The sequence below is a fragment of the Dermacentor silvarum genome, chromosome 1, assembly GCF_013339745.2.
Source record: "Dermacentor silvarum isolate Dsil-2018 chromosome 1, BIME_Dsil_1.4, whole genome shotgun sequence".
Lineage (NCBI taxonomy): Eukaryota > Metazoa > Arthropoda > Arachnida > Ixodida > Ixodidae > Dermacentor > Dermacentor silvarum.
In genome coordinates, this window is record NC_051154.1 from 354,577,417 (window position 1) to 354,647,832 (window position 70,416).

At 48.7% G+C, this 70,416-nt stretch overlaps 20 non-coding genes across 20 annotated transcripts; 2 read left to right on the forward strand and 18 right to left on the reverse strand.

Moving 5' to 3' along the window:
- Window positions 1–9,868: 9,868 nt before the first annotated feature.
- On the reverse strand, window positions 9,869–9,940 carry Trnay-gua (transfer RNA tyrosine (anticodon GUA)). The gene has a single exon. It is a non-coding gene; the product is annotated as a tRNA-Tyr (tRNA).
- Window positions 9,941–14,970: 5,030 nt separating this feature from the next.
- On the reverse strand, window positions 14,971–15,042 carry Trnac-gca (transfer RNA cysteine (anticodon GCA)). The gene has a single exon. It is a non-coding gene; the product is annotated as a tRNA-Cys (tRNA).
- A 74-nt stretch (window positions 15,043–15,116) lies between these two features.
- Window positions 15,117–15,188, reverse strand: Trnac-gca (transfer RNA cysteine (anticodon GCA)). Its single transcript has one exon. It is a non-coding gene; the product is annotated as a tRNA-Cys (tRNA).
- A 76-nt stretch (window positions 15,189–15,264) lies between these two features.
- Window positions 15,265–15,336, reverse strand: Trnac-gca (transfer RNA cysteine (anticodon GCA)). The gene has a single exon. It is a non-coding gene; the product is annotated as a tRNA-Cys (tRNA).
- A 75-nt stretch (window positions 15,337–15,411) lies between these two features.
- Trnac-gca (transfer RNA cysteine (anticodon GCA)) lies at window positions 15,412–15,483 on the reverse strand. Its single transcript has one exon. It is a non-coding gene; the product is annotated as a tRNA-Cys (tRNA).
- A 6,111-nt stretch (window positions 15,484–21,594) lies between these two features.
- Trnac-gca (transfer RNA cysteine (anticodon GCA)) lies at window positions 21,595–21,666 on the reverse strand. Its single transcript has one exon. It is a non-coding gene; the product is annotated as a tRNA-Cys (tRNA).
- A 76-nt stretch (window positions 21,667–21,742) lies between these two features.
- On the reverse strand, window positions 21,743–21,814 carry Trnac-gca (transfer RNA cysteine (anticodon GCA)). The gene has a single exon. It is a non-coding gene; the product is annotated as a tRNA-Cys (tRNA).
- Window positions 21,815–21,889: 75 nt separating this feature from the next.
- Window positions 21,890–21,961, reverse strand: Trnac-gca (transfer RNA cysteine (anticodon GCA)). The gene has a single exon. It is a non-coding gene; the product is annotated as a tRNA-Cys (tRNA).
- A 73-nt stretch (window positions 21,962–22,034) lies between these two features.
- Trnac-gca (transfer RNA cysteine (anticodon GCA)) lies at window positions 22,035–22,109 on the reverse strand. The gene has a single exon. It is a non-coding gene; the product is annotated as a tRNA-Cys (tRNA).
- A 4,943-nt stretch (window positions 22,110–27,052) lies between these two features.
- Window positions 27,053–27,124, reverse strand: Trnas-gcu (transfer RNA serine (anticodon GCU)). The gene has a single exon. It is a non-coding gene; the product is annotated as a tRNA-Ser (tRNA).
- A 75-nt stretch (window positions 27,125–27,199) lies between these two features.
- Window positions 27,200–27,271, reverse strand: Trnac-gca (transfer RNA cysteine (anticodon GCA)). The gene has a single exon. It is a non-coding gene; the product is annotated as a tRNA-Cys (tRNA).
- Window positions 27,272–27,342: 71 nt separating this feature from the next.
- On the reverse strand, window positions 27,343–27,414 carry Trnac-gca (transfer RNA cysteine (anticodon GCA)). The gene has a single exon. It is a non-coding gene; the product is annotated as a tRNA-Cys (tRNA).
- A 73-nt stretch (window positions 27,415–27,487) lies between these two features.
- On the reverse strand, window positions 27,488–27,561 carry Trnac-gca (transfer RNA cysteine (anticodon GCA)). The gene has a single exon. It is a non-coding gene; the product is annotated as a tRNA-Cys (tRNA).
- Window positions 27,562–36,016: 8,455 nt separating this feature from the next.
- Trnac-gca (transfer RNA cysteine (anticodon GCA)) lies at window positions 36,017–36,086 on the forward strand. Its single transcript has one exon. It is a non-coding gene; the product is annotated as a tRNA-Cys (tRNA).
- Window positions 36,087–36,159: 73 nt separating this feature from the next.
- On the forward strand, window positions 36,160–36,231 carry Trnac-gca (transfer RNA cysteine (anticodon GCA)). The gene has a single exon. It is a non-coding gene; the product is annotated as a tRNA-Cys (tRNA).
- Window positions 36,232–36,660: 429 nt separating this feature from the next.
- On the reverse strand, window positions 36,661–36,732 carry Trnac-gca (transfer RNA cysteine (anticodon GCA)). Its single transcript has one exon. It is a non-coding gene; the product is annotated as a tRNA-Cys (tRNA).
- Window positions 36,733–40,362: 3,630 nt separating this feature from the next.
- Trnac-gca (transfer RNA cysteine (anticodon GCA)) lies at window positions 40,363–40,434 on the reverse strand. Its single transcript has one exon. It is a non-coding gene; the product is annotated as a tRNA-Cys (tRNA).
- Window positions 40,435–52,036: 11,602 nt separating this feature from the next.
- On the reverse strand, window positions 52,037–52,108 carry Trnac-gca (transfer RNA cysteine (anticodon GCA)). The gene has a single exon. It is a non-coding gene; the product is annotated as a tRNA-Cys (tRNA).
- A 72-nt stretch (window positions 52,109–52,180) lies between these two features.
- Window positions 52,181–52,252, reverse strand: Trnac-gca (transfer RNA cysteine (anticodon GCA)). The gene has a single exon. It is a non-coding gene; the product is annotated as a tRNA-Cys (tRNA).
- A 15,986-nt stretch (window positions 52,253–68,238) lies between these two features.
- Trnac-gca (transfer RNA cysteine (anticodon GCA)) lies at window positions 68,239–68,310 on the reverse strand. Its single transcript has one exon. It is a non-coding gene; the product is annotated as a tRNA-Cys (tRNA).
- Between the last annotated feature and the right edge of the window lie 2,106 nt (window positions 68,311–70,416).

Sequence of the window (70,416 nt, forward strand, 5' to 3'; positions counted from 1 at the left end):
AGTGCCGGCAAGGCGTCTCTTAACCTGAGCTGTAATACCGTACGCAGAAATGGATCACGCACATCTCGAAAAAACAAAAATCTATTGACAAGCTGTCGTACAAAAAGATGCGCCAAGCCCAGCCCCCCTTCCTTCACCCGCCTGAACAGATTTGTTCGGCTACATCTTTCCCAGCTAGATTCCCAGATAAAAACGGCGAACACTCTATGCAACCTTTGTACATTTACCCTTGAACAAAACAACGTCTGCATGACGTACCACAACTTCGTAATGAAAAACATATTGCATACAGTTGCCTTTGCAAAAATGGACAGGTTGATGCCTTTCCACCTGTCTGCTCTCTCTCTTGTTTCTTTTATTTGGTTCGTCCAGTATTCCTCGCTGTGTTTGTAACTGTCCAAGGGAACACCCAGATACTTGGTAGGGGTTTTCACCCAGCTCACATTAGCAAAGTTGTCTGGGGCCGAAGACCACTCTCCGTGCCACAAACCGAGGGATTTACCCCAGTTCACTTTACTGCCCGTCACATCACAAAACTGTTTCACAACGCGTATTGTTTCCGTTACACCTTCTCTGTTTGTACAACACACGGCGATATCATCTACATATGCCAGGAGCGAAGCTGAATGATCATATACGCGGTTATAGCTACGAAGCTATAACCGCGTATATGATCATTCTCAATTATCGCCAAACACATCGTTTCTATGTAAATCGAAAACAAAAGAGGACTGAGGGGGCAACCTTGACGCACAGAACGCATGACGTTAATGGGGGCCCCCAATGATTTATTCACAATTAAGCGTGTTGTGCAGTTCTGATATGCCAACGCCACTCCCTCAGTGATAATGGCACCCACATTAACGTGTTCCAGAATGGCAAACAAAATATCATGAGACACACAGTCAAACGCTTTCTCGAGGTCAAGGTGGAGCACTGCGACGCCGTCGTAAGTGATGTCAAAGCACTCGAGCAGGCACCGCATCGTGTGAATATTCGAAAAAATTGACCTCCCTTTGATCCCACACGTTTGGTGGTCTGCGACTTTTTCTTTGATGCCAAAACCTTCATGAAAATCTTATAGTCGACATTGGTTAAAGATATCGTCCTATAAGATGTCACGAGCCTAAGTTTCTCCGCTTTGTCACTCTTAGGTATACTGCAGCGTGGTTGCTCAGTGGCTATGGTGTTGGGCTGCTGAGCACGAGGTCGCGGGATCGAATCCCGGCCACGGCGGCCGCATTTCGATGGGGGCGAAATGCGAAAACACCCGTGTACTTAGATTTAGGTGCACGTTAAAAACCCCAGGTGGTCCAAATTTCCGGAGTCCCCCACTACGGCGTGCCTCATAATCAGAACTGGTTTTGGCACGTAAAACCCCATAATTTAATTTTTTTAATCCCACACTTTTGGTGGTCTGCAACTATTTCTTTGATGACGCTTTGAAGTCTGGCTGCCAAAACCTTCATGAAAATCTTATAATCAACATTGGTTAAAGATATCGGCCTATAAGACGTCACGAGCAAAAGTTTCTCCGCTTTATCGCTCTTAGGTATCAATATTCTATGCGCTTTACCAAAAGAAGGCGGCAAAGTTTTGTTCGCATACGCTTCGTTAAACACGTCTCTTAACAAGGGCGACAGTTCTTTCTTAAAAGCTTTATAAAAACACGCACTGAGACCGTCAGGTCCAGGTGATTTCCCACTGCTCAAGTCATTCATTGCCTTCTCGACTTCCTCTTCTGTAATTTTCCCTTCTACTCGGTCTTTCGCGTCGTGGCTTAATCGCGCCATGCGACCGAGAAAAACCTTTTTAAACTCGTCTACATTGGCTTCTTGAAATGCAAACTGCGACTGCTAATACTCTAAAAACGCTCGGCCTATGCTCTTATTGTCATCGGCTAGTGTGCCGTTCCATGAAATCTTATCGACATGAATACGTCTTCCATGGGCTTTTTCAAGTCCAAGCGCCCTTTTGGTGGGCGTCTCCCCCGCTACTAATGCGTTTGCTCTTGCGCGCACAATCGCACCTTGATAGCGTTCTTTGTCCAGCTGCTCAATTTTTAAAGCGAAGCTTTGTACCTCTACCAGCCAAGGGTTCTGTCGTGTCCGTCGTTGTAAGCAAAAAAACGATCCCGACGAACCGCTAAAAATTGCAGGTATAGCAGTATAGCTTACTTGAATTCAGGCATTCAGCGTACAACTAAGCACTCGTTTTCGCAAGAAAAACCACAAAAACAAGCTTCAAAGTGATGAGCCAACATGATGGATGATAAGGGCTGCGGGCAAACAACGGAAACAGGCTCGGCGCGGTCCGTAAGATTACATTGCAGCTTTTGCAAAGCTTATGCAGCTGCTTGAAAGAGGGTCGACGTCATTCGAAACCCTTCCAGCCTAGTAACTGCTTCGGTTCATTTTCTAGACTACCCCACTATGGGGTAGTCTAGTAGTGTATATCACACCGATCATAAAGCAGTAGTGAACATTGTTGTGAAGTAAATAATAATAAAGGCCGTGGTTAAAGTTACGTTGTAGTGTGTGAAATATCAAGTGCGCCGCAGTCACCGTGAGGGTGGCGTAAAAAGCTTCGCTTTCCAACCACCTTCACAGGGTGGATTGGCGGGCAATTTTTTTCTTTTATGGTTCACATATCTTGTTTATACTCCCCTGGCCCTTTTCACTCAAGCGCTAAAAGCTGCTTAAGTATCTTTCGTAAGTCTCTTTCATTTCCCTCTCAAACTTTAAGCAGCTCGACCTTTCTATTGCTTTCATTTTCACCTTTTGTTTGAACCATTCCCATTTCTCTGCTATTGTTTCAGTACTTTCATCGCATACTTCTATAATGGCCTCATGTATGGCCTCTACAAATGGCTCGTCTTTTAGTAGTAAGGCATTCATTTTCCATAGGTCCCAGTTAAAAGATGATTCCTTCTTCTTCGTACCTCTGCGACACTTCACCAAGCAGTGATCTGAGAACGACACAGGTGTGAAAGAATAACTGTGGCACTTTAGAATCATGTCTTGTGACATGTACAAGCGGTCTAACCGCACATGACTACTGCCTTGAAATCGTGTATACATCACCTCCCGCTCCCCCTCCAGACAGTCACATACATCGTCTAGTTCACTATCACTAATCAACTTAGAAAGTATGTGACTGCTTTTATCTCGAATACCGGCATTATTGGATCGATCCCGAGCCCTCAAAACACAGTTGAAATCCCCCAACAAAATCATGCACTTATCACGGCTAATGTACTGAAAAAGATTCGAAAAAAATAAAGCACGGTCTTCTACAACATTTGGCGCATATATGCACCTAACTCGGAATTTGACTCCACCACAAACAAAATCGCAAACAACCATTCTTCCCGATTGACATGAAATAAACTTTCAACCACAAGGTCGGGTAACTTCTTAATAAACAGGATGCATCCAGCTGACGTCCCTACCGCGTGGCTCACCACCGCATAATATCTGGTCGTGAAACGCATCACCATGCTCCCGGGCTCCTCCTCCCCGTCTACCTTGGTCTCCTGGACAACTAGTACGTCTATGTCTTGGTCAGTGGCCAACCGTAGGACTTGACTCTGCCTACGCCTAGCCGCCAGCCCTCTAACGTTTCGAGTTGCAATACTGAGTGACGGATTAGGAGCCATGTTGAACTAGAGAATGAGGTAGGCCCATAGCATGGTGCTTACCCCTCACGACCAGCGCTCGGCTAGCCGCCTCCGGGACCGCCCGGTTTCTCGTCGTTGTTTTTCTGCTGGGCTTTGTCCCTAGGCTTTCTGTCGGACGGAACGTTCGGCTTTGGTTTGAAGCTCGACCGCCTCCCAAGAGGCGATTTTGCCGGCGGCCCATCACTGGAGCTGGTTGCCACGTTGTCCTTGTCCCCAGCCTCATCACGGGGGCGCTTGAAGGTGGCTCCGAGACTAGCAGCCCGGTCACCTTCATTAGCGGCCTCGCCCTGTTGCATTGCTGCATCGTCGTCGTCCCGCTCGTCTTCACTTGCGCCTCCCTTCGCAGGGCCATCAACCGTCTCGACCCGTGCCGGCCCAGTCACTTGCTCTGCAGTTTCGACGCCTTTGGCGTCAACGCCCTCCGGTACCGTCCCGGCATTTGTCCCGTCGCTGGTTGCACAAGTTCTCCAGCTCCCTTAGCAGCGTCTTCGGTCTCGACCACATCCATGACGTGCTCTGTGGCCTCTTGACTCGCGGCTGGGCCACTCGCGGTAGCGTAGGTCTTGACGCATTCGGTGTCAATGTGCCCGTAACGTCGGCACCGGGAGCAGCGTGGCACCTTACACTCCCGCCGCGCGTGCCCAGTGCCTTGGCAGCGGAGGCACTGCATCGGCCGACCGGGTACCACCACCAAGGCCAACTCTCCGGCAACACGTATTTAGTGAGGAATATCTTCCACTTTCAGGCCGCTCTTCAGCTTGAGAAGAACAGTCCTCGTGGTGGAACATTTGTCTGCGGCACCTTGGACACGCCACTTCTCTCGACTCACCTCTTCTCGATCTGCAGTCGAATGCTCTACCACTGAGCTATGCCCCCCCCCCTTTTTTTTTCTTTATTGCCTGTTTACATGATACAGAAGGGAACTATACAAAGGTTTCAAAACTTTCTGAAAGCGGTCAACTCATCAAACAGTCCCACCCAATCGGGTGGCTGTGGTTGTGCACGGTAAATCGCTCGCATATACGCTACATGTTCAATAAAATTTTCCCTTACTGTGTGAAGGCCAACGTCGGCATGTCTTACTGCCATTCTAGTTTTTCATATACTATGGAGCCTCAGGACCATTATCATGTTGTAAGGAATGTCGCCATCATTCTCAACTGGTAAATATCGGATTCCATGTGGCGTAATCGGCAGTTCCTTTTTAATAGTTCGCTGCAGGATGCCCCAATGAAATATTGGATCCCAGCATTTGATAAAAACATGTTCCATTGTTTCTGGTTTTTTGCATAATATGCAGTTGACTGTCCACGGTACGAAGATTCCTTTGTCTTGCAGCCACGTTTTTACCGGTAAAGTGTTTGTATGGAGCTTGAGAAAGAATGATTTTACATGGGGTTTTATCGGCATTCCTTTAACTCGTCTTAAGACGTCTTGTCCAGAAACTCCAGTGTATATGTTTCTGTACAAGGGAACAGGTAACATAACATCCAATAAATCTTTGTACAGGTTTTTCCTTTTCACTGTACTCAAATATTCAAAAGAAAAACGCACCTTAAGTATGCGAAAAGCAACAACAACTTCGTGCCAGTAACCTCTTATACCGCGTATCGCGGTCTTATTTGTACAAACAATGAATTCCGGTAGTGCATTGTGCAGTCGAACTTGTATAACCGTGCGCAAAAATGGGTCACACTGATCTCTTAAAAATATAAAACGTGACACAATTTGTCTGATAAAGAGGTGCGCCGGACCAAGCCCACCTTTCTTCACGGACAAAAACAGGTTAGTGCGACTAGCTCTCTCCCAACTCCCTCCCCAAATAAACACTGCAAAGACTGAATTTTTTGTAGGTTATCCCGGGACATGAACAACACTTGCATCACATACCATAACTTGGCGACTAAAAATAGATTACAAATAGTCGGACGTGCAAACATTGACAGATTCCGACCCTGCCATCCCAGTATCTTATCTTTCACCCGCTCTGTTTCTTCTTTCCAATATTGTTCGGTATCATCATAACATTGCAGAGGGGCACCTAAGTACGTTGTTGGCATTGCTGCCATTGTACGCCAGCGAATAATTCAGGTTTTTCGCTCCACTCGCCATGCCAAAACCCTATGGTCTTCTCCCAATTAATCTTACATCCGGCTTCCTTACAATAGTTACCAGTCAGCCTAACCACCTCTTTGATGCTTTCCTGGTCTTGACAAAAGACAGCAATGTCATCAGCGTATGCGAGTACCTTGACTTCTGTTGCTTCAAGCATAAAACCGCGAACTTTTTGGCTATTATTTAGGCTCAAGCAGAAAGGTTCCAAGTAGAGATCAAAAAGTAATGATGAAATTGCACATCCTGGCCGAACACTGGAGAGAAGTTGGATTGGTTCAATTAACTTTTTGTTTATAATAATCCGCGTGCTGCACTCTGAGTAGGCCATTTTAACTCCATTTAATATCACTCCGCCTACATTAACGTATTCTAATAATGAAAAGAGTACTTCATGGGATACATTGTCAAACGCTTTCTCCAAGTCCAGTTGCAGCACTGTAACCCGACAGGAGAGGGCATCGCAGCATTCAAGCACACACCGAGCTACATGCGTATTTGTGGAAATTGTTCGGCCCTTGATGCCACATGTTTGATGCGGTCCCACTAGCTGTGTTACGACACTTTGAAGTCTTTTCGCTAGCACTTTCGTAAATATTTTGTAGTCACAGTTTGTAACGCTTATTGGGCTATAAGATTTTACTGACAACATTCTTCATACAACGATAGGACGCAACACATCAAGGAAAAAATACAGGTGAAAGGAAAGAGCGTCACTCGCAACTAACTTTATTCCGAGAAAGCATCGCAAAATATATCTGAGATAACACATGCACGGCAAGGTTCCACGTATCACCCCACCCAGATGAGTCAATAAGAATAATGTGCTAGTTTAAAAAGCATCTAAAAAATTCAAACTCGGCGCCGCGCAACACCACTGACGTATCGCTAATGCAGATATCTTTTTTCTTTTTATGCCTCGAGCATTTCTCGTGCCAGCACCTCGTTGCTTCTACCCAGAATGCTGATCTCCTTAAATCTTGCGTTACATTCACATGCTTTGCAGTGCGCAGGCAAATGTGTTGAAAGGTTATTCGTAATGGAAAGTGCATGCTCTCTCGCTCTGTCGTTAACACATCGACCCGTTTGGCCGATGTAAACCCTGCCACAGCTGAGCGGAATTTGTACTGACAACAGTTTAACCGGGTCTTCGCACTTAGGGATTAGCACTATATGAGATGTTCGGAAAGATGGCGGCATTCGCTGTGTTGCATACATTTCCTTGAAAACACTATGTAGAAATTGGCTGAGCTGATGTTTGAAAGCCTTGTAGAAGGCCGCTCCTAAACCATCAGGCCCGGGAGATTTTCCTGCACCCAGTCCATCGATGGCATCTTCAATTTCTCGTTATGTAATTGGAATTTCAAGGTTTGCTTTAGTGTCTTCTTCTAAACGTGGCATAACATTAAGGAAGTCTCGCTCAAATCCTTCTTCTATTTTTTTCTTGTTTCCAAGCAGTTCGCGATAATGAGCTACGAAAGCTCGCTCTATCATGGTAGGCTCAGAAGTTTCCTCGTTTAGATATATTATTGCTTCTATTTCTCTTTTTGTTGCGTATCTCTTTTCGTCACTTAATGCCCGTTTCGTGGGCGTTTCCCCATTCTACAATCGTTCCGCCCGCGCTCGTACCGTAGCTCCTTTATATCGTTCCTGGTCTATAAGTTCGAGCTTACTTTTTATTTCTTTTATCTGCGTCATGCAAGATCCAGCATTCTCACCCTCTGTACGCATGAAAAATTCTAGTTTGGTAGTTAATTCTTTTTCTTCTTGTTTTTCCTTGCGGCGCAATACAGTTGCCCTTTCTATCGCTTTCATTTTAACGTTTGATTTGAGAATTTCCCAGCCTTCAATGCAGTCATTGGTCTGCGCTGTCGTTGAGGAAATAATTATATCTTTTTTATCACTCACAAAACATTCATCATCAAGCAGTTTCGCATTAAATTTCCAAAGATCCCAATTAAAATTCGTTTCTTTTCGTTTTTCCCCTAAATTAAACATTACTACACTATGGTCAGAAAATGATACGTGTTTAATTTCGTAACTTTGACACAGTGGCACAAGCTGTAATGCAACGTACGCTCGGTCTAATCGCGCATGACTTTCTCCTTGGTAGTGCGTATAAACGGATGTTTTCCCCGTCGATAAAAGACAACCGACATCTTCCAAATCATAATCGTTTACAAGCACATTTAAAAACTGCGCGCTTGTATCTTTACGTTGCTGTTTTTTGGCGCGATCTTCTGGTCTGCACACACAATTAAAATCTCCCATCAAAATTACGTATCGCTCGCACTTCAGGTATTCTTCTATAGCTGTTCAAAAAACGCTCTACGTGCACATTCATCATTTGGAGCATACACACACAATACGCGCCACTTAACGGCGCCAAAAGAGAAATCAAGTATGACAAATCGGCCAGTTCCACATATAGTCACTTGTTGTTCTACAATACCAACACTGTTACGAATAAAGAGAGCGCAGCCTCCCGAAGTGCCAACCGCATGACACACGCACACGTTGTACTGCGCTCTAAATGGCTGCAACATGCGGTCCGTCTGTTCCTGGCCTTCCACCTTTGTTTCTTGCACTGCTACTATATCTAAATTATTTTCTTGGAAAAGCCGGCTTACTTGGTATTGGCGTCTCCTGCTTGCCAAACCGCGAACGTTTAAAGTGCCTAGACGAAGGGGCTTCGTAAGGTTAAGTGCCATGGTTAAACGGAAACAGGTGGACCGCATGGAATTTACCTCGATATCTTGGTGCTGGTTTTCGGTTGACTCGTTGCTGCGGTGGGCAACGTCGCTTCCAGCAAACAGTTCGCCGGTCTACAGCGCTGTGGTTCAGCTGCTAGGTGCCTTGAAGCCATGGTAGGTGCTTGGAAAACGTAACTGGGCGATTCGCTGGGCTATGCGTTGTCCCTCGTTACGAGGGCACAGTTCCCTCCATTTTCCGGTCAGGAGGGACGGTGGGCTTCGGTTTGAAGCTCGGTCGTCGGCCCGTTTGAAGGCCGGCCTTCATGACTGTTTTAGTGGGCGATTCGTCACCGCTGCTTGCACTGGGATTTTCCACTTCGTTACCTGCTTCGTCGCGCGGTATCTTGGCAGAAGCACCAGATTCAACTTCCATGACTTGCGCGTCGGCTTGCGTGCCACTAGCGGCTTCCTCGGCGTCGGCCTCATCCATTATGAGCTCAGTCTCCACGTCTTTCTTTGCTTTTCCTGTGATGCTTGCGTACCTGGTCACACATTCCGCGTCGATGTGACCGAAGCGCCTACACTGCGAACAGCGAGGCACACGACAGTCACGTCGGATGTGACCGGTGGTGTTGCAACGGAGGCATAATGGTGCTCGGTTTGGCACAACAACCAGAGCGAGTTCATTTCCTACTCGCAACTGGTGAGGTAGGTCATCGATGATGACGCCGGATTTGAGTTTCATGGCGACTTGGCGGGTTGTAGATGCTCTGTCCGTAATGCCACGTACGCGCCATTTTTCCTTCGTGACTTCTGTAACTTTTCCATATGGTGCCAAGGCCGCACGCACTTCGTCATCACAGACGCCGTAAAGAAACCAGTGCAGCTTCAGTCGTAATCTTTGGTCGTTTGGGTTAACTACAAGGCATCGGCGATTCTTGACTTGAATGTCTCCGGCAGACAAAATCTTATTCGTTGCTTCAGCGTTCTTGAATGTCACGGCCCAGACGTGGTTCATCCGGTACGCCCCCAAAGCGATAACGTCGGGGAGCGCACCCAGCTGTTCCATGGCATCACGAATGTCTTGTACGCGGTATGGCCGCATCCGCAAATCCGCATGAAGAAAGATGGTATTCATCACAACCTAACCTGATGGAAGTTGAGGCAGAATAACTTGGTAGTCCTGGTCGACTGAAGCAAAAGACCTGTTACCGCGGCTTGAATGGGCCGCTGAATCCGCTCCTTCGGAGCCCATGTTACCCACCACCGTACACAACGGTGGCCGGAAGTGGAGACTGAGCTATGCCCCCCACAACTGAGATGCAGCGAAGGCGCGTTCCTATACGCTTCAGACACAAAAATATTGGAACTAAAAAAATGATAAAGGGGGCCTCCGGGTTTGAACCGAGGACCTCTCGATCTACAGTCGAATGCTCTACCACTGAGCTATGCCCCCCCCCCTTTTTTTATTGCCTTTTGCAAAATACCCCAGACAAAATTTCGACACTTCACAATTGGTAAAAGTGCCCACCAGTCTTTGGTGTGCACGAGATTTCAAAACCGCCTAAGGTTCGCAAGCTCGTTTAACACACTAATCCATTCTGGTTTTTCGTTTTGCGCATCGAACACTTCTTTTTTTGTAACAGACACTTTCAATAAAATATTCACGAGTACTTCGAACATTTATGTCAGCGTGTCTAACAGCCATTCGGGTGCGCCACAGGCTGTGCAACCCTAATAACATAAACATGTCGTATGGCACTCCTCCTTCATTTTCCGGTGGGAGAAAACGGATGCCACAGGGTGTTATGGGCAAGTCTTTATTTAAAGTTCGCTGCATGACGTCCCAGTGGAAAACGGCGTCCCAGCAGTCTATGAATACGTGTTCAATTGTCTCTTCCTTGTGGCATAGTAAACAATCCACAGACCAGGGGATAAAAATACCTCTTTCCTGAAGCCACGGTTTTACAGGTAGTGTATTGGAATGCAGCTGAAAAAAGAAAGACTTTGCCGATGGCCTCACAGGCATACGATTTACCCTTTTGAGGACGTTTCTCTCCCTCCCCACTCTGAACATCGATATATACAGCGGAACTGGCAATACCACGTCAATTAGATCTTTATAGAGAGGTTTTTTGGGAACGTGACTGAGGTACTCCATTGAGAAGCGCACCTTCAGAAACCGGAATGCCCATATCACTTCTTTCAAAAATCCACTCATAGGGCCACTGTTAACGCTGCTAGATACAATGAATTCAGGAAGGGCCGTACCTAGTCTCAGTTGCATCACTCTAACCAGGAAAGGGTCTTTTTGGTCTCTTAAAAAGGCAAAACGACACACTATCTACTTCAAGAACAGATGCGCCAGTCCAAGCCCCCCTGTTTTGACAGATCGAAATAAGTTTGTTCGACTCGTTCGCTCCCAATTGGATCCCCATACGTACACTGCCAGCACCCGATGCAAACGTTGCACGTGAACTCTAGTAATACACAATGCTTGCAATACATAGCACACTTTGGCAACGGCAAACAGGTTGCAGACCGTCGCGCGGGCAAACATCGAAAGACTACGACCACCCCATTTAAGTGATTTTTCTTGCACCTTCCTTGTTTCATTTTCCCAGAATTGCCCCGCCTCTTTATAGTGCTCAAGCGGCACCCCGAGATACTTTGTCGGCGCAACGGTCCACTTCACATTCACAAAGATGGGTGGGGTGCTTTGCAATGTTCCATGCCACACCCCTAAACACTTATCAAAGTTTATCACGCTACCAGTCATTTTACAAAAAGATAAAGCGTCCTTTACCGCGGTCGCGACACTTTCTTTATCGCTACAAAACAAAGCAATATCATCCGCGTATGTAAGCAGCTTTACTTCCGTTGACTGTAAACGAAAACCTACAATACTGTTGTTATAAAGAATCTTTCTGCAGAATGGCTCGAGGTACAACGCAAATAGTAGAGGACTTAAAGGGCATCCCTGGCGCACACTTGAGCGTACATGAAAGCTCTCACCTACTTCCTTATTTATTATAAGGTTAGCGGTACAATTAGCATAGCACATCTTTACTCCATCTAAGAGCACCGAGCCAACATTTACATACTGAAGAACTGAAAAAAGAACGTTATGTGATACACGATCAAACGCCTTTTGTAGATCAAGTTGAAGCAATGCTACATGTTCACCCCACGCATCACAGCATTCCAGAATGGTTCTAGCAATGTGAATATTTGTGTAGATTGATCTTCCTTTGATTCCGCACGTCTGATGCGGTCCTACAATTCGTGTTATAACTCGCTGTAACCTCTTTGCCAAGATCTTAGTAAATATTTTATAATCAACGTTAGTCAGCGCTATTGGGCGGTAAGACCCAACTGACAGCAATTTTTCTGAGTCTTCCGTCTTGGGAATGAGTACTATATGCGACCGCCCAAATGACGGGGGTGCATATTTTCGCCTATACGCCTCACTAAATACCAAAAATAAAATGAGGCTCACATCTTTTCTGAAGGCCTTATAGAAAGCCGCTCCCAACCCATCAGGTCCAGGAGACTTCCCCCGAGCTAAATCCTCAATGGCATCTTCAACTTCTTTTTGGCTGATCGGTTCTTCCAGATATTCACGGTCTACGTCATCTAGTTTTGCCATGTTGGCCAGGAACTCGCGTTCGAATTCTTCCGGGACATCGTTACCTCTTCGAAATAATTCGCTATAGTGCTCGAGGAACGCTCTGTGTATTTTAGCTTGTTCGTCGGTGACTTCATTCTTATAACTTATTTTACGAATTACGTTTTGCATTGCGTGAGCGTTTTCGTCTTCAAAGGCTCGCTTTGTGGGCGTTTCGCCAAGCCATAGCTTCTCCGCCCTTGCTCGGATCACCGCTCCTCTGTACTTATCTTCGTCGATAAGCTCCAGTTGACTCTTTAGTTCGTTAATCTGCTTTGCGAACGTACCAGGTTTATCTGCCTCTGCTCGGTACATAAGGTCCAGTTCTTGTTGTATTTCTTTCTCCTTTTTTCTTTCTTCGTACTTCATTACGCTAGCTTTTTCTATTGCACAAATCTTTATTTCTTCTTTAAAAAGCTCCCGCAAATCTATCACGTCATCGTGTCTTGCGAATAGCTGTTCGAGCTTTTCTTTTACGCACTCAACGAACGATTCATTGTGTAGCAGCTTGTCATTAAATAGCCACATCTTCCAATTGAAGCGTGAAACCTCTTTGCGCGTCCCAAATGAGACTAACACCAAACAATGGTCACTGAATGACACATGTTTAACGACATAATTGTGGCATGCTGCAACTAACTCAATGAAACGTATATCCTATCCAGCCTCGCGTGGCTAGCACGCTGATAGTGTGTAAAAACTGGCCGGGTACCATTAGACAACACCTGTCCTATATCTTCTAAATTATGCTCTTGTACCATTGCGATCAAGCGCGAGGCACTCTTTTCCTTAACTGGAACATTTTTGACACGATCAGCCACTGAGCAAACACAATTAAAATCTCCAAGCATAATTATTTGTCTCTCGCACATCAAGTACTGCTTCAGCCGTTCAAAAAACACGTCTCGTTCATTTTCGGCATTAGGGGCATATACGCAGATTATTCGCCAACCAGAATCTGACATTGAAAAATCGGCTATAACAAATCTACCACTCTGGCACACGAACACATTCTCAACAACTATTCCAAAACTATTTCTAATGAAAATAGCACATCCACCTGATGTGCCGAATGCGTGAGCAACACAAACATCGTACCTAGCTCGGAAAGGCAGCACCATGCGGTCAGTTTGTTCCTCGCTATCTATTTTTGTTTCTTGCACTGCAACTACGTCTAAGTCGTTCTCCAAGAAAAGGCGACTCAGCTGGTACTGCTTCTTTCTAGCATTTAAACCTCGGACATTGATAGTCGCAATGCGTAGTGCTGTGCTCGAATTTATCGTCATAGATTAAAATATGTACGCCATGGTGCATACCTCTCGAGCAAAGGCACAACAAAACATCCGCGGCTCATTAGCGACAAGCCAACCTGTTCCCGACGTCTGCGCTCCTCGAGCTTCGGCTTGGGTCGCGTTGCCGAAGGCTCCACTCACTACCCTTTTTTGATCGTTCATGAGCATCGTCATAGTCCCAAAGAAGCCGCTGGGCGCCAGAGCTCGCGGCTACGTTGGCGGTTTCAGCACCGCTTTTCTGTCTGGTGGAATGTTGGGCTTTGGCTTCAATGATGAACGCCGAGTCACCACCGTTTTCGTTGGCGGTTCCCCAGCGCCAGCGACGTCTTGTCCGTCCGAGTCGTCTGTTGCAGCTTCGCGTCCTCGTTTGCTGACTGCGTCTCTGCTGTCTTCCTCCGTGACGTCCATGCTACTCGTGAACTGACTAGCTGGCTCTGTTGAAGGTTCGCCCTCTTCAGTGCCTACACTGATTTTTGCAGGCACGTCCCTTACGTCGGTCTCTTCTACAGTGCACCGGTCTCCTTGCTTTCCATTATCTTGTGGATACAAGGGCGTGTCTATGGGTCGTATCTCCTTTTGGTTCACTTGTCGCGACGTTCCTGCAGCTTCTTCCGCGTCAGCTTCGTCCATGACGAGCTCTGTGACGTCCGTTTTTCCCAATGGGCTGGTTACGCTTGCGTATGTCTTCACACACGAGCTCTCGTCGTGGCCAAAACGGCGGCACCGTGCGCAGCGAGGGACACGGCAGTCTCGCCGTATATGCCCCGTGGTGTGACACCGCAAACACACTGGTGCTCTTCCCGGAGCAATTAGCAGCGCCAATTCCCCACCGACACGAAGCTGGTGTGGGAGGTCATCGACCTTGACGCCTGCATGAAGCTTGATGCTCACCGTCCGCGTGGTCGTGGTTTTCTCCTGGATGCCATACACTCGCCACTTTTCTTTCGCGACGTCCGTTACAGTGCCGAACATTGCAAGTGCAGCGCGTACATCTTCATCGGGAACGTTGAACAACAGCCCATGCAACTTCAGGCGCAGGTCTTGATTCGTCGGGTCTACCACTATACAGCGGCGACCTTTCACTTTCATTTCACCTATAGCCAGGGCTTTCTTGACGCCTTCAGCGTTCTTGAAGGTGACGGCCCACACATGGCTCATCTGATACGCCCCTAAGGCTATCACCTCAGGGAGCAGTGCCAGATGGTCCAACGTATCCCGGAATTCTTCAACTCGATAAGGCCTTGCACGCACGTCAGCATGTAAAAATATGGTATTCAAAACTGTACGACCTGTGGGCAAAGTCGGTAGGATGACCTCGTAATCCTCATGTTCAGCTGGAGTATTCCTGTTACCGCGGCTGTTCATGGCCGCAAACACCGCCCCATCGGAGCACATGATAACCACGTCCGTAGGCTTTCGCGGCCGGAAGTGGAATCCACTGAGCTATGCCCCCGACAACTGAGATGCAGAGAAGGCGCGTGCCTATTAGCTTCAGACACAAAAATATTGCAAATAAAAAAATGATGAAGGGGGCACCCGGGTTTGAACCGAGGACCTCTCGATCTGCAGTCGAATGCTCTACCACTGAGCTATGCCCCCGACAACTGAGATGCAGCGAAGGCGCGTTCCTATGAGCTTCAGACACAAAAATATTGCAAATAAAAAAATGATGAAGGGGGCACCCGGGTTTGAACCGAGGACCTCTCGATCTGCAGTCGAATGCTCTACCACTGAGCTATGCCCCCGACAACTGAGATGCAGCGAAGGCGCGTTCCTATGCGCTTCAGACACAAAAATATTGCAAATAAAGAAAAATGATGAAGGGGGCACCCGGGTTTGAACCGGGGACCTCTCGATCTGCAGTCGAATGCTCTACCACTGAGCTATGCCCCCGACAACTGAGATGCAGCGAAGGCGCGTTCCTATGCGCTTCAGACACAAAAATATTGCAAATAAAAAAAATGATGAAGGGGGCACCCGGGTTTGAACCGGGGACCTCTCGATCTGCAGTCGAATGCTCTACCACTGAGCTATGCCCCTTTTTTTTTCTTTATTTCCATAACAACATACAACACGGAACCCAACATAAAAAATGCTAAAAGCGCCAACCAATAGCTTGTTGACGCGGCACGACTAAAAGGGCTTTAATGACACTAGGTCATTAAGTACGGGAAACCATGTTGGCTGTTCATCTTTTGATTGGTACACAATACGCATATAGGCAATACTTTCAATGAAGTTTTCCCTTACCGTTCTTACAACAGGTTCTGCATGTTTGAATGCCATTCTGGTTTTCCAGATACTATGCAGGCTTAATACCATGAACATGTCATATGGTACGCCCTCATCATTGTTTACTGGAAGAAAATGAATCCCATATGGTGTGAGGGGCAAATCCTTTTTCAGCGTTCTCTGGAGAATGTCCCAATGAAATATAGAATCATAACAGTCCAGGAATATATGGATTACTGTTTCAGGCTTCCGGCATAAAAGGCAATCAGCTGACAATGGAACAAAAAAACCCTTTTCCTGCAGCCAAGGTTTGACTGGGAGCGTACCACTATGGAGTAGAAAAAAGAAAGTTTTCACAGACGGTCGAACCGGCATTCTTTTAACTCTTTTTAAAACGTCCTTACCCGCACTGACAAAAAACATGTTTCGATAAAGAGGCACTGGAAGCATGACGTCACGTAGATCTTTATACAGTTGTTTCTTTGATACGAAGGTGAGATAATCTAACGAGAAACGTACTTTAAGAATTTTGAAAGCGCTTACAACTTCGCGTAGATACCCGCACAAACTACTTCCTGTAACCCCACACGAAGACACAATAAACTCAGGAATGGCGCTGTGCAATCTCACTTGAAGCACTGCACGCAAAAAAGGGTCGTGCTGGTCCCGCAAAAATATAAATCTTGAGACAATCTGCCTCAGAAAAAGATGGGCTAAGCCAAGCCCTCCCCTTTTCAGGGAGTGAAACAAGTTTAGTCGGCTCGTGCGCTCCCATGTTGAATTCCATACAAATACTGCAAGGATCCTGTGAAATTTTTGCACACTAGCTCATGAAATAGCAATCACCTGCAACACATACCAAATTCGTGCAACAAGGAACGTATTGCAAATCGTTGACCTAGTAAATATGGATAAATTTTTTCCTCCCCATTTGGTGGTTTTCGTGCGCACCCGTTCAATCTCTTCTTTCCAATATTCTGAAGGATCATCATACCAGTTTAAAGGTGCTCCTAGATATTTTTGGGGCGAGACTGTCCACTGTAGGTTTTCAAAGACATTGGGCTTCTCATCCCAGCTTCCATGCCAGAAACCTTTACACTTCTCCCAGTTAACAACGCTTCCAGACATTTTGCAAAACGTTCGAGCTTGTTGAACAGTTTCGCTAACACTTTCCTTGTCCCCACAAAAGACGGCAACATCATCTGCATACGAGAGAATTTTCACTTCACTCGTCATTAAGCGGAATCCCCTTATTTTGTCACTGTGTATCACTTTTAAGCAAAAAGGCTCCAAGTAAATTGCGAAGAGAAGTGACGAAGCCGGACATCCTTGCTTTATACTTCTACAAATTTTAATTTCCCCAGAGAGCTGTTTGTTTACTATCAAGTTCGTGCTACACTCTTCATAACATAGTTTCAATCCTTCTAGTATAATGTTGCCAACATTCACATGCTCTAGAATAGAGAAAAGCACACTGTGTACAACACGATCGAAGGCCTTCTCCAAGTCAAGTTGCATCATTGCCACTCTGCCTTCCCATGCATCGCAACACTCAAGAATACTTCTTGCCACATGTATATTATTCAGTATCGACCGGCCTCTTATGCCACATGTTTGATGTGGGCCTACTATTGATGTCATCACTGACTGCAACCTTCTTGCTAACACTTTCATAAATATTTTGTAGTCGACATTTAACAAACTTATGGGGCGGTACGATCTTACTGAGAGAAGCTTTAAAGGGTCGTTGGTTTTCGGAATCAGGACGGTATGGGTTTTCCGGAAAGATGGTGGCATATATTTTACTTCATAAGCCTCCGCAAGAACATGGTGTAAAACGACTGCTAGTTCATGCTTAAATGCCTTATAGAAAGCCGCGCCTAGGCCATCAGGTCCTGGCGCTTTTCCAGGTTTCAATTCATCAATTGCTCTTTCGATGTCACTGAAGGTAATGGGTTCCTCAAGAACGGTTTTTACGTCCTCATCTAGCCTCGGCATTAAAGGCAGATATTCCATGTCAAAACCAGCTTCCACTAGTCCTTTGCAGCTCAACAACTCTCGGTAGTGTTCGGTGAAGGCACGCTGTATTGTATCACTATCGCTACTACGTACGTCACCATATTCAATTTCTTTTATTTCATTTTGTGACGCGTATCTTTTCTCTTCGGTCAAAGCCCTTCTTGTGGGCGTTTCCCCCAGCCACAAATGCTCTGCGCGCGCACGTATGACTGACCCTTTATATCTCTCGACATCAAGGATTTCAAGCTCATTTTTTACGTTCCTTATCTCATTTGACAACTCGCCTGGCTGTGCGCATTTTATCGACAACATTTTGTTCAGCTTACTTCGGAGTTAATTTTCCTTTCTTTTTTCATTATAGCGTAATATAGAGGCCCTTTCAATGGCTGTTATTTTAAAGTCCTGTTTAAATTCTTCCCACATCGTTATGAACCCTCCGGATTCACAAGCAAGCATCTCTCGTAAACGAACGTTTACAAACTCGAGAAAGGTTGCATCGTCCAGAAGCTTGACATTGAATTTCCATAAGTCCCAATTGAAAGATCGGTTTTCTTTTCTTTTGCCAAGGGAGAACATAACGAGACTATGGTCACTGAAAGATACGTGGCTCACATCATAGCCACTGCACAACGGAACCAGTCTCGCTGATACATATGCTCGATCTAATCGAGCGTGACTGCCCCTTTGGAAATGCGTAAACACAGTCTGCATTCCACCGCGAAACATAGCACCAACATCCTCTAATTCATGCTCTTGGACTGCTGCGAGCAAAAAAAGCGCACTGTGATCACGAACTAGCGAGTAGCTATTGCGGTCTTCAGTAAAACAAACACAGTTGAAATCTCCCAGCAAGATGACATAGCGCTCAGATTTCATATACACTTCTAGATTTTCAAAGAAGTCGCGGCGTTCTCTTTCATTATTTGGGGCGTATATGCAAATTGCCCGCCATTCAGCATCCCAGAGCGAGAAATCACACACGATCATTCGACCTTCATGACAAACAAGTACAGATTGCACAACAGTTTCTAAAGATTTCCGCAATAGCAAAACGCAGCCACCGGAATTACCGACAGCGTGAGAAACGCAAGCATTGTATCGAGCTCTAAATGGTTCGAGCATTCGATCCGTTCGTTCTTCACTTTCAATTTTTGTTTCCTGTAGAGCGACTATGTCCAAATCATTGTCGTGCAATAACCGGCTGACCTGGTACTGCCGCCTTCTGGCCCCGAGGCCTCGGACATTAAGCGTACCAATGCGTAGTGCTATTTTTGATTTTGAATCAAAAAGGCAGACTTCTCAACTATAGCCCTGAAGCAATTGTCTCTGCTTGTCATCAACGAGTATTATTTTGACCGCATACACATTTATACGGACGGTTCCACCATTTCCAACAGCTCTTCCGGAGCAGTAGTTATTCCATCGGACGCCGTCACTTTGCAATTTAAATACTCGCACAACACCACGTCTACAACCGCAGAACTTGCGGCTCTTCAAGGTGCACTCAATTACGTGCTCCAGCAGCCTCCAAATCGTTGGGCCATTTTCAGTGATTCTAAAGCAGCTCTACAATCTCTGCAGTTTTCCCTACGACAAGCGTTACACGAGCAGCTAGTGCACGAAATTAGGTACGCTCACCATCACGCTCTCGAAGAAGGACACGATATTGTATTTCAATGGTTACCGGGCCATTGCGGAATTGTTGGCAACGACAGCGCAGATGAAGCAGCACGCTCGGCTCATCACAAACATCAGCTGGTTCCTATACCTCTCTCAAGAACGGATGCTGCACGTCAACTTCAATCGATTGCTCGCCATATGACACTTCTGCGATGGAATTCACCGGGCTTCACCAGCTCACGTTTGCATTCTCTTGACCCTAACTTGCGACTTCGCCTACCACCTGGACTCTCCCGTCGTGAAACAACTTTACTGTGTCGCATGTGGTTGGGTGTCGCATTTACCAACGCCTATTCGTTCCTAATAGGGATGGCCAACAGTGCGGCGTGCAATTTGTGCGGGTGCGACGAGACTCTCGAGCACCTTCTGTGTCACTGTCCATCTTTTGACACTCAACGACGTATTCTCCAAGCTAAACTCAACCTGTTAGACAACAGAACGTTCTCGGAAGAAAAGATTCTTGGGCCATGGCCTATGCATTCTTGCATGCTAAAGGCCACAAAAGCCCTTCTGCAGTTCGTGAAGAGTACTGGATTGTACGAACGCCTGTGACAGCGGAGATTCTTCTCTGACTGTCTCTGCGAATGACTGACTCCAATTTTTTTTTTTCTCTCTCTTTATCTATTCTTCCCCTTTCCCCCTCCCCATGTGTAGGGTAGCCAACCGGGCACGTCCTTGGTTAACCTCCCTACCTTTCCCTCTTCGTTTTTTCTCTCTCTCTTGATTTTGAATCCATCCTTGTTTTGTTGTTTATTCCGAAAGAGAGAACTGGGCCTCTAGGTTAACTAAATCCTTGCATTTTGCCGATTCGCAGTAGTGCGAGAACCTTTCATAATAACAAAAAACAAAGACGGCCACACTTTACCAATGTAGAGAGTCCGTCCCTCACCTTGCACAACAGCATTGCTCGACGACGCCCTCGTTATTACGGGGGCGCCTTCGTTACCGTCGGATGGGAATCCGGCGGAACGTTAGGCTTTGGTTTAAAGGATGAACGGCGGTACGGAATGTCTTTTCTGGGTGGCTCCTGCACCTTCTCACTGGAACCGTCGTCGCCGTCGGAGACTTGCCCGTGGGGCCGCTTCGCAGACGAGCTGCTTGCGACGTCCATGTCTTCTTCGTCATTACCCGGTGAGGGCGGAGCGGTGTCAGGGGCGTCTTTGCCCACGCACGTTGGGGTGGCCGTTTCCTGCTGTACACATGGCACATCACCATTTTCACTTTGAACACTTTTCACATTCTCTCCTTCGGAAGTTTCAACTGCTGGAGATATAGGCTCGCTGACCTTGTCTCCCTCTGCCTCCGCCGCGTCCACCTCGTCCATGATGTGCTCTGCGGGGTCCTCCCGGCTCCTTTGGCTGGCCACGCTCGCGTAGGTCTTAGCGCACTGGCTATCATCATGTCCGAAGCGCCGACACAGCTTGCACCTTGGGACGCGGCAATCTCGGCGAATATGCCCTGTTCGCTGGCACCGCAGACAAAGCGGCGGCCTTCCAGGTACAACAACAAGGGCCATAATGCCAGACACTCGTAGCTGGTGTGGCAGGTCGTCCAAAGTAAGGCCAGCCTTTAGTTGCAGACTAACCGTCCGTGTTGAAGAGCCTTTATCGCCGAGTCCTGGTACACGCCAATGCTCTCTGCAAACATCCGTCACCTTCCCATACGGTGCGAGAGCGGTGCGCACGTCTTCATCAGGCATGTGGTAAAGCAGCCAATAAAGCCTTAGGCGCACAGTATGGGTGCTCGGATCTATCACGAGGCAGCGGTGATTCTTGACAGTCAGGTCGGTGACTGCGAGCAACTTTTTCATTCCTTCCGCATTCTTGAAGGTCACCGCCCATACGTGATTCATCTGAAACGCCCCCAAGGCAACCACCTCGGGAAGCAATTCCAGACGATTCAAAGTGTCTCGGAAGTCCTCAGCTCGAAAAGGCCTGGCTTTCACGCAGCCGTGAAGGAATAAAGTATTTAAAACAGAAGAACCTGATGGCAGTTGAGGCAAAATAATGTCATAGTCTTTAGACTCCTGGGCATCTGTCCTGTTTCCGCGGCCCTGCTGGGCCGCATTCGCTGCTCCAAAGGAGCTCGACATTACACGACCGTACACTACGGTGGCCGAAAGTGGAAATACTGAGCTATGCCCCCGACAACTGAGATGCAGCGAAGGCGCGTTCCTATGCGCTTCAGACACAAAAATATTGCAAATAAAAAAAATGATGAAGGGGGCACCCGGGTTTGAACCGGGGACCTCTCGATCTGCAGTCGAATGCTCTACCACTGAGCTATGCCCCCGACAACTGAGATGCAGCGAAGGCGCGTTCCTATGCGCTTCAGACACAAAAATATTGCAAATAAAGAAAAATGATGAAGGGGGCACCCGGGTTTGAACCGGGGACCTCTCGATCTGCAGTCGAATGCTCTACGACTGAGCTATGCCCCCGACAACTGAGATGCAGCGAAGGCGCGTTCCTATGCGCTTCAGACACAAAAATATTGCAAATAAAAAAAATGATGAAGGGGGCACCCGGGTTTGAACCGGGGACCTCTCGATCTGCAGTCGAATGCTCTACCACTGAGCTATGCCCCCGACAACTGAGATGCAGCGAAGGCGCGTTCCTATGCGCTTCAGACACAAAAATATTGCAAATAAAAAAAAATGATGAAGGGGGCACCCGGGTTTGAACCGGGGACCTCTCGATCTGCAGTCGAATGCTCTACCACTGAGCTATGCCCTTTTTTTATTATTTATTGCCGGTCTTTGACAATGTACAGAACAAAATCTCAAAAAGCACAACTACAAAGCATATTGGAAAACATGAAAGCCATCAGTCCAACATGGACTGGCGTTGTCGAATTAAAATTCTTTTAATGCTGTCAGAGGTTCTATCCTCGACAGCCAATCGGGTACACATTCTTGTGTTTTCTTTATTTCAATGAACCGAGACATACTGTCTCGAAAATAAATACGAGCCGGCCTAGCGTCTGGGTCGCAATGGTACCCAGCCATCCGTGCCCGCCATAAACAGTGGAGGCCATGGAGCATGATTAAATCGTATGGTACCCCGTCCTCATTCTTTATCGCTAGGTACCTGATCCCTTGCGGATTCAACGGAAACTCCTTCTTGATTGTCCGTTTTAGGACGTCCCAGAAGTAGACCCCTTCCCAGCAATGCAAGAACACATGATCTACTGTTTCAGGTTGCTTGCAAATCAAGCAGTGTGAGCCCCATGGTACAAGGAAGCCACGTTCTTCCATGAATGTCTTCACTGACAGTGTTCCTGTGTGTAGCTTAAAAAAGAATGTTTTAACGCCAGTAGGCACCTCCATTCTTTTCACCCGTTTCAGAACATCCTGTCCTGTTCCTCCACTGTATACAGCTCTGTACAATGGCACTGGAAATGCAATGTCGCATACATCTTTATATAATGTCTTTCTTTTCACGTCAGAAAGATAATCGAAAGAAAAACGCACAGAAAGAAAGCGCACACTATCGACTACTTCTTTAAGATAGCCGAGAATCGCCCCTGGCATACTATTAGTACTAATAATGAGTGCCGGCAAGGCGTCTCTTAACCTGAGCTGTAATACCGTACGCAGAAATGGATCACGCACATCTCGAAAAAACAAAAATCTATTGACAAGTTGTCGTACAAAAAGATGCGCCAAGCCCAGCCCCCCTTCCTTCACCAGTCTGAACAGGTTTGTTCGGCTACATCTTTCCCAGCTAGATTCCCAGATAAAAACGGCGAACACTCTATGCAACCTTTGTACATTTACCCTTGAACAAAACAACGTCTGCATGACGTACCACAACTTCGTAATGAAAAACATATTGCATACAGTTGCCTTTGCAAAAATGGACAGGTTGATGCCTTTCCACCTGTCTGCTTTCTCTCTTGTTTCTTTTATTTGGTTCGTCCAGTATTCCTCGCTGTGTTTGTAACTGTCCAAGGGAACACCCAGATACTTGGTAGGGGTTTTCACCCAGCTCACATTAGCAAAGTTGTCTGGGGCCGAAGACGACTCTCCGTGCCACAAACCGAGGGATTTACCCCAGTTCACTTTACTGCCCGTCACATCACAAAACTGTTTCGCAACGCGTATTGTTTCCGTTACACTTTCTCTGTTTGTACAACACACGGCGATATCATCTGCATATGCCAGGAGCTTGACTTCTGTGGCTGCCAAGCTATAACCGCGTATATGAGCACTCTCTATTATCGCCAAACACATCGTTTCTATGTAAATAGCAAACAAAAGAGGACTGAGGGGGCAGCCTTGACGCACAGAACGCATGACGTTAATGGGGGCCCCCAATGATTTATTCACAATTAAGCGTGTTGTGCAGTTCTGATACGCCAACGCCACTCCCTCAGTGATAATGGCACCCAAATTAACGTGTTCCAGAATGGCAAACAAAATATCATGAGACACACAGTCAAACGCTTTCTCGAGGTCAAGCTGGAGCACTGCGACGCCGTCGTAAGTGATGTCACAGCACTCGAGCACGCACCGCATCGTGTGAATATTCGAAAAAATTGACCTCCCTTTGATCCCACACGTTTGGTGGTCTGCAACTATTTCTTTGATGACGCTTTAAAGTCTGGCTGCCAAAACCTTCATGAAAATCTTATAGTCGACATTGGTTAAAGATATCGGCCTATAAGATGTCACGAGCCTAAGTTTCTCTGCTTTGTCACTCTTAGGTATCAAGATGGTATGCGCTTTACCAAAAGAAGGCGACAAAGCTTTGTTCACATACGCAGCGTTAAACAGTTCTGTTAACAGGGGCGACAGTTCTTTCTTGAAGGCTTTATAAAAACACGCGCTCAGACCATCAGGTCCGGGTGATTTGCCATTGTTCAAATCATGTATTGCTTTTTCGACTTCGTGTTCTCTTATACTGCCTTCTAATAGGTCCTTCGTGTCGTCACTTAATCGCGGCATGCGACTGAGAAAGACCCTTTTGAACTCATCTACATTGGCTTCTTGATATGCAAACAGTGACTGGTAATACTCTAAAAACGCTCGGCCTATGCTCTTATTATCGTCGACGATCGAGTGTACCATTCCACGAGATCTTATCGACATGATTACGTCGACCATGAGCTTTTTCAAGTCCAAGCGCCCTTTTGGTGGGCGTCTCCCCCGCGACTAATGCGTTTGCTCTTGCACGCACAATCGCCCCTTGATAGCGTTCTTTGTCCAACTGTTCGATTTTTTCTTTGATGGTTCGCATATCTTGCTTACACGCCCCTGGCTCTTCGCACTCCAGCGCTATCAGCTGATTAAGTATATTTCGTAAATCTCGTTCTTTCATTTCCCTCTCAAACTTTAAGCAGCTCGATCTTTCTATTGCTTTCATTTTTACCTTCTGTTTGAACCCTTCCCATTTCTCTGCTATTGTTTCAATACATTCATCGCTTACTTCCATAACAGCCTCATGAATTGCGTCTACAAATGGCGCGTCTTTTAGTAGTAAGGCATTCATTTTCCATTGGTCCCAGTTAAAAGATTGACTCTTCTTCTTCATTCCTATGGTACACATCACCAAGCAGTGATCTGAGAACGACACAGGTGCAACATAATAACTGTGGCACTTTGGAATCATGTCCTGTGACATGTACAAGCGGTCTAACCGCGCATGGCTACTGCCTTGAAATCGCGTAAACATCACTTCCCGCTCCCCCTCAAGTCTCTCACATACATCGTCTAGTTCACTTTCGCTAATCAGCCTAGACAATATATGACTGCTTTTATCGCGGATACCAGCATTATTGGATCTATCTCGAGCACTCAAAACACAGTTGAAATCCCCTAATAAAAGCATGCACTTTTCACTGCTAATAAACTGAAAAAGTTTCGAAAAAAATAAAGCACGCTCTTCTACACCATTTGGCGCATATATGCATATAACTCGAAATTGAACTTCACAAAAAACAAAATCGCAAAATACGATCCTTCCGGATTGACACGAAAACACACTTTGTACTACAAGGTTTGGCAACTTCTTAACAAACAGGACGCATCCGGCGGACGTCCCTACCGCGTGGCTCACGACCGCATAATATCTAGTCGTGAAACGCCGCACCATGCTCCCGGTCTCCTCCTCCCCGTCTACCTTGGTCTCCTGGACAGCTAAAACATCTATGTCGTGGTCAGTGACCAACCGTAGGACTTGATTTTGCCTACGGCTAGCCGCCAAGCCTCTCACGTTTAGTGTGGCAATACTCAGTGTTGGTTCAGGAGCCATGCTGTACTAAAGAATGAGGTAGGCCCGGAGCATGGTGCTTACCTTTCACGACTAGCCTTCGGCTAGCCGCCTCCGGAGCCGCCCGGCTTCCCGGCGTTGTTGATGGTGTGCTGCGCTTTGTCCCCAGGCCTTCTTTCGGGCGGAACATTCGGTTTGGGTTTGAAACCCGCACGCCTCCCAAGAGGCGCTTTCGTCGGCGGCCCGTCCCCGGTGCTGGATGCTGCGTTGTCCTGGTCTCCGGCGTCGTCTCGGGGGCGCTTGAAGGTTGCACCGAGACTAGCAGCCCGATCCCCGTCGTTGGCAGCCTCGCTCTGTTCCATTTCTGATTCATCGTCATCGCTTTCGCCTTCACTTGCACCTTCATTTGCAAGGACAGCTTCCGTGTCGACCCGTGCCGGCCCAGTCACTTGCTCAGCAGCTTCGACCACCTTGGCTTCAGCGCCCTCCGGCACTGTCACGGTACTTGTCTTCGCTGGCGGCACATGGTCTCCGGCTCCCTTAGCGGCGTCTTCAGCCTCGACTGCGTCCATCAGCTGTTCGGCTGCCGCTTCACTCACTGCTGGGCCTGTAGCTGTAGCGTAGATCTTCACGCAGTCGGCTTCGACGTGCCCAAAACGTCTGCAACGGGAGCAGCGCGGCACCTTACACTCTCGCCGGACGTGCCCAGTGCCCTGGCAGCGCAAGCACTGCATAGGCCGCCCGGGAACGACCACCAAAGCGAGCTCTCCGCCGACGCGGACCTGATGAGGAAGGTATTCTACTTTGAGACCGCTCTTGAGCTTGAGCAGCACGGTCCTGGTGGTTGACCTCTTGTCCCCCATGCCTTGGACGCGCCACCTCTCCCGGCTTACCTCCTCCACCTTCCCGAAAGCCGCGAACGCCGTCCGGATGTCCTCGTCGGCCACGCCGTACAGTAGCCAGTGCAGCCTAAGCTTCACCTGCTGGTCCTGCGGGTCGACGATGACGCACCGTCGTCCCTTCACCTGCAGTTCCTTCAGTGCCACCAGTCGTTTTGTGGCGGTCGCATCCTTGAAGGTTACCGCCCAGACGTGGTTAATCTGGTACGCCCCTATGCATAGCACCTCAGGCATCAAGCCTGTCGGCAGCAGGGCGTCCCTGAAATCCTCCACCTTGTAGGGTCTGGCACGCACATCACCGTGCAAAAACACGGTATTAATCGTCACTCGTCCTTGGGGCAGTTGAGGCAGAATAAACGGGTATTCGTTATCGTTGTCATTGGTCCTGTTACCGCGGCCAAAAGTGACCGCTGTCGCTGCCCTTGAAGAGGCCATGATCCCACGAACCGTCACGCTCGGTGGCCGGAAGCAGAATGACTGAGCTATGCCCCCGACAACTGAGATGCCGAGAAGGCGCGTACCTATTAGCTTGAGACACAAAAATATTGCAAATAAAAAAAATGATGAAGGGGGCACCGGTGTTTGAACCTGGGATCTCTCGATCAGCAGTCGAATGCTCTACCACTGAGCTATGCCCCCGACAACTGAGATGCAGAGAAGGCGCGTGCCTATTAGCTTCAGACACAAAAAATATTGCAAATAAAAAACTGATCAAAGGGCCACCCGGGTTTGAACCGGGGACCTCTCAATCTGCAGTCGAATGCTGTACCACTGAGCTATGCCCCCGACAACAGAGATGCAGCGAAGGCGCGTTCCTATGAGCTTCAGACACAAAAATATTGCAAATAAAAAAATGAAGGGGGCACCCGGGTTTGAACCGAGGACCTCTCGATCTGCAGTCGAATGCTCTACCACTGAGCTATGCCCCCGACAACTGAGATGCAGCGAAGGCGCGTTCCTATGAGCTTCAGACACAAAAATATTGCAAATAAAAAAATTGATCAAGGGGGCACACGGGTTTGAACCGGGGACCTCTCGATCTGCAGTCGAATGCTCTACCACTGAGCTATGCCCTTTTTTTTTTCTTTATTGCCGGTTTTTCAACAACACAAAACGTAGCACACATCACAAATGAGACGTCAAAACAAGGTTAGAAGAAAGGTTGTTATCGTAATGCACATGATGCCGTCGGTCACGTGGTGACCGGCGATGTCATTTAAAATTCTTTTTGTGTAGCCAAGGGTTCCACGCTGGCAATCCAGGGGGAAACGCATTCTTTTGTTTTTTCCACTTCTATTAAACGAGCATTGCTCTCCCGAAAGTACAGCCTTGCCGGTCTTCTATCTGGTTCACAGTAGAAGCCAGACATTCGTGAGCGCCATATACTGTGCAGGCCAGTCAACAAAATCAGATCAAAAGGTACTCCTTCTTCGTTGTCTATTGCAAGGTACCTGATGCCGCGCGTATCTAGCGCGAATTCTTTTTTCATTGTCCGCTGCAGCACATCCCAAAAAAAACCCTCCCAACAGTGAAGAAAAACGTGATCGATGGTTTCCGGTTGTTTGCAAATAATACAGTGAGAACCCCAGGGCATATAAAATCCACGCTCCTCAAGGAAAGTTCTTACTGGAAGCGTCCCGGTATGCAGTTTGAAAAAGAAAGATTTCACGCTTGGCGCTACTTGCATTCTTTTAACTCTTTTCAGGACGTTCTGTCCTTGACCTGCACTGTATATGGCTCTGTACAAGGGAATCGGCAACACTATGTCACATATGTCTTTATACATCTTTCTCTTTGTAACAGAATACAAATAATCATTAGAAAAACGAACGCATAGAAATCGCACACTTGCTACTACTTCCTTAAGGTAACCTCGTACCGAACCACTCAAGACATGGGTGCTTATAACATAGTCGGGTAACAGTCGCCCTAATCTTGCCTGGCACACAGTTTGTAGGAATGGGTCGCTTACCTCGCGAAAAAAGAAAAACCTGTTCACTAACTGTTTCAGAAAGTGATGTGCCAGTCCAAGCCCCCCACACTTTACTCTCCGAAACAAATTTGTGCGACTGCACCTTTCCCAGGTAGATCCCCACACAAAGATCGCAAAAACCCTATGCAATTTCTGAACATTTACCCTAGAACAATACATAACTTGCATCACATACCACAGTTTGGCCACAAAAAACGTGTTACACACGGTAGCCCTCGCAAACATGGAGAGATAATTAGCCCTCCAAGCATTCGCCTTTTCACGTAAGAGATCTGCTTGTTGCTGCCAGTAGTCATTATTATTCTTGTAGGACTCAGGTGGCACACCCAGGTACTTCACAGGCATTTTCTGCCACACGACGTTGGCAAAAATGTCCGGGGTCGATGGCCACACTCCGTGCCAAAATCCCAGGCACTTTCCCCAGTTTACCCGACTTCCTGTAACGTCGCTGAAAACTTTGACAGCTCTAATGGACTCTTCGATGCTTTCATAATCGATAAAACACACTGCAACATCATCTGCATATGCGAGCAATTTCACCTCTGACGATTGTAAACGAAAACCGTTAATAGCATTATTTTCAAGTACTGACAGACATAACGTTTCAATGTAAATGCAGAACAAAAGTGGACTGATGGGGCAGCCCTGGCGAACGGAACGCTGGATTTTGATGGGGGCCCCCAATGCCTTGTTAATAATTAGTCTGGTAGAGCAATTCCGATACGCCAGAGCTACACCGTCCATGATGATGGACCCGACATTAATGTGTTCTAATATGGCAAACAAAACAACATGCGCTACACAATCAAATGCCTTCTCCAGATCCAACTGGAGTACGGCCACACTAGCTTCAAGGGAATCACAACACTCAAGAACGGACCGCATCTTATGAACATTTGTAGCTATAGTGCGACCCTTAATTCCACACGTTTGGTGCGGACCAACTATGTCTTTAATTACTGACTGAAGCCTAGCTGCTAGAACTTTCATTAAAATCTTGTAGTCCACATTTGTGAGTGCTGTTGGTCTATATGATGTTACTTGCTTCAGCTTGTCCTCGTCCTCTGTCTTCGGAATCAGCACCGTGTGGGATTCACTGAACGACGGTGGTAAAACTTTACCATCGTACGCTTCATTAAAAAGTGCTACGAGTACTTCTGACAATTATTTTTTAAACCGCTTGTACCACGCAGCGCAAAGCCCATCAGGGCCAGGTGACTTGCCGGGATTCAAATTATCAATCGCGCGTTCCACTTCAAAAACAGTTATCGGCGCTTCTAATGCAGCTTTCGTTTCATCACTCAGTTGAGGCATGCGTGCTAAAAAAATCGTTTTAAAGCGTTCCAGGTCTAGCTGCCTATGTGCAAATAGATTCTCATAGTGCTGAAAGAACACACGTGCTATGCTATCGGTACCTGTAACTTCGAGACCGCCCGCTTCGATCACGTCAATCTGATTGCGCCGTGCGTGCGCCTTTTCCAGTCCAAGCGCCCGTTTTGTGGGTGTCTCCCCCACAGCAAAGGACTCGGCTCTTGCGCGAACAATCGCGCCGCGATAACGTTCCTCGTCATGCAGTTCAAGTTACTGTTTGATATTCCGTATATCACTTTTGAATGCTCCCGGCTCTTGGCACTCCAGTTCTGTCAACATTTCCCCCCAAGGTTGTTCTCAGTTCTTTCTTTCTTTTTTGCGTCATGATTTAGTGTGACGGTACGATCAATGGCTTTTATTTTAATCTGTTGTTTAAACTCTTCCCATCGTTCTGCAAGTTTACCCTCTCCGTTAAGAAGAGTTTTTGCGATGCATTCCAACACTGCTGCCACGAAACTTTCATCAGTGGTCAGTTTCGAATTCATTTTCCACAGGTCCCAAGAGAAGCTGCAACCTTTTGTCTTTCTTCCTATATCAGATTTAACCAAGCAATGGTCAGTGAAGGAAATGGGACAGACACTAACTGTTGCACATCGGTATTGCTGCAAGCGACACGTAAATGCGATCTAATCGCGCATGGCTGTTCCCTTGAAAGTGCGTGAAACGCACATCTCACGTCCCTATCATGCAGTCAGCCACGTCCTCTAATTCGCATTCAATAATTATCTCGGCCAAGATATCCCTACTTCTATCGCTTTTTTGACCTTTATTTGACCTATCTCGGGCACTCAGAACACAATTAAAATCACCTAATAATACCATATGTTTATCAACAGCCATATACTCCTTTAACTTGACAAAAAATTGCGCCCGTTCTTCTAACGCATTAGGAGCATAAATGCACACAACACACCATTCCAGTCCACTGAAAACAAAATTGCACAAAACTAATCTGCCAGATGGACAAGAAAAGAAGCCTTGCACTGCGAGACCCGGCAACTTCTTAATGAACAGTACACAACCAGCTGACGCCCCTATGGCGTGGCTCACTATTGCGTAATACCGCGACGTAAACCACTGCATCATGCTCCGGGTCTCCTCGTCACCATCCACTTTTGTCTCTTGCACTGCTAAAACGTCAAGGTCATGGTCCACCAGCAGCTTACACACTTGGCTTTGCTTTCGCTTGGCGGCCAGACCTCGAACGTTTAGCGTAGCCAGTCTAAGCGCCGGGTTGGGAGCCATGGCTGTCTAGTGAAAAAATTGGCCCGGAGCATGGTGCTTACCTTTAGCGTCTAGCACTCCGCCAGACACCTCCAGAGCCACCCGGTGGACCGGTACCACTGGAGAGCGATGGTGGCTTGTTCTCAGTCTTTTTTTCTGCGGTGATGATGTTGGGACGTGGCTTGTAGCTGCTGCGCCTGCCCCCAGATGTCCCAGAAGTCTTCGACGGCGGCCCGTCCTCGCTACTTCCTTGGTACGCTGCGTTGTCTGCAGCCTGTTCAAGAGGCCGTTTTGCCGAGGCTCCAACGTTGCTGCACGTTGCGTCATTCCTTGCCGACAGGTCTTCCCCTGTCTCCATTGACACGCTTGCTTCTGCTGAGCTGCTTGTGATTTCTTCCTTGGTCTTGTCGGCTGTATCTTTTACAGCTCCTTCGGTATCCTTGTTAACCACTAGGGCCCCCTCCTCGACAGCAGGTGCAAGCCCACCTTCTGCCACACTTAGGGTTGCCTGGTCTCCTGCCCCTTTTGCCGCTTCCTCGGCCTCGACCGCATCCATCACCAGCTGCGCGGCGTCGTCGCCCTCGGCCGGCCCGGTCGCAGAAGCGTACGTACGTATGCACTGGTCTTCCGAGTGACCAAACCTGCGGCATTGCGAGCACCGAGGGACCTTGCACTCCCGACGTACATGACCAGAGCCTTGGCAGCGCAAGCACTGCATTGGGCGGCCAGGCACGACAACAAGCGCCAGTTCACCAGCGACCCTGATTTGGTGTGGGATGTCTTCCAGCTTCACGCCGCTCTAGAGCTTGAGCAACACGGACCGGGTAGTCGTCCCCTTGTCGCTGATTCCTTGTAGCCTCCATCGCTCTCGGGTGAACTGAACGACCTTTCCAAAGGCCGCCAGCGCCGTTGTAACATCTTCATCAGCCACACCATGTATTAGCCAATGAAGACGCAGCCGTACCTGCTGGTCTTGGGGGTCAACCACGATGCAGAGCCGCCCCTTTACCTTGAGCTCCTTGACGTCCAGCAGCCGTTTCGTGGCGTCGGCGTTGTTCATGGTCACCGCCCAGGCAGGGAAACGACCGCACGACCAAGCCAATAGCCTGGCTACGCTACAGGCGGAAACGAGCCACCGCCCAAAACGCCAGGTATGAGGAGACCAACCCTGAAGCTGCGGCCGAACATTACGGACGATCCACAGCAGGCGGGTAAAACGCCTCCGTAATTTTGTACTGTCTGTAGCTTAGGCGGGTTGGGGGGTTGGTGAGTGCAATGGCCGTCATCCTGAGCACTATCCTTTTTTAGATACGTGTCAGGAACGGGGGCTCAAGTTGCATTTGAGTGTTTCTTAGAGAGGTCAAGTTGTGTTTCCTTTTTTGGCACTCGACGCGGTTGTCGGCGCGTCATTATGAACACGCGCCCTTGGGTAATTGATGCGCACCATTCTACCGTGTAGTCACGGCGGCTAATATTGAAGGAGCGCTACGTGTAGCCACGTTAAATGTACGAGGGCTCAGCGCAAGAAGGCAACAATGTCAGCTAAGTCGTCTACTATTAAATAACGACTTGCATCTTGTGGGAATTAAAGAAACTAAAATACAGAGCCAAGAGCTAACCGACAGAATGGTGTCCCATTTTCGCACTCACTTTGACGTTTGTGTTTCTCATGCAGTTGGTGGATCATGTGGTTGCGCTATATTCATTCGAAGAAACTTTGGAATTTGTGTGCAGTCAGTGTTTTCGTGTGAAACAGGGCGCCTTTTAGTGACTGATTTTTGTTTTGCGAAAAGGATTTTCGTGTCATTTGTGTCTACGCACCGAATAGTGAAATAGACCGACGATCCTTCTTTGAGCGTCTTGAAGCGTATGTAAACTGTCACAAGGTGGTAATAGTGCTGGGGGATTTTAACTGTGTATGCACTGCTGACGATCGTGCAAGATGTTCACACCTTCGCGATAAGAGTGCTGAACTGATAAATGCGGTGGTGCGCGATTATGGCTTGGAAGATATCGGTAGTGTCTTCGCCAGCGGTATTCACTCGCAGTTTACCCACTTCCAGTGTGATAGCCACGCTCGGCTAGATAGATTATATGTGTCAGCCGAATTGGTGCCCTTGTGTAGTGAACATGATGTGCAACCCATTGCATATAGCGATCACTGCTTGGTAACTGCCACCTTTGGGAAAAGACAGATCACACACACCTTTAACTGGGACCTCTGGAAATTGAACGCGCAGTTGTTGGATGACGATGGTTTCGTTGATGCTGTTGCGAAGGAACTAGAAAGCCTGATTTCAGTCCATCTAGCAAGATTCGCCATTAAATGGGAAGAAATTAAACAGAAAGTTAAGACAATGGCTATTGAAAGAAGCAGTGTCTTTCGGCATAACCTGATAAAGGCAGAAACAAACCTTCGCCAGCAACTGCAATTTTTCATCGGCATGGAAAGTGTCCAGCCTGGTGTGTATGTTAACGAAATAAAGGAAATGAAAACCTAACTTGAAAGGCTAGACTCTGAGAAGTACAAAGCAGCCGTTGTGCGATCAAGGTCTGAGAAGCTGTGGGCTGGAGAAGCGCCAACAAAACGAGCCCTCTCAGACGAGAAAAGGTACGCGTGTCGGAAGGAAATCCGCCAGCTAACTAAAGGCAATGATATCACGTCCCACCAAAACATCAAGCAAGGGATCGCCGATCACTTCAAAGCCTTCTTGAGTCAACCACGTGAACCTAAAGATGGCTACCAGATGGAATTCCTTTCATTGATGCCAAAGCTAGATGAAGAAGTTAAGACACGGCTTGAACATCCCACTACCCTGAGTGAGATAGAGTGCGCAATAGACGAGTCGGCCCCCGGTAAAGCATCTGGGCCTGATGACTTAAGGGCCACTTTCTATAAAACTTTTAAGTCTGCGCTGGCTCATGTCCTCCAACTAGTTATTAGCGAAGCGTACGAACGAAAAAGATTGCCCTTGTCTTTCACAACATCGCATATCGTACTAATCCCGAAGAGTGATGATGAAAGGAAACGCTGGTTGCCTTGCTCTGATCGCCCGATAATTCTAGCCAACGTTGACTACAAAATATTCACGAAAGTTTTAGCAAAACAACTGCAAAGTGTTATCAGAACATTGGCAGGGCCGCACCAGACTTGTGGCAATAAAGGCAGCAGTATTACAACAAATGTACACGTGGTTCGAAGTGTGCTAGAGTGTTGCGATGCGATTGGTGATTACGTCGCGATGATGCAGATCGATTTGGCAAAAGCCTTCGACCTCGTCTCGCACAAGGAGCTACTATGCATACCTTAACATACGAACGTTGGCACTGTCATAACGAAAGGCGTCACGATGGCGTACAAAGACTGCTCAACGCGAATCATTGTTAATGGGAGCTCACCGATAGCTTTCGTGTGCTCTCGTCAGTGCGTCAAGGATGCCTGTTTTCGCCCCTTCTGTTTGCTGCTTATCTTGAGCCACTCTGTTTGGCCATTAAAAACAAAGAACGCATAGCAGGCTATCGGCTACAGGAAGCACACGTTAAAATATTGGCGTATGCAGACGACATCGCGATTTCCTGCACAAATAAAGCCAGCATAAAAGAGGCAACTACTGTAGTTGAAAAGTTCTGCGATTCAGCTGGAGCCCAGATAAACTGGGATAAAAGTTATGGCTTCTGGCATCGGAGTTGGGAAGACACGCCGGAGACCTTTTCTCGATTGAATTGTTCAAGGTTACCAACACAGTATCTGGGGGTGCCTCTCGGAAGTTACCGTGAGCCCGAAGCGTACTGGCTCGACCAAGTTTCGAGAGCAAAGGAAAAGGCTGACGGTTGGAGAGGAAAGCAATTGTCAATGTTTTCTAGAACCACTGTTTGCAACTTTTTTTTTAGTTTCTAAGATATAGTATGTTATGAATGTGTTGTGTGCTGCGCGGGTAAGCGTACAAAAATTCATTGCATTTTCGCAACTTTCATTTGGGCCTCCACCTGGGAGAGGACGAGTCGAACAAATTTGTTTCTCCCGGTCAAGAAAGGTGGGCTTGGTCTGGTTCACTTGTTTTTACGACAAATTGTGTGACGCTTTGTGTTCTTGCGGGATCAAAATGATCTCTTTCTTCGAGCAGTAATACAAGTACGGCTGGGTAGACTTCTTCCGGGATTTGTTGTTTCGTCGGCTCAGAACATGCCGGGTACCGTGACTCGGTACTTGCGCGAAGTGGTTCTGTCGTATAGGATGTTGAATGTGCGTTTTTCACAGCTGTATCTGTCCACCGTTACAAAGAAAAAACTGTACAGAGATCTTGTGGACACGATGCTCCCTGTACCTTTGTACCGTTCGCCACACCGTGGAGGCCCCGGACAGGACGTTCTAAAAAGAGTCAAGAAAATGCCAGTACGGCCATCAACTAAATGTTTCTTTTTCAAATTACATACAAACGCACTTCGTTAAGACCTGGCTTCATAGCAAGGGTATTTTCATCCCCTAGAACAACTGCTTTCTATGTAAACAAAACCAGAAACAATAGAGCACGTTTTCCTAGATTGCTGGGATCCCATCTTTCACTGGGACGTTCTGCAGAGAACACTGAAGAAACAGTTACCCCTGGACCCCTATGGAATTTGCTTTTTGCCAGTGGATACCTCAGAGGAAGTACCGTACGACCTCATTATGGTCCTGGGCCTCCACGCTATGTGGAAAACTCCCATGCAGTTTGAACATGCAGACATCGTTGTGATTTCGGTGCGAGAACACTTCATTGAGAGTGTTGTTTACGTGAGAGACGCGTACAAAGTACTGCCTGATCTACCACAATGGATGTCTGTACTGGATGAACTGGTGTTGCTGAAACGATTTTAGTGCTGTGTTGGCCAAGGTGTGGCTGGCACGTTTTATCATTTGCAACCCTTGATTTCTACGTTGAAGATGGCAATAAAGAAAAAAAAGGCATAGCTCAGTGGTAGAGCATTCGACTGCAGACCGAGAGGACCCCGGTTCAAACCCGGGTGGCCCCTTTATCATTTTTTATTTGCAATATTTTTGTGTCTGAAGCTAATAGGAACGCGCCTTCTCTGTATCTCATTTGTCGGGGGCATAGCTCAGTGGTAGAGCATTCGACTGCAGATCGAGAGGTCCCCGGTACAAACCCGGGTGCCCCCTTCAACATTTTTTATTTGCAATATTTTTGTGTCTGAAGCTCATAGGATCGCGCCTTCGCAGCATCTCAGTTGTCGGGGGCATAGCTCAGTACATTCTGCTTCCGGCAGCCGAGCTCAGCGGTCAGCAGAGTCATGGGCTCCAATGGAGCGGCGACAGCGGCCCTAGTTGGCCGCGGAAACAGGGTGAACTGCGAAGACGACACAGGCTATCAGATTATTTTGCCTCCCCTGCCAAAAGGACGCGTGGTGCTGAACACCGTGTTTTTGCACGGTGACGTGCGAGCCAGACCCTACAGAGCTGAGGATTTTCGGGACGCTCTCGGCCCAACAGGACTGCTGCCGGAGGTGCTTGCCCTAGGGGCTGAGATGCAGAGATGGCGCGTTCCTCTGAGCTTCACACACAAAAATATTGCTAATAAAAAAATGATCAAAGGGGCACCCGGGTTTGAACCAGGGACCTCACGATCTGCAGTCGAATGCTCTACCACTGAGCTATGCCCCTTTTTTTCTTTATTGCCAGTCCTCGACATATAACCACACAAAATTCCATGGACACTATACAAACACAGCAATATATACATATGTTGCCGTCCGCTACAGCGGCATGGCGTTGTCTATTAAAATTCCTTGAGTGTTGCCAGGGGTTCGACCGGGACCACAACTCGGGAACCGTCTGTTGTGACTTCAACAGTTCTACATACCGCTGCATACATTCACGGAAGTATACACGCGCCAGTCGGGCATCAGGGTCACAGTGGTACCTTGCCATTCTCGAGTGCCAAAGACAGTGGAGGCCCGTAAGCGTGATTAAATCATACGGGAATCATTCGTCGTTATCTACTGGCAAAACCTGATTCCCTGGGGATCTATTGGCTGTTCCTTTTTTAAAACCCTTTGCAACACGCCCCAGAAATAGACCCCCTCCCAACAGTGGATGAAGACATGATCTATGTTTTCTGGTTTTTTACAAATAAAGCAGTTGGTTCCCCATGGCAGGTAGAACTTACGTTGTTCCAGAAATGTTTTAACGTGTAAAGTCCCGGTATGTAATTTAAAGAAGAATGATTTTGTGGCTGGTTGCACTGGCATCTTTCTCACCCTGTTCAAAACGTCTAAACCTGGGCCTCCATTGTACATGGCTCGGTACATGGGCACAAGCAAAACACCGCACGGGCACGGGCACTGCACTGGCCAAAGGATGGTGGAAGCATTTTCAGTTCGTATGCTTCATTGAAAACTGCAGTTAGTCTAGGGGCTAGTTGGTCAGTGAATGTTTTGTACCAAGCGACACAAACACCGTCTGGACCTGGTGATTTACCAGGGTTCAGGTCTTCGATAGCCTTCATCACTTCAACTTCTGTTGTTGGCCGTTCCAACGTCTCCTTACCTTCACTGGACAGTTGCGGCATTCGATCCAAAAATAAGTGTTTGAAACCTTGCATATTGACGGGCCTGAATGCGAATAGATTTTCAAAATGGTCAAAAAAAAGCTCTCCCTATGTTATTGTTATCGGTTACTACCACCCCGTCGTGTTCGATGGCCTCAACCTGCTTGCGTCTGGAGTGCTTTTTTTCTAGTCCCAGCGCTCTTTTCGTAGGCATTTCCCCGCACGCTAGTCTTTCTACTCTCGCGCGCACGAGCGCACCCCGATAGCGCTCTTCGTCGAACGCCTCGAGATTTTTCTTAACAGAGCGCATATCTTCTTGATAAGCACCCGGCTGCATGCATTCGAGCGTCGCTAATTTTTCCAAAAGTGTTTTCAAAGCCTGTTCTCTTGCCTTTTCTTCATATGGCAGTACACTACTCCTTTCGATAGCCTTCATTTTAATACTTTGCTTCAGCAACTCCCATTCCTCGCCTAACTTGATACAACTGTCTGTTCCAAAACTATTCAGAGCAGTCACTACCAATTCGTTAAACGTGTCATCACGTAGAAGCTGAGCGTTCATTTTCCACAATTCCCAGACAAATTCCTTTCTATCTTTCTTATGACCCACCCTGCATTTTACCCGGCAGTGGTCAGAAAACGATATTGCAGTCACTGCGTAACTCTGGCATTTATCTACTAAATCGTATGATAGATACATACGGTCCAATCGTGCGTGACTTGCACCCTGAAAGTGAGTGTACCTCACGTCTCGGACACCACGAAAACACTCAGCGATGTCTTCTAGTTCAAATTCGCTCATAATCTGCGCCAGGATGTCACTGCTTTTGTCATGAACAACCCGTCGCGTAGACCTATCCAGGGAATTCAATACGCAATTGAAATCACCCAAGCAGGCTATTATTTTGTTTGCCGAGAAGTGTTGCCTTAGGTTATCAAAGAAATTTGCCCTCTCTTCCACCGTATTAGGCGCATAAACGCACAGCACGCGCCATTGGACATCACAATAGCTGAAGTCACGAACGACTAGTCGGCCAGAAGTACATGAAAAGTAACTCTCTATGACAAGCCCTGGGAGCTTCTTCACGAACAATACACACCCAGCCGACGTCCCTAAGGCGTGGCTCACAATCGTATAGTACATATAGGCGAACCGTTGCACCATGCTCCCGGTCTGCTCCTCGCCGTCTACCTTGGTTTCTTGCACGCCTAAAACGTCGATGTCTTGGTCCACTAGCAGTCGGTACACCTGACTCTGCTTCCTTTTGGCGGCCAGACCTCGAACGTTTAGCGTGCCGAGGCTAAGCGACGGGTTGGAAGCCATTACTGTTACAAAAAGGAGGGGAGAAGGCCCGGAGCATGGTGCTCACCTTAACGTCTAGCAGTCCGCTAGACGCCTCCGTGGCCATCCGGTGGCCGTAGGTCAAGTTCGTCTGGGGTCGGCTTCGCGGCGGGCCTATGGTCGGCCTCCAGGTTCGGCTTAGGCTTGATGGTCGAGCGCCTTCCGGACAACGTGTTAGCAGGCGGAGCCTCCGAGTCACCGCCGGCCTTTCCGTCGACTTTCTCGTCCTGCTGCAGGGACCTCTTGACCGATGCCGAGACGCCTTCGACGCGGGCGTTGGTGGGGGTCGTGCTGTCTTCCGCTGCCTGCATAGCGTCAGTAGCCTGCTGGGGGCTCTCGTTTTCTGCCGGGGTCTCCGTCACGGTCCCGAGAGTTGCTGCTGGCTCCTCGGTGGGAGGGACATCATCCCGTCCTCTGTTCGTCGGGGTGGTCGTCCCGCTCACTTCTGCCGCCGCGTTGCCACTTCCGGTTCCCTTGGCCGTGTCCTCCGCCTCGATGACGTCTATCATGTGTTCTGATGTCAAGGGCTCGCTCTCCGCCGAACCCGTGACTGCAGCGTAAGAGCGTACACAGTCCGCGTCGACGTGGCCGAAAAGCCTGCACCGGGAGCAACGAGGAACCTTACATTCTCGTCTGACGTGGCCAGAACCCTTACAGCCCAGACACTGCATAGGCCGACCCGTGGCGACCACAAGTGCGAGTTCCCGGCGACGCGGATCTGGTGGGGCAAGTCGTCGACCTTCATCCCAGTCTTCAGCTGGAGTAGCACTGCTCGAGTCGTCAAGCCCTTGTCGGAGACACCATCCACTCGCCAGCGCTCGCGGTTTACCTCGGTCACCTTGCCGAAGGAAGCCAGTGCCGTCTTCACGTCCTCGTCTTCCACTCCATGCAGAAGCCAGTGGAGACGCAGCTTCACCTGTTGTTCCTTTGGGTCGATGACCAGGCAGCGACGCCCCTTCACTTGCATCTCTTTTACAGCAGCCAGCTTTTTGGAAGCTTCGCCTGTGTTCATCGTCACCGCCCACACATGGTTGATTTGGTACGCTCCAAGGGCGACAACACCCGAGAGCATACCAACAGCTTGAAGCGCATCCCGAAAATCTTCTACACGGAATGGGCGAACACGAGCGTCGCCGTGCAAAAACACCGTATTTGATACGATGCGTCCTGTTGATAGTCGTGGCAAAATAATCTGGTAGCCCTTATCATTCTCAGTCAAAAGCCTGTTGCCGCGGCTGACAGCCGCATTAGCCGCTCCACTGGAGCCCATGATTCCGCGATCCGTTAAGCTCGGAAGCCGGAAGCAGAATGTACTGAGCTATGTCCCCGACAACTGAGATGCAGAGAAGGCGCGTTCCTCTGAGCTTCAGACACAAAAATATTGCAAATAAAAAAATGATAAAGGGGGAACCCGGGTTTTAACCGGGGACCTCTCGATCTGCAGTCAAATGCTCTACCACTGAGCTATGCCCCCGACTTTTTTTTTCTTTATTTCCGGACATTCGGCAAACACAATAATACAAACTACTGTATCAGCTGACAATATTCATTTTCCCGCCGCTGATGTTTAACATGCGGTCGACATTACAGAACTTTCATTTTGACAAGAGCATCCATCAAGTTCAACAGTTCATCGTCAAAACCTAATTTCTTAAACACTTCACGAAGTTTACTCACATTTTCAGTAAAGTAAGAGTTTACTGTTCTCGGATTAATGTCACAATTCCTTACAGCCATGCGGTTTCTCCAGATGCTGTGAAGGCCGAGGAGAAAGAACGTATCATAAGGTATACTGTCTTGCCCTGTAGTTAAGTACCGAATACCATGAGGTGTTAACGGTAATTCTTTTAATAGTTCTTTGCATAATGTCCCAGAAGAAGACCACACTCCAAAAATCTAGAAACACGTGTTCTATAGATTCCGGTTTCTTGCTAAGTAAACAGTTAGTACCCCATGGTAAATACTCCCCTTTTTCTTCTAGCCATGTTTTTACAGGCAAGGTATTAGTATGTAGTTTAAAAAAGAACGTTTTCACTCCCCCTGGAACCATCATTCGTTTCACTCGTTTTAGCACATCTTTCCCTTGGCCTTCACGGTACAATAATCGATACAATGGTTCTGGCAACATAATGTCTATTAAATCAGCGCTTATCCGCTTACGTGTTACAGTAGCCAAATATTGAGTAGAAAAGTTGTGGTTTAAAAATCTAAATGCCACGACCACTTCAAGTAGAAATTCACTCGTTGCGTAACACCCACCCTCCCTCATCGAGACAACAAAGTTAGGTGAAGCATTGCTCAATCGGACTTGAATAACCGTTCGCAAGAACGGATTTGTCGTGTCTCGCAAGAACAAGAATCTAGAAACCAGTTGCTTTAAGAATAAGTTTGGTAATGACAAGCCTCCCTGACCTAACTTACGAAACCAGTTGTTTCTGCTTGTTCTTTCATATTCTGACTGCCACACAAACACAGCGAATGCTCTATGAAATTTCTTAAAATTTAATCGGGAACAGCTCAGGACTTCCATGAGATACCACAGCTTGCTCACTAAGAAGATTCTGCAAATTGCAGCACGTGCAAATATTGAGAGGTCAAGCCCGGCCCACTTGTCAGTTTGAGCTTTCAATTCCTGCACCTTTCCATTCCACAAATCTTTGGTGTCTCGATGAGTGCCTAACGGTACACCAAGGTAAATCCCAGGTGTGAGCGTCCACTGCATACCTTCAAAAACACTTGGCGTTGTCTGCCACTGGCCATGCCACAAACCGACACACTTATTCAGGTTTATATTACTACCTGTCATGTCACAAAACTCACGCATAATTTTCATAGAAGTTCGAACACTCTCCTTATCAGTGCAGAAAACAACGACATCATCAGCGTAAGCTAATAAACGCACTTCACATCCTTCTAGGCTGAAACCACGCACATCCGGACTATCAATAATTTTTTACATAGAGCCTCTAGATATTGTTACGCGCTATGCCGAGCATGGAATAATGCGCCAAAAAGGCGGTGAAGACGACGATCGGGGCAGCGCTCATGTTGTTGTTCTGCCATCTTGCCTGCAGCCGTCTCTCTTAGTATATATCGTGTAAATATAATTTTCCTATCCCTTTTGCTACTCACATCCCCGTGGCATTTTGGTGGGAGGTGCGGGGTACCCACACGGTACAACGGAGCTCCGCAGCGGCCGACGCTTGGCTTTATCCACGATGGCGGAAGAGGTGTCTGCGCCCACCGAGGCGGCACAAACGACAACGGTCGTCCTGGCTCAGCTAAAGAACCCAGGCACATTCTGCGGGACTGACAACGTCGACATCGAGGACTGGCTATCCCTGTACGAGCGTGCAAGTAAGAATAATCGCTGGGATGAGACGATCATGTTGGCCAACATACTATTTATCTCGAGGGAACCGCGAAGGTGTGGTTTCAGAATAATGAAGAGGAAATTGGGAGCTGCGATGCATGCAAGGAAAAGATGCGTTCCCTGTTCGGCAAGTCCACAGGGAGAAAGGCAGCAGCAAAGAAGGAGCTGGCATCTCGTGCGCAGACAGCGACAGAGTCATAGCTGACTTATATACAGGACGTGCTTGCCCTTTGCCGCAAAGCCGACGACAGCATGACGGAGTCTGAGAAAGTAGGCCACGTGTTAAAAGGCATAGCAGATGATGCCTTCAACCTGCTAATCTGCAAGGACTGCGACACCATCGATGCCATCATCCAAGAGTGCAAGCGCTTTGAGGCCGCCAAAAGTCGACGCATTGCCAATAACTTCGCTCGACTTTCGAACACGGCAGCAACGTGGTCCTGCGAAGACGTACCTGAGCCGTCGGCGCCGCTCACCGTGGAACACCTGAAGAAGATCATCCGACGTGAACTTGATGCTGCGTCTCCTGCTTCTACGTGCGGCCGTACTTGTGATCATAGTTCCCAGATGGTGCCACTAGTCCAAGCTATCGTTCATCGGGAGCTCTCCAATGCTGGCCTGGACTCTGTGTGCGCCGCAGCTCCTTCGCAGCCGATCGACCACCGTCCCTCACTTTCGCACGCCCAAGGTCAAAGGCCGCCTTTCCGTACTCGCAACCCAGCCGAATGGAGGACTGCTGATGACCGTCCAATTTGCTTTAACTGCCGTCGTATTGGACACGTGGCCCGCCATTGTAACAGCCGGTGGCATTGGTATCAGGCTCCCTATGGAAACAACCGTCACCCCGACATGGATCATGGCCGATTTCAGCCCTACCACGAGCATCCCCAAACCACCGCTGAAGACGAATGCCCCATGCCGTATCGTCGTTCGCCATCCCCACATGGTCACCAGTCCCGTTCGCCGTTGTCGCGTCGCCAATCGTCTCGCTCGCCCCAATTCCGCCGCCCTACGTCGCCGATTGCACGACTCCCTCGGGAAAACTAGACGATGCAGCTCCCAGAGGTGATGCTGCATCGACGACCCGCCTGCCAAATCCTCTGACCATACTGCAGACCAGACGAAACCTGATAGACGTTAAACTGGATGACGCACATGCTGTCGCTCTAGTGTACACTGGGGCTCAGATATCAGTTATGAATTCGGAGCGTCGTCGCCGCCTTAAGAAGGTCCTAACACCACCCACAGTACCGCTCATTCATGTCGCCGATGGCGGAACGTTTCCCGTGCTAGGGATGTGCTCCGCGCGAATAAGTGTTGCCGACCGATCCACAAGCGTACTCCTTGCCGTGCTCGAGAAATGCTCCCATGACCTCATTCTCGGTATGGATTTTCTGTCTGCCCATTCTGCCCTTATTGACTGTGGAACCGGCTTGCTTCAGCTAGACCTACCGTGCTACCATGACGCTCCTACTACACGCCAGCCGCGCTTGTGCTCAGTGGATTACGTTCGGCTACCTCCTCAAGCCGTTATGTATGTGAACTTGCGGTCTTGTTCGCCCATTCCCGATGGCGATTACATTTTGACCCCGATCGTTGACGTCTTATTCGCCAAAAACGTCGCTCTTCCTCACACCCTTATCAGAGTCGCAGATAATCACACGTCTCTACCCATACTGAACTTTAGCTGGTGCACGCAACTCATCCCAAGCGGCATCACTCTAGGCCACATTGCTTCTATCGATGAGTGTGCCGTTTCTGCATTCGTCACCGACGCTTCTTTATCCTCTGCCCCTTCCTCTTTCTCGCACAATCTCGACGACGGTAATATTGACAAGATGATTGCGTCTGACCTCCTTCCTGCACAGACAGCCGATATGCGGCGCGTATTGAAGTCCTACCACGACATCTTTGACTTCAATGACCGTCCTTTGGGGCAGACATCTGTGGTCACTCACAAGATCAATACTGGGGACGCCAGCCCAATCAGACGACGTCCCTATCGCGTGTCCCATGCCGAGCGAGAAGTGATACAGCGTGAAGTCGACAAGATGCTCATCAAGGACGTCATTGAGCCTTCATGTAGTCCATGGGCATCACCAGTCGTCCTGGTGAAGAAGAAAGATGGCAGCTGGCGCTTCTGCGTCGACTACCGGCACCTAAACAAGGTAACGCGCAAGGACGTCTACCCTTTGCCGCGGATCGATGACGCTCTCGACTGTCTACACGGCTCTGCATACTTCTCTTCTATCGACCTGAGGTCAGGCTACTGGCAGATCTCCGTCGATGATCAAGACCGTGAAAAAACCGCATATGTTACGCCTGATGGACTTTACCAGTTTAAGGTAATGCCCTTTGGACTGTGTAATGCCCCAGCCACATTTGAAAGGATGATGGACTCCCTCCTCCGTGGATACAAATGGTCAACTTGCCTGTGTTACCTTGACGATGTCATCGTGTTCTCACCGACATTTGACAGTCACCTTAGCCGATTGTCGGCAGTTCTTGAAGTTTTCAGGCGAGCAGGCCTTCAGCTCAACTATACCAATGCCGTTTTGGCCGCCGCGAAATCACTGTGCTTGGCCACCTTGTGAGGGCTGAAGGCGTGCAACCTGACCCAGAAAAAATTCGTGTTGTGAAAGACTTCCCTATACCACGTTCCACTAAAGACGTCCGGAGCTTGTAGGCTTGTGCTCCTATTTTCGACGTTTTGTCAAGAACTTCGCCGACGTTGCCCGCCCACTCACGGAACTCTTGAAGAAGGAAACGCCATTTTCTTGGGGTCCTGAACAGGCCACTGCGTTTCACAACGCTCACGACGTTACTTACGTCACCACCCATCTTGGCCCATTTTGACCCGTCAGCCCCCACTGAACTTCGCACCGACGCCTGTGGACATGGCATCGGCGCTGTTCTCGCCCAGCAGCAACAAGGTCGCGATCGCGTCATCGCCTATGCCAGTCGCCTTCTTTCCTCTTCAGAGTGCAAATTTTCGATCACGGAACGCGAGTGCCTCGCACTAGTTTGGGCTGTCGGCAAGTTTCGACCATACTTGTTTGGCCGCACCTTTTCGGTCATCACCGACCACCATGCGCTTTGCTGGTTGTCTTCCCTCAAGGATCCGACTGGACGACTTGGTCGCTGGGCGCTGAAACTGCAAGAATACAGCTTTGACGTCACTTACAAGTCTGGCAGACTGCACCAGGATGCGGACTGCCTATCCCGTCATCCAGTGGACCCTCCCGACTTGTCAGCGCACGATTCGGACGCCTGTGTCTTCGCGATATCCGCTTTATCCGACATACGCAGCGAACAGCTCAGCGATGCCAATTTGCGGTCAATTATCCACCGTCTACACTCTCATGACTGTGCCCCGTCCCTACAATTATTCGTGCTTCGTGACGGCATCTTATACATACGCACACCAGCTCCGATGGCCCAGAGCTTCTACTAGTTGTTCCCGAAACACTTCGTTCCACTGTCCTCGAACAGCTTCATGATGCCCCAACAGCTGGACATCTCGGAGCAACTCGCACGTACGATCGCGTTCGGCGTCGGTTCTTCTGGCCAGGCCTCCACCGCTCTGTGCGCCGATACGTTGCTTCTTGCGAGTCTTGTCAGCGCCACAAGCATCCATCCTTGTCGCCAGCTGGTCCTCTTCAGCCCATCGACATTCCCGGTGTCCCGTTCTACCGCGTCGGCCTTGATCTCATCGGGCCATTCCCAACATCTCTGACTGGGAACAAGTGGATTGCCGTCGCTACGGACTACGCGACACGATACGCTATCACGCGGGCACTACCGACAAGCTGTGCCACTGACGTTGCGGAATTCCTACTTTACGACGTTATTCTTCACCACGGCGCTCCTCGACAGCTGCTGACCGACCGTGGTCGCTCCTTTCTGTCCAAAGTCGTCGACGACATTCTTCGTTCGTGTTCCATCCGTCACAAGCTAACCACTGCCTACCACCCGCAACCAATGGGCTTACTGAGCGCCTCAACCGCACGCTGACCACAATGCTCTCCATGTACGTTCCTCAGACCACCGTGATTGGGACAGCACCTTGCCTTATGTGACATTCGCCTACAACTCGTCACGCTATGACACCGCTGGCTTTTCCCCCTTTACCCTCTTGTTTGGCCGCCATCCACATTGCCCTTCGAGACGCTTTTACCATCACCTGTGCGCCCTGTTACCGACTACGCCCGCGATGCAGCTTCTCGGGCTGCAACGGCTCGCAGATTGCCAGGGATCCGTCTTTCTGCCTCCCAGCGTCCCAGAAGGCCCGCTACGATAGCCATCACAGAGTCGTTTAATTATTCTCCGGGCTCTTTGGTCTCCTCTGGACGCCTTGCCGCCACGTTGGCTTGTCTTCAAAGCTTCTTTCCCCGATACTCCGGGCCTTACAAGGTCCTACGCAGGTCACCGACGTCACGTACGAGATCACTCCATTGGACAGTCCCCCATCTACCGCGTCCACCACTGATATCGTGCACGTCTCCCGCCTTAAGCCTTATGTTGCAGGACAAGATCCTACTGCTCCTTAGCGCCGAGACGGCGCTCTCGACGGCGGGGGTTCTATGTTACGCGCTATGCCGAGCATGAAGAATGCGCCAAAAAGGCGGTGAGGACGACGATTCGGGGCAGCGCTCGTGTTGTTGTTCTGGCCATCTTGCTGCAGCCGTTCTGTCTTTGTATATATCGTGTAAATATAATTTTCCTATCCCTTTTGCTACTCACATCCCCGTGGCAATATATCGCGAACAAAAGAGGTGACAGGGGGCACCCCTGACGCACAGAGCAACGCACTTCTGTCCTTTCAGTTAGCTCATGGTTGATAATGAGGTTAGTTGTACAATATATTATATGCCATTTTAACTCCCTCTGTTATCAATGATCCAACACCTACATAATCAAGAATTGTAAACAGGAGATCGTGACATACTCTGTCAAATGCTTTTCTAAATCAATTTGTAACATAGCGACTTTCCTAAAATCTGCGTCACACATTTCAAGTATGCTACGCGCCACATGTATATTAGTAACTATCGACCTCCCTCTTATCCCGCAGGTCTGATGTGGTCCTACTAAATCACCAATAACCTCTTGTAGTCTCCGAGCAAATATCTTCATTAAAATTTTATAATCTACGTTTGCCAGTGTAATTGGTCTGTAGCCTGTGATTTTGTTTATTCGTGTCATCGCTTTTTGGTATCAAGACTGTGAACGCCCTTTTAAAAGACGGTGGCGGACGCCCTGCTTGATACGCCTCCTTAAAAACATGCTCTATACGATGGCTATCTGCGAGCAGAAGGCTTTGTAAAAAACTGCAGTTAAGCCGTAGGGTCCTGGCGATTTTCCAGCGTTGAGGTCTTCTATGGCCATTTCAATTTCCTGTGCTGTGATATCTACTGTAATCTTTGTTTCTTCGGCGTCTAATCTAGGAAGGGCAGATAGAAAATGGCTCTCATAGCCAGGCTTGCTCGGTATTCTACAAGTGAAGAGCTCTCTAATGTTCCTCAAATGAATAATTGATTTCTTCTGCATCTCTATTTTCCCTTTGTATTCAATCTCAACTATTTCGTTCCTCCTCGCATACTTTTTTTCAGCTCCCAAAGCACGCTTTGTTGGCATTTCGTCGGCCAAGATCTTTTCCGTTCGTGCGCGAACAAGCGCACCACGGTATTTTTCCGTGTCGATAGCCTCAAGTTTACACTTCGTTCTTATTTCTTCCATAAAGGTGCCTGGCGCCGCAGTTTCAGCATCCAGCAATTCCTGCAGCATTTTTTCAGGTTATTTCTTCTTGACGCTCTTCAAAAACACATTTCTACTGCTCGCTCTATGGTATTCTTTTTTACGGCTTCTTTAAACCTCTCCCATCGCTCACCCCATCCTCTTTCATAGCTACTGTTTGCTTTAGCTATTTCTGTTCGTACACTTTTTATAATCGTTCGTCCTTTAAGAGTTTTGCGTTTAATTTCCATGTTTCCCACTTCATTCTAGTTTAACGGTGATCTCTTCCCTATCGTGAAGGCTACTTAAACAATGGTCGCTAAATGCTATATCAGCACCTTGTAATCATCACACAGTGTGGCAATTTCTTGCGAAAGATACGCTCTGTCTAACCTTGCATGGCTATTGCCTTGAAAATGAGTATAATGCCGATTATTACCTCCATTCGCGTAATGTGCAATGTCCTCCACCAGGGCTCTTCCTATGGCCCCCCTCAAGAACTCAACGCTCTTATCACCCAGTATCCATCATGCGAACGATCAGAGTTCAAAACGCAATTGAAATCTCCTAACACTATCAAACATCTGTTGTTTTCATGTACTGCGATATTTCTTGAAAAAGCTAAGCCGGTCATTACTTTTGTTGGGCGTACACACATATTATTCGGAATTCCTTGTTACAATATCGAAATCACCAAACACAGAATCGCTAACTCTGACAATTTCACAGTTTCTTCCACTATACCCAAACCTTTCTTGATAAACATACAGCATCCGGCCGCTGTGCCAACAGCATGGCTAACGCATACAGTATAGCGGTCACTAAACTGTACAACCATACCGTCAGTCTGACTGTCACTCTCTATTTTAGTCTTATGAATTGCGATATCTAAATCTCCTCTAACATTAGCGTCGGAGCTGACGCTGCCTGCGTCTCCCTGAGACCTCTAACGTTGAGCGTTCCACGCGAAATGCAGCTAGCGACATAGCCATTTCAAATTGCAAGAGTAAAACAACGGTAAAGCGTCCAGCAATTAGCAACTTTCACACACTGAGCGTCCCTGTCGGCACGACAGCTTGAACGGGCACCCGCGACGCCAGTCGCGTTGGTCACTGCGTCGCCGGCCCTTCTCGGGTGAGCGACGTTGACCTTTGCGCTGGGGCGTACTTTCCTTTTTTGGCACGGGTCGACCGGACCTCCATCCACTGCGGCTCCAGGCGTTGAACACTGTCCCCCGGCGTCTCCTCATCTGGAGCATCACGTCGATGCGTTTGGAAGGTGTAGCCGGCTCCTCAGTGGCCGTCTCATCAGGCGTCTCATATGTGTCTGGCTCCACGTTCAACTCGTCACACCCATGATCCGCGTCTTCAGTGCAGGAGGTGTCTTCACTTCTTCCTGCATTCTTCTTTGCCTCTGCTTCTTATGGCTAACGCATACAGTATAGCGGTCACTAAACTGTACAACCATACCGTCAGTCTGACTGTCACTCTCTATTTTAGTCTTATGAATTGCCAAGATATCTAAATCTTCCTCTAACATTACGCGTCGGAGCTGACGCTGCCTGCGTCTCGCCTTGAGACCTCTAACGTTGAGCGTTCCCACGCGAAATGCAGCTAGCGACATAGCCATTTCAAATTGCAAGAGTAAAACAACGGTAAGCGTCCAGCAATTAGCAACTTTCACACACTGAGCGTCCCTGTCGGCACGACAGCTTGAACGGGCACCCGCGACGCCAGTCGCGTTGGTCACTGCGTCGCCGGCCCTTCTCGGGTGAGCGACGCTGACCTTTGCGCTGGGGCGTACTTTCCTTTTTTGGCACGGGTCGACCGGACCTCCATCCACTGCGGCTCCAGGCGTTGAACACTGTCCCCCGGCGTCTCTCATCTGGAGCATCACGTCGATGCCGTTTGGAAGGTGTAGCCGGCTCCTCAGTGGCCGTCTCATCAGGCGTCTCATATGGTGTGTCTGGCTCCACGTTCAACTCGTCACACCCATGATCCGCGTCTTCAGGCGCAGGAGGTGTCTTCACTTCTTCCTGCATTCTTCTTTGCCTCTGCTTTCTTAATGTAGTGTCGTACGTGTCGACGCGGATGGCGTTGCCACCTTTTCCGCGTCACTTGCCACCTGTTCAGCCTGCGTTTCTAAAGACGCTGTCAGCTTCTCCGTTACCTTTTCCTCCATCAATTCGAGACCCTCGTCGTCAGCTTGCTTGCTGCCAGTAACTCTTGCATATGTACGCACGCAGTCTTGTGCCTCATGGCCGAATTCCCGGCACTGAGCATACCTTGGCACTCTGCAGTCTCGCCTAATGTGTCCTTTGCGTCGACAACGAAGGCAAATTGGAGCCCTGCCAGGAACGACGACGAGCACTGAACCACCAAAAAAATGTGGTTGATCCCTCTTATATAGGAATCGTATAGAACACGAAAGTGAAACGTGTCTTCACAGAAGTAGTGTAATGGTATTGCACATTGATATATAATGTCTATTGGTGTTTTGTGGCTAAAGCGCCCTTAGGCGTTGATGCACCCACGCTGACGCCTGGTGGCACGTCTCCTCCATCACGACTACCAACGTCGATGACCATGAGCACCGTCGTGCATATGGAAGGTGCACTACGCTGCACACGCTAGCACAACGCGAAAGACGAAGCACGTAACTGACACACTAATACAACGCGCAAGACAAAGCACGTAACTGAATCGTCACCGAGTCAAATCAGCGCGTACAGCGCGTCGTAATTGCAGCCTCCGCGATCAACTTCAGAAACATTTTCAGAGCTAATTGCGGAGGCACGCTCCGCTGTGCTGAGTACGGTGAACGCCACCTAGTAGTGCTTCTGCGAGAAACGCGTTGGTAGTGTTCTTGATGCCAGCGTCCCTTCGAATGCTGGCATCGAGGCGTCGTAGTGCTGAGACCACCGAAGCGTTCACTGTCGGTGCGCGTTAGTGTCATAATGCAGTACTTCTCTTTTCTGCTCGTAGGCGGCGGCACCGCCCGAGCAAGAGCGCGGGTACACGGAGGAGTGTTAGATATATAAGGCGCGTCTGTGTAGCTCTCTGCAAATGCGTTTGTGGCGCATGGGGTAAACGCTCGGCGATCTATCGTCGCGGACCGAGAGGTCGTGGGTTCGATTTCCAAATTTTGCATGTTTGTGGAACTTTTTCTTCTGGTTTCTTTCTTTGTATTATGTTCGTGTATGTTCGTGTGACGTATTTCCGTGACGGAAATACGTCAGTGAAGTCTTGGTGGACCCCGGCATAAAACACTTTCGTGTTAAAATCTTGAACAAATGGGGCAAAGCGTCCGGTGTTAAATCCTCTCGGAGCGTCATCAGCACAATACGTGTAGGGGACTCGGCTTGTTCAAAACCTCTCACCTTCCAATCCTCTTGTCATACTTCTTTAACTTCGCCATAGTGGTCGAAAGTCCTCTTCAATGCTTCCCCGGTAACGTGGAATGGAACCCAGTGCACTTTGAGTGTGTCTTGCTGTACAGGGTCAATGACGGCGCAAAAACGCCCTTTGACCTCCAAGCCACCCGCGTTAACCAGCACTTCCTTTGCCTCTGGCGTTCGTAGCTTGATCAGCCACACATGCGTTATTTGGAAGGGCCCTATACCAGTCACGTCTTCAGTAAACCCAGCTCTTGCAGCGGGTCACGGAAATCTTCGAGGCGGTATGGTCTCCCGGTCACGTTACAGTGTAAAAAACAAACACTCCTTCATAGATTCTCCTGATGGCAAAGTCGGTAGTACGTACTGATAACCCGGTGGGGCGACAGAAGACCTGTTACCACGGCCAGACGCGGCCGCTGAACCCGCTCTTGCAGAGCTCGACATCTTGCGTCCGAACGTGTCCGTGTCCAGAGGCAGACTGCTGAGCTATGCCCCCGACAACTGAGATGCAGAGAAGGCGCGTTCCTATGAGCTTCAGAAACAAAAATATTGCAAATAAAAAACTGATAAAGGGGACACCCGGGTTTTAACCGGGGACCTCTCGAGCTGCAGTCGAATGCTCTGCCACTGAGCTATGCCCCCGACAACTGAGATGCAGAGAAGGCGCGTTCCTCTGAGCTTCAGACAAAAATATTGCAAATAAAAAACTGATAAAGGGGACACCCGGGTTTGAACCAGGGACCGCTCGATCTGCAGTCGAATGCTCTACCACTGAGCTATGCCCCTTTTTTTATTTTTTTTATTGCCAGTCCTCGACATATATCAACACAAAAATCAATGGACACTATACAAAAAAACAGCAATATATACATTTTTTGCCGTCCGCTACTGCGGCATGACGTTGTCAATAAAATTCTTTCAGTGCTGCCAGGGGTTCCACCGGGACCACCACTCGGGAACCGTCTGTTGTGACTTCAACAGTTCTACATACCGCTGCATACATTCACGGAAGTATACACGCGCCAGTCGGGCATCAGGGTCACAGTGGTACCCCGCCATTCTCAAGCGCCAAAGACAGTGGAGGCCCGTAAGCATGATTAAATCATACGGGAATCCTTCGTCGTCATCTACTGGCAAAAACCTGATTCCCTGGGGATCTATTGGTAGCTCCTTTTTTAAAGCTCTTTGCTACACGTCCCAGAAATAGACCCCTCCCAACAGTGGATGAAGACATGATCTATGTTCTCCGGTTTTTTACAAATAAGGCAGTGGGTTCCCCATGGCAAGTAGAACTTACGTTGTTCCAGAAATGCTTTAACGTGTAATGTCCCGGTATGTAATTTAAAGAATAATGATTCGGTGGCTGGTTGAACTGGCATCTTTCTCACTCTTTTCAAAACGTCTAGGCCTGGGCCTCCACTGTACACGGCTCGGAACATGGGCACAAGCAAAACACTATCACACAAATCACGATATAACTTTTTGCGTTTTACAGTCCACAAATAGCATTTGAAAAAACGAACACGCAAGAAAGAAACACTATCGACGACTTCCCGGAAGAAACCACGGACTGAACCTGTCGTGGTTTCGGTACCGACAACAAGCTCGGGAAGTGCTCTTGATAGTCTTTGGTTCACGGTGCGCAGAAAAGGGTCATTCGTATCACGAAAGAAAAGGAACCTGTTAACAAGTTGACGCAAGAAGAGGTGCGCCAACCCAAGACCGCCATCCTTTACACGCCGAAAGAGATTATCTCGGCTGCATCGCTCCCAGCTTGATGCCCACAAGAAACAGCGAACACGCGGGCAGTTTCTGCACATTAATCCGAGAGCACTGTAGGACCTGCATTACGCACCAGATTTTGGTCACGAGAAACATGTTGCACGAGGTAGCTCTCCCGAATATTGACAAGTGACAGGCTTTCAATCTGTCCGCTTTTTTTTATCTCTTTTGTCCGCTCTTCCAGTACTCGCTACTGTCTTTGTAGGCATCAAGGGGTGCGCCAAGGTACTTAACTGGTGTCGTAACCCAGCTTACGTTCGAAAAGTGGTCTGGGGTAGACGCCCATCTTCCATGCCAAAAACCCTAACATTTCTGCCAGTTTACAAAGCTATTAGTGACTTCACCAAACCTTCTGACGATAGTAAAAGTATTCAACACGCTCTGCGTATCTTTGCAGCATACTGCCACATCGTCGGCATAAGCCAATAAATTGACCTCTGCTGCTTGCAGTTGAAATCCGTTAACGTAATCATTTTGGATTATAGCCTGACATAGAGTTCCTATGTAAACACAAAACAAGAGTGGGCTGAGTGGACAACACTGGCGAACGGAGCGCTTCACATTAATGGGGGCCCCCAACGCCTGATTAATTATAAGTCTCGTATAGCAGCTCCGGTACGCCATGGTCACCCCCTCAGTGATTATGCAGCCAAAATTAACATGTTTCAAGATGGTAAGCAAGAGCCATGCGAAACGCAATCGAACGCTTCTTCAAGTCCAGCTGGAGGATCGCTACTGCATCGTACCTGGCGTCACAACCACTCAAGCACACACTTCTTAAGAATGTTGGTCAAAATCGTTCTTCCGCGGATGCCGCACGTCTGGCGCGGGCCGACACTTCCTTAATACTTACTGCACTCGACGTGCTAGTACCTTCATAAATATTCTGTAGTCGCAGTTTGTCAGCGCTATGGGTCTGTACGAGGAAAGTTGCGAGCTTTTCGGTCTCTTCTATTTCGGTATTAGTACGTACGGGACAGGCCAAAGGATGGTGGAAGCATTTCAGTTTGTATGCTTCATTGAAAACTGCGGTTAGTCTAGGGTCTAGGTGGTCTTTGAATTTTCGTACCAAGTGGCACAAAGGCCGTCTGGACCTGCTGACTTACCAGGTTTCAGGTCTTCGATAGCCTTCATCACTTCAAGTTCTGTTATTGGTCTTTCTAACGTCTCAAACTTTACTGGACAGTAGCGGCATTCGCTCCAAAAATAAGTGTTTGAAACCTTGCATATTGACGGGCCTGAACGCGAAAAGTTTTTGAAATGGTCAAAAAAAGCTCTCCTATGGTTTGTTCTCAGTTTACACCCCGTCGGTTCGATGGCCTCAACCTGCTTGCGTCTGGAGTGCTTTTTTTCTAACCCCAGCGCTCTTTTCGTAGGCATTTCACCGCATGCCAGCCTTTCTGCTCTCGCGCGCACCAGCGCACCCTGGTAGCGCTCTTCGTCAAACGCCTCAAGTTCTTCTTAACGGCATGCATATCTTCTGATAAGCGCCCGGTTGCATGCATTCGAGCTTCGCAAACTTATCGAGCATTGATTTTAAAGCTTTTTCTCTTGCCTTCTTTCATATTGCAGTACGCTACTCCTTTCTATGCCTTCATTTTATAGTTTGCTTCAGCAACTCCCATTCCTCGGCTAACATGATAGAACTATCATTTCCAAAAGTGTTCAGAGCAGCCACTACCTATTCGTTAAATGTGTCATCCCGTTGCAGCTCCGCATTCATTTTCACAGTTCCCACACAAATTTGTTTCGTTCTTTCTTGTGGCCCACCCTGCATTTTACCAGGCAGTGGTCAGAAAAGGATACTGCAGTCACTGCATAACTCTGGCATTTATCTACTAAATCGTATGATAGATACATACGGTCCAATCGCGCGGTGACTTGTGCCCTGAAAGTGAGTATACCTCACGTCTCGGTCCCCACGGAAACACTCAGCGATGTCCTCCAATTCGTATTCGCATAGAATCTGTGCCAGAATATCGCTGCTTTGTCATGAACTACGCGTCCCGTAGACCTATCCTGGGTACTCAATACGCAATTGAAGTCACCAACTAAGGCCATCATTTTGTGCACCGAGAGGTGATGCTGTATGTTAAGAAAGAATTTGCCCTGTTCTTCCAATGCATTAGGGGCATATAAACACACAACACGCGCCAGTGGACATCGCAATAGCTGAAGTCACAAAACGATAAGTCGGCCAGAAGTGCATGAAAAATAACCCTCTATGACAAGGCCTGGGAGCTTCTTACGAACATACACACCCAGCCGACGTCCCTAAGGCGTGGCTCACTACCGTATAGTACATATAGGTAAACCTTTGCTCCATGCTCCCGGTCTGCTCCTAACCGTCTACCTTGGTTCCTTGCACGGCTAAAACGTCCAGGTCATGGTCCACTAGTAGTCGGTACACCTGACTCTGTTTCCTTTTGGCGGCCAGACCTCGAACGTTTAGCGTGCCGAGGCTAAGCGACGGGTTGGAAGCCAGTACTGATACAAAAAGAGGGGAGAAGGCAAGGACCATGGTGCTCACCTTAACGGTGCTCACCTCCCCTCACCTTAACCTTTCGGCGGGCCTACGGTCGGCCTCCAGGTTCGGCTTAGGCTTGAGGGTCGAGCGCCTTCCGGACAACGTCTTAGCGGGCGCAGCCTCAGAGTCACCACCGGCCTTTCCGTCGACTTTCTCGTCCTGCTGCGGGGACCTCTTGACCGATGCCGAGACGCCTTCGACGCGGGCGTGGTAGGGGCCGTGTTGTCTTCCGCTCCCTGCGTAGCGTCAGTTCTGGGGGTTCTCATCTTCTGCCGGGGTCTCTCTGTCACGCTCCCAAGAGCTGCTGCTGGCTCCTTGGGGGGAGGGATATCATCCCGTCCTGCTTTCGTCGGGGTGGTCGTCCCGCTCGCTTCTGCCGCCGCGTTGCCGCTTCCGGTTCCCTTGGCCGCGTCCTCCGCCTCGATGACGTCCATCATGTTGTCTGATGTTAACGGCTCGCTCTCCACCGAACCCGCGGCTACTGCGTACGAGCGTACACAGTCCGCGTCAACGTGGCCGAAAAGCCTGCACCTGGAGCAACGGGGAACCTTGCATTCTCGTCGAACGTGCCCAGAACTTTTACAGCGCAGACACTGCATAGGGCAACCGGGGCGACCACAAGCGCGAGTTCCCCGGCGACGCGGATCTGATGGGGCAAGTCGTCGACCTTCAAGCCAGTCTTCAGCTGCAGTAGCACTGCTCGAGTCGTCGAGCCCTTGTCGAAGACACCATCCACTCGCCAGCGCTCGCGGGTCACCTCGGTCACTTTGCCGAATGAAGCCAGCGACGTCCTTCACGTCCTCGTCTTCCAGTCCATGCAAAAGCCAGTGGAGACGCAGCTTCACCTGTTGTGCCTTCGGGTCGATGACCAGGCAACGACACCCATTGACCTGCAGCTCCTTCAGCGCCACCAGCTTTTTGGAAGCCTCGGCTGTGTTCAGGGTCACAGCCCACACATAGTTGATTGGTACGCTCCAAGGGCGACGACGCCCGAGAGCATACCAACAGCTTGAAGCGCGTCCCGAAAATCTTCTACACGGAACGGGCGAACACGAGCGTCGCCGTGCAAAAATACCGTATTTGATACGATGCGTCCTGTTGGTAGTCGTGCCAAAATAATCTGGTAGCCCTTATCTTCCTCAGTCATAAGCCTGTTGCCGCGCCTGACAGCCGCATTAGCCGCTCCACTGGAGCCCATGATTCCGCGATCCGTTAAGCTCGGAAGCCGGAAGCAGAATGTACTGAGCTATGTCCCCGACAACTGAGATGCAGAGAAGGCGCGTTCCTCTGAGCTTCAGACACAAAAATATTGCAAAAATGCAAATGATAAAGGGGGCACCCGGGTTTGAACTAGGGACCTCTCGATCTGCAGTCGAATGCTGTACCACTGAGCTATGCCTTTTTTCTTTATTACCATCTTGGTACATAACACAAAGTAACACACACACAGCACTTACATCCCTTTACAAGTAAAAGATGCGAGCGGTGATGTGCCCTGCTCACACCAAATGATTAAAAGCGTTTCAGCTGAACAAGGCATCCATTATTCGGAGCCACTCTGGTTGTTCTTGTTGGGCCTTAAGGAGGAGGAGGAGGAAAAACATTTATTAAGAGAAAAAAAAACAAGCAGGCGTCTTCCTGCTTGTGTTGGGAGGTGCCCTCAGTCCAGGGCTCCTGCGGCTCTTGCTGTCTCCCGGGCCCGCCGCACCAGTTGTTGCTGGTCACGAGGGTCCGATCTAGTCAGCACGGCCTCCCACTGCTCGGGTGTCGGGTTGGGTATATGCGGGGCTACCTGTATATTGGGGCATGCCCATGTGGTGTGATATAGGGATGCGTAGTCGGTAAAAGGGGGCATTTGTACGAGTACAGTGCTGTACGAGTGTTGGGCCTTAAACACATCTCTTATATTGAACCATCACCAACCACCTCGTAGGTCACGTCGCTAATACGACATGCTCTCTACAAAATACTCTCGTATGGGGAGAACAGTCTCATCTGCATGTCTGAATGCCATTCGATTTTTCCATATACTGTGTAAGCTGGTAAGCATAAACATGTCCCACGGTACTTCGTCTTCGCCATCTACCGGGAGAAATCGTATTCCGTAAGGCGATATCGGAAGCGTCTTTCTTAAAGTTCGTTGCATCTTCTTTCTGGGGTTTTACGTGCCAAAACCAGTTCTGATTATGAGGCACGCCGTAGTGGAGGGCTCCGGAATAATTTCGACCAACTGGGGTTCTTTAACGTGCACTACAACGCAAGCACACGGGCGTTTTTGCATTTCGCCTCCATCGAAATGCGGCCGCCGGGGCCGGGATTCGATCCCGCGACCTCGGGCTCAGCAGCGCAACGAAAGTTCGTTGCAGCAAAAAAAATTAAATTTTGGGGTTTTTACGTGCCAAAACCAGTTCTGATTATGAGGCACGCCGTAGTGGGGGACTCCGGAAATTTGGACCACCTGGGGTTCTTAACGTGCACCTAAATCTAAGTACACGGGTGTTTTCGCATTTCGCCCCCATCGAAATGCGGCCGCCGTGGCCAGGATTCGATCCCGCGACCTTCGTTGCAGCACGTCCCAGTGAAATACAGTCTGTGCAGTGAAGAAACATGTGGTCTATTGTCTCCGGTTTTCGGCAGATTAAGCAGTTTATGTACCTAGGGACAAATATTCCTTTTTCTTGAAGCCATGGCTTCACGGGCAGTGTGCCAGTGTGCAGCTGAAAGAAGAATGTTTTCATCGAGGGCCGCACGCACATTTTCTTAACTCTCTTCAGAACATTTTTTTCCGAGCCAACACAGTATATGGAACGGTACACAATTACAGGCAACATAGTGTCAATGAGATCTTTATAAAGCTGTTTCCTTATAACATCAGCAAGATACTGCGCCAAAAAACGAACTTTCAAACACTGAATGCGCGCACAACCTCCCAAAGAAAGCCGCGCACCCGCACGTGTTTCACAGGGCTGGATGATACAACATATTCATGCAGTTCCTCTTTGAACCAAATTTACATTACCGTCCGCAAGAATGCGTCTTTTTGGTCTCAGAGGAACAGAAATCTGGCCACGAGTGGCCTGATAAACAAGTGAGCCAAACCTAGGCCCCCCTTTTCCACAGATAGAAAGAGATTTGTGTGACTTGTCCTCTCCCAACTCGACCTCCAAATGAACACTGCGAAGACTCGATGCAATCTCTGGACGCTGCTCCGTGACATGCACAGCGCCTGAAGCACGTGCCACACCTTTGCCACCAAAGAAAGGTTGCATACTGTGGCCCGAGCAAAAATTGAAAGATCATGGCCACCCCATTTCTGCGTACTTTCTCGTGTGCGCTCAGTTTCCGCTTCCCAATATTTTGCAGGTTCTCGATAGTGGTCTAGCGGCACTCCCAAGTATTTGCAAGGTGACGTTGCCCACTGAACGCTCTCGAACATAACAGGCGTGTAATCCCAATTGCCGTGCCAGAAGCCAAAGCCCTTTTCCCAGTTTATCACGCTTCCGGAGGCTTTGCAAAACCTAGCCGCGTCTTTCACCGCTTCAGCTATACTGTCTTTATCTTCACAGAAAATAGCGATATCATCGGCATATGAAAGAACTTTAACTTCGGCGGACAAATCGTGAAGCCTCGCACTTTTATCGTTTGACATAACTTTCAGGCAAAAAGGTTCCAGATACAGTGCAAACAGCAATGGAGACAACGGGCACCCTTGTCTCACTGAGGAACTAACAGCGATACTTTCACTCAGTTGCTTATTAACAATGATGTTTGCCGTACAACCAGCATATGCCATTTTGACTCCTTCCAAGAGCACTCGGCCGACATTCACGTGTTCAAGGATGGAAAACAGGATATGGTGGTTGACGCGGTCAAAGGCCTTTTCCATGTCTAGTTGCAACATTGCTACACGTTTATCAAGTGCATCGCAGCATTCCAATACGCTCCGTGCTACATGAACATTTGTCTCTATCGTGCGTCCTTTTATTCCGCAAGTTTGGTGCGGGCCAAAGATAGATTTTATTACATTCTGCAACCTTCTGCCCAGAACCTTCATGAAAATCTTGCAGTCCACATTCGTGAGACTTATGGGCCGATAAGCTTTGACTGACAATCTCTTAAACGGGTCATCACTCTCCGGAACCAAGACGATGTGAGTTCTTCGAAAAGACGGAGGCATCATCTGTTTTTCGTACGTTGCTTGAATTATGTTGTGTAGAATATGCGCTATGTCCCCTTTGAATGCTTTGTAAAAAGCTGCGCCCAGCCCGTCCGGTCCAGGTGATTTACCAGAGCTTAACTCGTCGATTGCGTGCTCCACTTACGCTGCACTAATCGGCTCCTCAAGCCCAAGCTTGACTTCATCATCTAAGATAGGCATTAGTGCCAAAAATTCCGCCGCAAGGTCTTCTTGAACGTTTGACTCGTGACCCAGTAGTCCTTCGTAGTAATCAGCAAACGCACGCTGAATAGTGTTGGAATCATGATCAATTTCGCCCTTGTAATCTATCCCTTTTATCTCGTTCTTGACTGCATATCGCCTTTCGTCACAGAGGGACCGTTTTGTCGGCATCTCGCCCAACCACAGCCGTTCTGTACGTGCTCGTATGACTGCTCCTTTGTATTTTTCTTTGTCCATCAGTTCTAATTTATTTTTTGTTTCTCTTATTTCTTTTGCAAACTGGCCCGGCTGCGCGCTTTCCAAACTCGGAAGCAAATTTAAGCCGCTATGAAGTTCTTTTTCGTCTGCCTTCTCCCTTTGGCGTAGCACACTCGCTCTTCTATAGCGCGCATTTTTATTTCCTCTTTAAAACGTTCCCAGTTTGCAATAATGTCTCCATGATCACCCGTTTGCAAACAGTCCATTTTTTCTTTTACTGTACGCACAAAAATTTCATTCTCAAGAAGCTTTACATTAAATTTCCAAAGATTCCAGTTGAACTTCGACCTTTTGGTCTTCGTTCCCAGTGAAAACATTAACATGCAATGATCGCTGAACGCAACGTTTTTAACCAAGTAGTCATTGCACATTGGGACCACGTAAGCTGATACATAAGCTCTGTCGAGTCTTGCATGACTTGCTCGTTGGAAATGCGTAAACTGCGGACGGGATCCTTCTGACAGTGCACTCCCAACGTCTTCCAAGTTGTACTCTTGGACAATTGCACTCAGGAGTAACGAGCTTTGGCTTCTAATGGTCGCGTTCGTAACTCTGTCCTCGGGCATGCAAACGCAGTTAAAGTCACCCATAAGGATAATATATCTAGGAGACTTTAGATAGGGCTGCAACATTCCACAGAAAGCTTTGCGCTCAATTTCCTTATTTGGCGCATACACGCACACTACGCGCCACTGTACATCAAGATATGAGAAATCACACATGACGAAACGCCCTGTGTTCCAAACTGTAACACATTCTTCAATAACACCTAAGGAATTCCGGATTAAAATGGTACACCCTCCCGATGTACCAACAGAATGACACACGTATACATTGTACCGGCTTCTAAAGGGCTCAACCATGCAGTTCATCTGCTCTTCACTTGCGACCTTTGTCTCTTGCACTGCCACTACGTCAACAACGTTCTCAAGCAGTAAGCGACTTAATTGGTACTGACGTCGCCTCGCTGCCCGTCCCCTTACATTAATCGTGGCAAATCTAAGTGCTGCATCTGTTCTGACTGTCATGTGCGCGACAAATTAAAAGGACCGAACCGCTTCGTGCTCACCTTCAGCCGCAAAACACCGAAAAGAGGAGCACATCAATTGTGTCCGTTCAAGAGTTCTCGTGCACACCCAAGAGGTGTGCGGGCCCTCCGCAGCACGCAGCGTCAGTGCACTGCACTTCATAGCTCCGTCGAGCATCGCCTCTCGACCTTTGCCAAGCCAGAAGGGAGCCATGGTTTCTACGTCGATGCAGTCGTCGCCGGCATTTTGTCCGGTGGGACGTTGGGTTTCGGGCGAAATGACGCCCGGCGCTGTCCTGTCGATTTGGGGAGTGATTCGTCAATGCTTGTAGGCGGACCTTGAGGCTCTTCGACGCAGGCCTTGTCGTGAGTCCTCTTTCCTGCCGCACTGCTCATGCTTGGTTGGACGACGTCCATGCCTTCTTCGTCCTCTATTGGTTTTACACCTTCAGTAGAAGTACTTTGGTTGCCTTGTCCTTCCGCAGCACCAACCTTCAGGTCTTCAACAGCCTGAATAGGCACAGCGGTCTTGTCCTTGGTCTGTGTCGTTGCCCCGCCTCCGCTAATAACGTTAGGCGCAGGAGCTGGCAACGGCACGCTCTTTTCTGCTGTTCTCGCCGCCTCCTCGGCTTCATTCGCGTCCATGACAAGTTCGGAAAGATCATCTCTTCTCATGGGCCCTGTGACATTTTCGTACGTTTTGACGCACTGCGACTCATCATGGACGAAACGGTGGCACTGACTGCAACGGGGTACTTTACATTCACGTCGGACGTGTCCTGAGGTATGGCACCTAAGGCAAAGTGGAGCTCTTCCAGGAACAACAACAAGGGCCTGTTCTCCGGCAATGCGTAGCTGGTGCGGCAGGTCCTCAATTGTAACACCAGGCTTCAATTTCAAAGAGACAGAACGCGTTGACGAACCTTTTTCCATGACTCCCTGAACGCGCCAACGTTCCTTGGCGACTTCCGTCACGGTACCGTACGGTGCAAGGGCTGTTCGCACGTCTTCATCCTGCACGTTGTACAGAATCGAGTGATGTTCCTCCTCACGTCCTGGTCACCGGGATCAATAACAACGCACCGACGTTCTTTCACTGTCACCTCACGGAAGGATAGCAGCTTCTTCGTTCCTTCGGCACTCGTGAACGTGATAAATCAAATGTGGTTCATTTGGTACGCCCCCAAGGCGATAACCTCGGGGAGCAGTGCCAAACCGACCAGTGCGTCGCGAAAATCCTCGACTTTGTAGGGCCTTGCTCTGACGTCGGCGTGCAAAAACAGCGTATATTTAACACAATTCGACCTGTTGGTAGCCGCGGCGAAATAAATTCGTAGTCCAGTTCACTTGAGCCAGTAATCCTGTTTCCGCGGCCAAGCTGGGCCGCTGATACCGCTCCGTTGGAGCACATGATTTCACGTTCGCTCGCCACGGTGGCAGGAAGTGGAATCCACTGAGCCATGCTCCCGACATCTGAGATGCAGAGAAGGTGGGTTCCTATGAGCTTCAGACACAAAATTATTGCAATCAAAAAAATGATAAAGGGGACACCCAGGTTTGAAGCGGGGACCTCTCGACCTCAGTCGAATGCTCTACCACTGAGCTATGCCCCCGACAACGGAGATGCAGAGAAGGCGCGTTCCTATGAGCTTCAGACACAAAAATATTGCAAATAAAAAATTGATAAAGGGGGCACGCGGTTTTGAGCCGGGGACCTCTCGATCTGCAGTCGAATACTCTACCACTGAGCTATGCCCCTTTTTTTATTTCAGGTTGCTTGCAAATCAAGCAGTGTGAGCCCCATGATACAAGGAAGCCACGTTCTTGCATGAATGTTTTCACAGACAGTCTTCCTGTGTGTAACTTAAAAAAGAATTTTTTGCCCCAGTAGGCACCACCATTCTTTTCACCCGTTTGAGGACGTCCTGTCCTGGTCCTCCACTGTTTACCGCTCTGTACACTGGCACTGGAAATACAATGTCGCATGCATCTTTATATAATGTCTTTCTTCTCACACCAGAAAGATAATCGAAAGAAAAACGCACAGAAAGAAAGCGCACACTATCGACTACTTCTTTAAGATAGCCGCGAATCGCTCCTGGCATACTATTGGTACTAACAATGAGTACCGGCAAAGCGTCTCTTAACCTGAGCTGTAATACCGTACGCAGAAATGGATCATGCACATCTCGAAAAAACAGAGATCTATTGACAAGCTGTCGTACAAAAAGATGTCCGCAAAGCCCAGCCCCCCTTCCTTCACCCGCCTGAACGGGTTTGTTCGGCTGCATCTTTCCCCGTGAGATTCCCAGATAAAAACGGCGCACACTCTGTGCAACCTTTGCACGTTTACCCTTGAACAAAATAACGTCTGCATGACGTACCACAACTTCGTAATGAAAAACATATTGCACACAGTTTCCCTTGCAAAAATGGAGAGGTTGATGCCTTTCCACCTGTCTGCTTTCTCTCTTGTTTCTTTTATTTGGTTCGTCTAATATTCCTCGCTATGTTTGTAACTGTCCAAGGGAACCCCCAGATACTTGGTAGGGGTTTTCACCCAGCTCACATTAGCAAGGTTGTCTGGGGCGGAAGACCACTCTCCGTGCCACAAACCGAGGCACTTACCCCAGTTCACTTTACTGCCCGTCACATCACAAAACTATTTCACAACGTTTCCGGCCTATGCTCTTATTGTCATCGGCTAGTGTGCCTTTCTATGAGATATTACCGACATGAATACGTCTTCCATGGGCTTTTTGAAGTCCAAGCGCCCTTTTGGTGGGCGTCTCCCCCGCTACTAATGCGTTTCAAACTGTTTCCGCTACACTTTCTCTGTTTGTACAACACACGGCGATATCATCTGCATATGCCAGGAGCTTGACTTCTGTGGCTGCCAAGCAATAACCACGTATTTGATCGATCTCAATTATCGCCAAACACATCGTTTCTATGTAAACTGAAAACAAAAGAGGACTGAGGGGGCAGCCTTGACGCACAGAACGCATGACGTTAATGGGGGCCCCCAATGATTTATTCACAATTAAGCGTGTTGTGCAGTTCTGATACGCCAATGCCACTCCCTCAGTGATGATGGCACCTACATTAAGGTGATCCAGAATGGCAAACAAAATATCATGAGACACACATTCAAACGCTTTCTCGAGGTCGAGCTGGAGCACTGCGACGCCGTTGTAAGTGATGTCACAGCACTCGAGCACGCACCGCATCGTGTGAAAATACGAAAAAATTGACCTGCCTTTGATCCCACACGTTTGGTGGTCTGCGACTATTTCTTTGATGACGCTTTGAAGTCTGGCTGCCAAAACCTTCATGAAAATCTTATAATCAACATTGGTTAAAGATATCGGCCTATAACACGTCACGAGCATAAGTTTCTCCGCTTGGTCACTCTCAGGTAACAGGATGGTATGCGCTTTACCAAAAGAAGGCGGCAAAGTTTTGATCGCATACGCTTCGTTAAACATGTCTCTTAACAAGGGCGACAGTTTTTTCTTAAAAGCTTTATAAAAACACGCACTGAGACCGTCAGGTCCAGGTGATTTACCACTGTTCAAGTCATTAATTGCCTTCTCGACTTCCTGATCTGTAATTTTCCCTTCTACTCGCTCTTTCCTGTCGTGGCTTAATCGCGGCATGCGATCGAGAAAAACCTTTTTAAACTCGTCTACATTGGCTTCTTGAAATGCAAACAACGACTGGTAATACTCTAAAAAGGCTCGGCCTATGCTCTTATTGTCATCGGCTAGTGTGCCTTTCTATGAGATCTTACCGACATGAATACGTCTTCCGTGGGCTTTTTGAAGTCCAAGCGCCCTTTTGGTGGGCGTCTCCCCCGCTACTAATGCGTTTGCTCTTGCGCGCACAATCGCACCTTGATAGCGTTCTTTGTCCAGCTGCTCAATTTTTTCTTTTATGGTTCGCATATCTTGCTTATACGCCCTTGGGCCTTTGCACTCAAGCGCTAAAAGCTGCCTAAGTATCTTTCGTAAGTCTCTTTCTTTCATTTCACTCTCAAACTTTAAGCAGCTCGACCTTTCTATTGCTTTCATTTTTACCTTTTCTTTGAACCATTCCCATTTCTCTGCTATTCTTTCAGTACTTTCATCGCATACTTCCATAACGGCCTCATGTATTGCCTCTACAAATGGATCGTTTTTTAGTAGTAAGACATTGATTTTCCATAGGTCCCAGTTAAAAGATGCTTCCTTCTTCATACCTATGCGACCCTTCACCAAGCAGTGATCTGAGAACGACAAAGGTGCAACAGAATAACTGTGGCACATTGGTATGATGTCCTGTGACATGTACAAGCGGTCTAACCGCGCATGACTGCTGCCTTGAAATCGTGTATACATCACCTCCCGCTCCCCCTCCAGACACTCACATACATCGTCTAGTTCACGATCACTAATCAACTTAGACAGTATGTGACTGCTTTTATCGCGGATACCGGCATTATTGGATCGATCCCAAGCCCTCAAAACACAGTTGAAATCCCCCAAAAAAATCATGCACTTATCATGGCTAATGTACTGATAAAGATTCGAAAAAATAAGGCACGCTCTTCAACAACATTTGGCGCATATATACACATAACTCGGAATTCTACTCCACAACAAACAAAATCGCAAACAACAATCCTTCCCGATTGACATGAAAATACACTTTCAACTACAAGGTCGGGTAACTTCTTAATAAACAGGATGCATCCAGCTGACGTCCCTACCGCGTGGCTCACCACCGCATAATATCTGGTCGTGAAACGCATCACCATGCTCCCGGGCTCCTCCTCCCCGTCTACCTTGGTCTCCTGGACAACTAGTACGTCTATGTCTTGGTCAGTAGCCAACCGTAGGACTTGACTCTGCCTACGCTTAGCTGCCAGACCTCTAACGTTTAGAGTTGCAATACTGAGTGACGGATTAGGAGCCATGTTGAACTAGAGAATGAGGTAGGCCCATAGCATGGTGCTTACCCCTCACGACCAGCGCTCGGCTAGCCACCTCCGGGACCGCCCGGTTTCTCGTCGTTGTTTTTCTGCTGGGCTTTGTCCCTAGGCTTTCTGTCGGACGGAACGTTCGGCTTTGGTTTGAAGCTCGACCGCCTCCCAAGAGGCGATTTTGCCGGCGGCCCATCACTGGAGCTGGTTGCCACGTTGTCCTTGTCCCCAGCCTCATCACGGGGGCGCTTGAAGGTGGCTCCGAGACTAGCAGCCCGGTCACCTTCATTAGCGGCCTCGCCCTGTTGCATTGCTGCATCGTCGTCGTCCCGCTCGTCTTCACTTGCGCCTCCCTTCGCAGGGCCATCAACCGTCTCGACCCGTGCCGGCCCAGTCACTTGCTCTGCAGTTTCGACGCCTTTGGCGTCAACGCCCTCCGGTACCGTCCCGGCATTTGTCCCGTCGCTGGTTGCACAAGTTCTCCAGCTCCCTTAGCAGCGTCTTCGGTCTCGACCACATCCATGACGTGCTCTGTGGCCTCTTGACTCGCGGCTGGGCCACTCGCGGTAGCGTAGGTCTTGACGCATTCGGTGTCAATGTGCCCGTAACGTCGGCACCGGGAGCAGCGTGGCACCTTACACTCCCGCCGCGCGTGCCCAGTGCCTTGGCAGCGGAGGCACTGCATCGGCCGACCGGGTACCACCACCAAGGCCAACTCTCCGGCAACACGTATTTAGTGAGGAATATCTTCCACTTTCAGGCCGCTCTTCAGCTTGAGAAGAACAGTCCTCGTGGTGGAACATTTGTCTGCGGCACCTTGGACACGCCACTTCTCTCGACTCACCTTTTCTACCTTGCCGAAGTCCGGGCGTCTTCCTCGGCCACACCATGCAGCAGCCAGTGAAGTCTGAGCTTCACCTGCTGGTCCTGAGGGTCGACGATGACACATCGCCGCCCCTTCACCTGAAGTTCTTTCAAGGCCAGCAGGCGCTTCGTTGCAGCTGCGTCGCTGAGGGTCACCGCCCACACATGATTAACTTGGTAGGCCCCAAGGCACACAATTTCCGGCAGCAGGCTCATAGGCGTAAGGGCATCCCTAAAACCTTCGACCTTGTAAGGCCTCGCTCGTACATCACCACGCAGAAACACGGTGTTATTCACTATTCGTCATTTTGGCAGTTGAGGCAAAATAAACTGGTATTCCATTTCTTCGTCGTTGCTGTACTGCCACGTACACGCTAGCGGCAAAACGCGCGCGGCGCGCCGCCGGCGGCAAGACGCGCGCCGCGAAAGCAGCCGCGAAACAGGTTTTTCTTGCCGCGGCAGGGATCGCTCCTGGACCGATTTTTTGCGGTTTGCCGCGTGCCGCGGATGAAGGAGACCAAGGATGAAGGCCCGCTTCCGTGACGTGCGCGCGGGAAACAGGTGACATGCGGACCCACCCGACCGCTCGTTCGTACTCGCGCCGCAGGAAACTCGTTTCGCACTATCATCTGCACGCATCAGCTCCCGGACCGAGCTGACGGATAGTTCGAGAAGGGGAAAGAGTCTAGTCTGTCACGTGATTGCCGCCGGTTGGTTTTGCCGCCGGCGGCGCGCCGCGTGCGTTTTGCCGCTAGTGTGTACGTGCCATACCTGTTTCCGCGGCCAAAAGTGACCGCTGTCGCCGCCCCACTTGAGCTCATGATTCCACGATCCGATCAGCGCGGCTCCCGGAAGCAGAATGACTGAGCTATGCCCCCGACAACCAAGATGGAGAAAAGGAATGTTCCCATGAGCTTCAGATACAAAAATATTGCAAATAAAAAAATGATAAAGGGGGCACCGGGCTTTGAACCGGGGACCTCTTGATCTGCAGTCGAATGCTCTACCACTGAGCTATGCCCCTTTTTTTGATTGCCGATTGTGACAGTCAAACCACAAAAGTACAAATGATAAAAACATCAGCCTACTTCGGCTGACGTAGGAGGGATTAAAATCTTTTCATGACAGCCAAGTCATCGAGGACAGAAATCCATTCGGGCGGTTCAGCTCGCGCCCGATACACTTCCCTAAGGGCCACAACAATTTCAATAAAGTTTTCGCGCGTCGAACGGACGTTAACATCTGCATGTCGCACTTGCATTCGCGTATTCCACAGACTGTGGAGGCCCAAAAACATGATTAGGTCAAAAGGTACTTCCGCTTCATTTGCGATGGGCAAGAACCTGATGCTGTATGGATCCAGGGGAAAATCTTTTTTGACTATTCGTTGGAGGACATCTCAATGAAAAATTGGGTCCCAGCAGTCAAGGAACACATGCTCTACTGTCTCAGGCTTTTGGCATAACAGGCAGTTAATCGTCCATGGGACGAAAATCCCCTTTTCATGCAGCCACGTCTTAACAGGAAGTGTGTTAGAGTGTAACTTAAAAAAAAGATTTTACGGATGGGTTAACCGGCATTCTCTTAACTCGCTTCAGAACATCTTGCCCTGGGCCTCCACGGTGAGGTAAACGATAAATAGGAATCGGCAACATTGTGTCCACAAGATTCTTATACAGATTTTGCTTCGAAACATTGCACAAGTACTCAATAGAAAAACGCACATGCAATAGCCGGAAAGTACAACCTCTCGCATCTACCCACTGATAGCCCCATACATAATATCACACGATGAAACAACGATTTCTGGGACATGTCTCTACAACCTCACTTGAATAGCAGCCTTCAGAAAAGTATCCCTTTGATCACGGAGGAATATAAAACGTGACACAACTTGACGCAGAAATAGGTGCACAAGTCCAAGCCCTCCCGCCTTAACAGAAAAAACAAGTTGGTACAACTGGTTCTCTCCCAGTTAGACGCCCAAATAAAAACTGCAAAAACGCGGTGCATCTTTTGAATACTGGTTCGTGTTGCACACAAAACATTCATAATGTACCATATTTTGGATACAATGGAAAGGTTGCAGACGGAGGTGCGCGAAAACATTGATAACTGCCTCCCTTGCCATGCATCTGCTTTCTCCCTCGCCCTTGACACTTGCTTATTCCAACATTCACTTGGTTATCGATAACACTGAAGGGGGACACCGAGATACTGCGTTGGCAGACAAGACCATCGCAGTCGCGCGAAATGATCGGGAATCGTTTCCCAGTCACCATGCCAAAAGCCAGAGCTCTTATCCCAGTTTATCAGACACCCCGTTTGCTTGCAAAATTCATCAACCGTCTTGATCACTTCAGTGATACTGTCTCTGTTCGGCCAGAATACTGCAATGTCGCCCGCATAAGCGAGAATTTTGACATGCGCTGACTCTAAACGAAAGCCTGAGATGCATTCACTTTGGATTACAGCCAAACAGAGTGGTTCTGAAATCATGGGGTTTTACGTGCCAAAACCACGATCTGATTATGAGGCACGCCGTAGTGGGGGACTCCGGAAATTTGGACCACCTGGGGTTCTTTAACGTGCACCTAAATCTAAGTACACGGGTGTTTTTCGCATTTCGCCCCCATCGAAATGCGGCCGCCGTGGCCGGGATTCGATCCCGCGACCTCGTGCTCAGCAGCCCAACACCATAGCCACTGAGCAACCACGGCGGGAAACAGAGTGGTTCTAGGTATGCCGCAAACAGAAGGGGCGACAGTGGGCATCCCTGCCTTACTGACGAACGCACTACCAGCTTGTCTGAGAGGTCACCATTTACAATGATGCGCGTAGTGCAGTTTGCATACGCCATTCTGACACCTTCTATGATCTCACGTCCTACGTTAGCGTGCTCTAGTATGCAAAAAATAATATCATGTGAGACGCGATCAAAGGCCTTTGCCAGATCTAGTTGCATCATAGCAATCCGATCCCCCAGCGCATCACAGCATTCCAATACCCTACGTGCGACCTGTACATTCGTGGCAATACTACGTCCCTTGATTCCGCAAGTCTGATGCGGTCCAACCAATTTCGTTATCACGCGCTGTAATCTCTTCACTAGGACTTTCATGTATATTTT